Below are 72089 nucleotides of genomic sequence, written 5' to 3'. Positions count from 1 at the left end.
AGCAGTCTCAATGGACCAAACAGTCCCATTCTACGACTACATCTTTCGGTTTTATAGCTTTCCACCCCGGTGTTTATCAAGCACCCAGACCTTCAATATAATCAAAAAAAATCTTAACTCCACCGGCCACCGAGAAGGGATCCAAACAATTACAATCTACCCGAACAGAATAAAAGAAACAGATATATATCGAAGTATTCACCTGAAGAAATGTAGTTTGAAAATCGTGCAGAATAGGGCTGTACAGCCCCCGCATGAATCGTTATTTGCTGATCGGGGACAGTTCTTAATCTTGATATAAGGTGTGGAAAAATCCCAACATGTAAACACAACCTCAGTGAGTCAAACACCAGCATGGCGAGAAGAAGTTTTTAACTGAGCTACTGATTTCTTGATCACTGATACAAACCGCAGACCATAGTCTGGTTGGAAATGAAAAGCCAGAAAAATATGGTATCAATATTCTATTTCCTTGTGGGTATATTTCCAAGTAATGGCCTTCGCCCTTCATTTCAAACAATGAGCTGAGCAATATTTGGCTGGTTCAGAAGCTGTGGGTTAGGGATAAGGTTAGTTCCTGATGAAAGGTCTCGACCCAAAATGTCGACTGTTTACTGTTTTGTGCTGTTCTGAGTTTCTTCAGAGTTTTGTGAGTGTTGCTCTGGGTTTCCGAATCAGAAGATCTACCTAAGTGCAGGACGTCGCCGGTTGCGTTTCTGTGAAACTCAGAGCTCCTTGTCTCTGTGCAAGCTGCGGCCCTGTATGTTGGCCAGGTTCCCCCACGTACGCATTTCTCAGAACAGAGTGCGGCCTTTCTGCTGAAAACAAGTTCAACCGGTTGGACAGTCGTCGCCCACCTGCAGCTGTGAGCAAAGATAGCATGAACATATGTTTAACCCTTTCTGTTTTCAGCAGACTCCATGACACAATGGAATATAAAGTATGATGCAAGGCAATTCTTGCAGTTGCTTTCTGCGAGTCTTACACCATTTCTTCAAATAAATCAGTCGGAGACAGTCTCCCTTCTAAACGCCATGTTCATGCAGTGTCCTTCCACATCCACTCTATATGTGTCCTCCGGCCCTAGACTCCCCCACTATAGGAAACATCCTCTCCACGTCCACTCTATCTGTGGCCTCTGGCCCTAGACTCCCCCACTATAGGAAACACCCTCTCCACGTCCACTCTATCTGTGGCCTCTGGCCCTAGACTCCCCCACTATAGGAAACATCCTCTCCTCATCCACTCTATCTGTGTCCTCTGGTCCTAGACTCCCCCACTACAGGAAACATCCTCTCCACATCTATTCTATCTGTGATCTCTGTTCCTAGATTCTCCCACTATAGGAAACATCCTCCCCACATCCAATCTATCTGTGTCCTCTGGTCCTAGACTTCCCTACTTCAGGAAACATCCTCTCCACATCCACTCTATCTGTCTCCTCTGGTCCTAGGCTCCCCCACTATAGGAGACATCCTCTCCACATCTATTCTATCTGTGATCTCTGTTCCTAGATTCTCCCACTATAGGAAACATCCACTCCACATCCACTCTATCTGCGTCCACTGGTCCTTGGCCCCTCAGACGGCGTTGGCACGTTTCTGCCAAAGGAACATAAGAACATAAGCAATATGAACAGGAGTTCGCCATCAGACCCGTAGTGCCTGCCCAGGGCCGCTTCTGGCTCTCAAAATTCCATTTTGGGGCGACTTCGTATTCAGAATTCGCGACCGTGAGATGATTGAATTCTTTCACAGCAGTTACACTCGAACCCACACCCCGCACCTCCGCTGGCAGACACGCTTCAACACTATCTGAGTGAAGAGGCTCCGCACAGCGTGTTATCCTCTGCCTCTCCATTGCCCACCCTTGTCATTTTCTCGAAGAACTCTCGCAGATTTCCGTATTCAGAAACCATGCTGACTTTGACATCATTGATCTATGGTCTTCTGGAATCCCGAAACATCGTCCTCAATAATGCACTCTAACACGTTCCCAGCGACTGAGGTTCAGCTGGTCCATGTGACGTACACGCCGGAAGACCTTTCGTTTCTCTCACAGGTTTTCCTTCGTAATAGTAATGGCACTTCCTCCTCTGTCCCCTGATCCTCACCGACCACCGCCAGCTAGTGGCCTCCCCAGTGAAGAATGACACAGTGCCCATTAAGTTAGAACATGGAACATAGAACAGTACAACACAGTACAGGTTTGTACCGACCCTTAAACCCTGCCTGCAACGTAACCCCCCACCTTCAATTCCTCCATATATCTGCCCAGTAGTCTCTTAAAGTTCACTGGTGTATCTGTCTCCATCACTGACTCAGGCAGTGCATTCCACGCACCAACCACTCTCTGAGTAATCCCATCCCTTAACTCAAAGCCATGTCCTCTTGTACTGAGCAGTGGTGCCCTGCGGAAGAGGCGCTGGCTGTCCACTCTGTCTCTTCCTCATAATATCTTGTATACCTCTATCAGGGGAGAAAAATACCAGAGGTCGTGGGTTAAGGGTGAAGGGAGAAAAGTTTAAAGGGAACATGGTCGGGAGGGTTTCTTCACACAGAGAGTAGTGGGAGTGTGGAATGAGCTGCCAGATGAAGTGGTGAATGCGGGCTCACTTGTGACATTTAAGAAGAACTTGGACAGGTATATGGATGAGAGGGGTTTGGAGGGATATGGCCCAGGTGCAGGTCAGTGGAACTAGGCGGAAAAATGGTTCGGCACAGCCAAGAAGGGCCAAAAAGCCTGTTTCTGTGCTGTAATGTTCTACGGTTCTATGGTTCTATGTCTCCTCTCATCATCCTTCTCTGCAATGTGTAAAACACTACCTCCATTAATCTCTTGATCATAATCCCATACTCTCTAAACCAGGCATCATCCTGGTAAATCTCCTCTGTAGCCTTTCCAATGCTTCCACATCCTACCTATAGTGAGGCGACCAGAGCTGGATACAGTACTCCAAGTGTGGCCTAACCAGAGATTTATAGAGCTGCATCATTCCCTCGTGACTCTTAAACGCTATCCATTGACTTAAAAAATCTCCTCCGCACTACCAAGTGTACTGCCCATTTAGTTGTAATCTGCCTTGAAGTTTGTCCTTCCAAAGTGTACCAATTCTCCGGGTTGAATTCCATCTGCCACTTCTCAGACCGCTTCGGCATCATATCGATGTCCATTTGCAATCTTCGACAATCCTCTACACTATCTACAACACCACCAACCTTTGCGCCGTCTGCAAACTTGCCAACCCACCCTTCTACCCCCACATCCAGGTCATTAATAAAAAACACAAAAAGTAGAGGTCCCAGAACAGATCCTTGTGGGACACCACTAGTTACAAACCTCTATTCTGAATGTACTCCCTCCACCACGACACTCTGCCCCCTGCAGGCAAGCCAATTCTGAATCCACCTGGCCAAACTTCCCTGGATCTCACGCCTTCTGACTTTCTGAATAAGCCTACCGTGTGGAACCTTGTCAAATGTCTCACTACTATCCATGTAGATCACATCCACTGATCTACCCTCATCTGTATGCCTGGTCACTCCCTGAAAGAACTCCCACAGGCCTGTTAGACACGATCTTCCCTTCACAGAGCCATGCTGACGGTCCCATAGATCCTGTCTCTAAGAGTCTTATCCAACAACTTTCCCACCACAGACGTAAGGCTCACTTGTCTATAATTACCTGGACTATCCCTACTAACTTTTTTGAACAAGGGTACAACATTCTCCTCCCTCCAATCCTCCAGTACCATTCCCGTGGACAACGAGGACATAAAGATCCTAGCCAGAGGTTCAGCAATCTCTTCCCTTGCCTCGTGAAGCAGCCTGGGGAATATTCCGCCAGGCCCCGGGGACTTATCCGTCCTAATGTATTTTAACAACTCCAACACCTCCTCTCCCTTAATATCAATTAGCTACAGAACATCACCCTCACTCATATTGTCCTCACCGTCAACAGGTTCCCTCTCAGTGGTGAATACCGGAGAAGCATCCATTGAGGACCTTTGGTAGCACAAACAGGAAGGCAGATTACTATCTGAATGGTGTGAAGTTCGGACAAGAAGAAGTACATCGAAATCTAGGTATTCTTGTTCATCAGTCACTGAAAGTAAGCTTGCAGGTACAGCAGGCAGTGAAGAAAGCTAATGGCATGCTGGCCTTCATAACAATGGGAGTTGAGTATAGGAGTAAAGAGCTCCTTCTGTAGCTGTACAGGGCCCTGGTGAGACCACACCTGGAGTATTGTGTGCAGTTTTGGTCTCCAAATGTGAGGAAGGACATTCTTGCTATTGAGGGAGTGGAGCGTAGGTTCACGAGGTTAATTCCCGGGATGGCGGGAATGTCATACGTTGAAAGATTGGAGCGACTGGGCTTGTACACACTGGAATTTAGAAGGATGAGAGGGGATCTGATTGAAACAAAGACCATATGTCACCGCTTTCTAATAATTTCATTTCATGTTTTACCGACAGAAGGACGCCGCCCACTCTGCCTTCCCGCCCGTCCTTCCGATGCAATGTGCACCCTTGGACATAAAGCTCCCAGATATAATTTCCTTTCAGCTGTGATTCCGTGATGCCTACAACATCACACCTGCCAAACTGGAACGGCGTGACAAGTCCATCTACCTTGTTCCGAAAAGGGCGACATAACCGAGAGGAAAGAGTGGCAGAGAGAGTGAGGCGGAAGTTAGAATTATACCTATGAGACTGGGTTGGTTAGCGCAGGGGGAAAATGGGATAGGAAGGCGAAGGGGATTGGCTAAGAGGATGGGGAGGGACAGATCGTGCAGAGGCGTGGAGGGAAGGCATGAGGCGTGGGAGGCAGGAAGGGGAGGGTCTATAAAGCAGAGACGGAGCATTGGAAGACAGACAGAGAAGGAGAGAGAGAGAGACGCTGACGGAAGGATTGCAGAAAGACACAGAGCAGCTGAAGATGTCAAGCACAGTGCTGAAGGCTGATGATAAAGTGAAGGATATCCTCACAAAGGTGATTTGTCAGACCTCCTGCACTCGCTGTTATTGAGGAGTGGGGGTGCGCGGAAGAGACGGGGGTGATGGGCAAAGGGTCTGGCGGATGGGGATAGAGGAGGTTGAGAGTGTGGGGAGAGGGTAGGGCCAGATAGAGTCACGGGAGAGACAAGGGAAAGACTGGTGGGTTAGTCAGGGCATGGAGAGAGAGAGAGAGAGAGAGAGAGAGAGAGAGAGAGAGAGAGAGAGAGAGAGAGAGAGAGGAGAGAGAGAGAGAGAGAGAGAGAGAGAGAGAGAGAGAGAGAGAGAGAGAGAGAGAGAGAGAGAGAGAGAGAGTGAGAGAGAGAGAGAGAGAGAGAGAGAGAGAGAGAGAGGAGAGAGAGAGAGAGAGAGGGAGAGAGAGAGAGAGAGGAATAGAAAGTCAGAGGACGAAGTGAGCGACTACGGCTGGAAGGGAGGAGAGAAGAGAGAAAAGTGCGAGAGAAAGAGAATGGAGGTATGGAGACAGTATGGAGGGAAGGAAGGATGGCGGCGAGGGCGATGTGGTGGACAGAGGAGGGGTAGAGAGGGAGTGAGAGCGACGGGAGAGAGTGCGGCGACATGAGATGCAGGGAGAGAGTGAGAGAGTCCGGGGGAGACAGCAGGAGGGAGGGGAGGACTGCGCGACAGAAAGAAGGGAGGAGAATGACGAGAGAAAAGGGGCGAGAAAGATGGTACTGATGAAGGAGAGAGAGAGAGGGAGAGAGAGAGAGAGAGAGAGAGAGAGGTCATGGTGTGAAGAACAAAATGAGTCTTGAGGTAGAGTTGAAAGAGTGAGGGTAGAGAGGAGAGGCGACAGATGGGGAGAGGAGGGGAGAAAAGGGAGATGGGGAACGAAAGCTCTGGAAAGCGAGGGTGAGAAAGGACAAGAGAGCGCAGGACAGAGGGGGTGGAGTGGAGAGGAGAGATGTATTGGACAAAGTATAGTGGAGGAGTTAGGCGGAGACGGTCAGATAGTACGGGGCTTCTGCCTTGTCCCACTCCGGTGGTTTAGCAATCCTTTTCGGAGGCACTGAGAGATTTTCTGCCCTGCCCAGGTGAGGCCTGCAGTGGAGAAGAAATGCAGTCAGAAAGCGACTAGCTTTGAGCCGATAGAGTATCGTGTGTCGGAGGTGATTGGCACCATGTATCTGGTCAAGGTAATGTCTCCGGAGCGGAGCGTCACACTCTTGGGAGAGTGTAGGGGGAGGAGGAACTGACGGAGACGGGGAGTGTTGTAGTGGTAGGACGCGCGCGATGGAGGCGTGGAGATGCGTAGAGGGGGAAAGAGTGACGAAGACAGGGTGGTGAGTAGGGGGAGGAAGAAATCTCGGATTCGAGAAGGGCTATTCGGGGGGGGGAATTGAGACCAAGTTGCGATGGGGTGTACGGGAGGGGTGAACGAAGACGGGAAATGGTATCGGGGTGCGGGGTGACGTAGATTTGGAGGGGTGCATGGGAGTGAGTGACGCACACGCCAACGTGTGTAGAGGAGGGAGGGCTTGATGAAAATGTGGAGCGGTACAGGGGAAGGAGGGGCTGACGTAGAGGGAGACGGGTACATGGGAGTGAGTGACGAACGTGTATCGTGTGTAATGAGGGGACGAGTTGACGGAGACCGGGAACCGTATCCCGAACGGAGCGGTTGTCGCAGTGTGAGGGCGTCGGTGAGTTTGGAGCAATGGAGACGGGGATGCGTGTAGGGGAGGGAGGTTGCGACGGACACGCTACGGAGAAATAGGATAGGAGGAGATAACGAAGGTGCCGAAATGTATACGGGAGGGAAGGGTTGACAAAGATGGAGCGAGGTGTCCTGGCGGAATGGGTGACTGTGGGGACGAGGGAGGGTGGAGGACGTGGGGGAGGGTGGTGTGGATGGGCGACAGTAGCTCCGTCTGTCACCGTCTTTCCTCCCCTTTCCCCTGAACAGGTCGATACTGGATTCACCCACAATTATCTCCACGTTGAAATCTACGACTCGCCTTGTGGTGGTCCGTTTCTGGTCGCGCAGGCGGAAAACAACATGAGGAACGATCACCTGGTTCCCCTCGTCTGGAGGGAGTGAGGACACCGCACTCGCACCGACCTCGCTCTGCTTCTAACCGCCACGGATCGCCCACCAGCGGCAACCCCTCCACCACCGCCCCCTTCTCCCACATCCCGGCCACACCGCTCGACCGTGCTGTCGGCCGGTAACACCGGGGAATACCAGGACCCCACTCCCGCCAGGTGGTTCAATATCAGCTCACTTGGATCTTCCTGTGCTCCGGCCGAAAGCCCACTCCCCGACCGACCCCCCATCGGAGGGCTGAGGGGTAGATTACACATCAGTGGCCCCTCCAAGCATCCACTCCCCTCTCCCTGATCACCCCCACCCAAAGGTCAATGGGGTCCCAGTGGTCCCGATACCTCGCCCCCACCCGCATTCTTTCAGCTCGCCGGAGCCCCGAGCGCGGTGGATGTTCGACTGCAGACATTTCGCATAAATAAAATTGCATTGATTCAATTGACTCTGTGTTTTGCCTCTTTCTGGGGCTGGTGATCATCCCACGGGGAGGGCGGAGTTGCATGTGCGGAGGGGATTCGTGGGATGCCTGGGGAAGTGGGGAAGGGTTTAATGGTGACGGTTTTGGCGGAGGTCTCCACCTGCCGGCCCAAGATCTGATCGGCTGATCATTTCTCTGCTTCGCCTCCTGGTCCGTCCCTTCTGAAGCCCCCTCCCTCCCTTTCTATGTCCCACCCCCCGCTCCCCTTACACAACAACGGAGAGTACAGGAGCAGGGGTCGGCCACCTGGTCAGTCAGGACAATCATATCCTGGCAGATCTGGCCGTGGAGTCAGCCCCAGCTCCCTGTCCTGAGCCTAGAGGGCTCTGTGTAGTGATTTCCCTCTCACCGGTATAGACTGATTGTTGTCGGAACGAGTCCCATTAGTACTGGCGCTCCCCACGTAATCTTGCCAGGTTAACACCGAGAAGAATGAGAGATGACCAGACGCTTAACAAGTCATAATTCGGAAAAAGGATGAAATCGGTTTTAACGGACTTTGACCGTGGGATTAATTTTGCTTCGAAACAAAAGTTAATTCCAGTGGTCGGCAGTTCTGTGGGGGCGGGGAGACACCTTTTCAATGGGAGAGGTCCGAGGAGAATGGCCAGACTAGTTCAAGCTGAGAGGAAGGTGAGAGTAAACACACATTGCACGTAATTCCAGGGAGCGGCAGTTCTGTGGGGAGGGGGGAAACACCTTTTCAATGGGAGAGGTCCGAGGAGAATGGCCAGACCAGTTCAAGCTGAGAGGAAGGGGAGAGTAAACACACATTGCACGTAAATCCAGGGAGCGGCAGTTCTGTGGGGAGGGGGGAAACACCTTTTCAATGGGAGAGGTCCGAGGGGGGGGGGGACGAGAGAGAGAGAGAGAGAGAGAGAGAGAGAGAGAGAGAGAGAGAGAGGAAGTGGGAGTGAAGGGGGAGAGACACAGGTCTGAGACGGGGCAAGATAAACGGTGGATACGAAGGGTGAAAGAGATTGCCAGAAATAATGGAGTAGAGACAGGACTCGGGGAGAGGGGAGAAGCGGTGAGTGAGGACGAAGTGAGCGACTACGGCTAAGGGAGGAGAGAAGAGAGAAAAGTGCGAGAGAAAAAGAATGGAGGTATGGAGACAGTATGGAGGGAAGGAAGGATGGCGGAGAGGGCGATGTGGTGGAGAGGGTAGAGAGGGAGGGAGAGCGACGGGAGAGAGTGAGTGAGTCCGGGAGAGACAGCAAGAGGGAGGGAAGGACAGCGCGACAGAATGAAGGGCGGAGAATGACGAGAGAAAAGGGGCGAGAAAGATGGTAGAGCTGATAAAGGAGAGAGAGATCATGGTGTGAAGAACAAAATGAGTCTTGTAGAGTTGAAAGAGTGAGGGTAGAGAGGAGAGGCGTCAGATGGGGAGAGGAGGGGAGAAAAGGGAGATGGGGAACGAAAGATCTGGAAAGCGAGGGTGAGAAAGGACAAGAGAGCGCAGGACAGAGGGGGTGGAGTGGAGAGGAGAGATGTATTGGACAAAGTATAGTGGAGGAGTTAGGCGGAGACGGTCAGATAATACGGGGCTTCTGCCTTGTCCCACTCCGGTGGTTTAGCAATCCTTTTCGGAGGCTCTGAGAGATTTTCTGCCCTTCCCAGGTGAGGCCTGCAGTGGAGAAGAATTGCAGTCAGAAAGTGACTAGCTTTGAGCCGATAGAATTTCGTGTGTCGGAGGTGATTGGCACCATGTATCTGGTCAAGGTAATGTCTCCGGAGCGGAGCGTCACACTCTTGGGAGAGTGTAGGGGGAGGAGGAACTGACGGAGACGGGGAGTGTTGTAGTGGTAGGACGCGCGCGATGGAGGCGTGGAGGTGCGTAGAGGGGGAAAGAGTGACGAAGACAGGGTGGTGAGTAGGGGGAGGAAGAAATCTCGGATTCGAGAAGGGCTATGGGGGGGGGGGATTGTGACCAAGTTGCGATGGGGTGTACGGGAGGGGTGAACGAAGACGGAAATGGTATCGGGGTGCGGGGTGACGTAGATTTGGAGGGGTGCATAGGAGTGAGTGACGAACACGCCAACGTGTGTAGAGGAGGGAGGGCTTGATGAAAATGTGGAGCGGTACAGGGGAAAGAAGGGCTGACGTAGAGGGAGACGGGTACATGGGAGTGAGTGACGAACGTGTATCGTGTGTAATGAGGGGACGAGTTGACGGAGACCGGGAACCGTATCCCGAACGGAGAGGTTGTCGCAGTGTGAGGGCGTCGGGGAGTTTGGAGGCAATGGAGACGGGGATGCGTGTAGGGGAGGGAGGTTGCGACGGACAGGCTACGGAGAAATAGGATAGGAGGAGATAACGAAGGTGCCGAAATGTTTACGGGAGGGAAGGGTTGACAAAGATGGAGCGAGGTGTCCTGGCGGAATGGGTGACTGTGGGGACGAGGGAGGGTGGAGGATGTGGGGGAGGGTGGTGTGGATGGGCGACAGTACCTCCGTCTGTCACCGTCTTTCCTCCCCTTTCCCCTGAACAGGTCGATACTGGATTCACCCACAATTATCTCCACATTGAAATCTACGACTCGCCTTGTGGTGGTCCGTTTCTGGTCGCGCAGGCGGAAAACAACATGAGGAACGATCACCTGGTTCCCCTCGTCTGGAGGGAGTGAGGACACCGCACTCGCACCGACCTCGCTCTGCTTCTAACCGCCACGGATCGCCCACCAGCGGCAACCCCTCCACCACCGCCCCCTTCTCCCACATCCCGGCCACACCGCTCGACCGTGCTGTCGGCCTGTAACACCGGGGAATACCAGGACCCCACTCCCGCCAGGTGGTTCAATATCAGCTCACTTGGATCTTCCTGTGCTCCGGCCGAAAGCCCACTCCCCGACCGACCCCCCATCGGAGGGCTGAGGGGTAGATTACACATCAGTGGCCCCTCCAAGCATCCACTCCCCTCTCCCTGATCACCCCCACCCAAAGGTCAATGGGGTCCCAGTGGTCCCGATACCTCGCCCCCACCCGCATTCTTTCAGCTCGCCGGAGCCCCGAGCGCGGTGGATGTTCGACTGCAGACATTTCGCATAAATAAAATTGCATTGATTCAATTGACTCTGTGTTTTGCCTCTTTCTGGGGCTGGTGATCATCCCACGGGGAGGGCGGAGTTGCATGTGCGGAGGGGATTCGTGGGATGCCTGGGGAAGTGGGGAAGGGTTTAATGGTGACGGTTTTGGCGGAGGTCTCCACCTGCCGGCCCAAGATCTGATCGGCTGATCATTTCTCTGCTTCGCCTCCTGGTCCGTCCCTTCTGAAGCCCCCTCCCTCCCTTTCTATGTCCCACCCCCCGCTCCCCTTACACAACAACGGAGAGTACAGGAGCAGGGGTCGGCCACCTGGTCTGTCAGGACAATCATATCCTGGCAGATCTGGCCGTGGAGTCAGCACCAGCTCCCTGTCCTGAGCCCTGGAGGGCTCTGTGTCGTGATTTCCCTCTCACCGGTATAGACTGATTGTTGTCGGAACGAGTCCCATTAGTACTGGCGCTCCCCACGTAATCTTGCCAGGTTAACACCGAGAAGAATGAGAGATGACCAGACGCTTGACGAGTCATAATTCGGAAAAAGGACGAAATCGGTTTTGATGGACTATGACAGTGGGATTAATTTTGCTTCGAAACAAAAGTTAATTCCAGTGGTCGGCAGTTCTGTGGTGGGGGGGGGGGAACACATTTTCAATGGGAGAGGTCCGAGGAGAATGGCCAGACTAGTTCAAGCTGAGAGGAAGGGGAGAGTAAACACACATTGCACGTAAATCCAGGGAGCGGCAGTTCTGTGGGGGGGGGGAACACCTTTTCAATGGGAGAGGTCCGTGGAGAATGGCCAGACTAGTTCAAGCTGAGAGGAAGGCGAGAGTAAACACACATTGCACGTAAATCCAGGGAGCGGCAGTTCTGTGGAGGGGGGTGGAGGTGTGGACACCTTTTCAATGGGAGAGGTCCGAGGAGAATGGCCAGACTAGTTCAAGCTGAGAGGAAGGCGAGAGCAAACACACATTGCACGTAAATCCAGGGAGCGGCAGTTCTGTGGGGGGGGGGAGACACCTTTTCAATGGGAGAGGTCCGAGGAGAATGGCCAGACTAGTTCCAGCTGAGAGGAAGGGGAGAGTAAACACACATTGCACGTAAATCCAGGGAGCGGCAGTTCTGTGGAGGGGGGCGGGGAACACCTTTTCAATGGGAGAGGTCCGAGGAGAATGGCCAGACTAGTTCAAGCTGAGGGGAAGGGGAGAGTAAACACACATTGCACGTAAATCCAGGGAGCGGCAGTTCTGTGCGGGGGTGCGGACACCTTTTCAATGGGAGAGGTCCGAGGAGAATGGCCAGACTAGTTCAAGCTGAGAGGAAGGCTAGAGCAAACACACATTGCACGTAAATCCAGGGAGCGGCAGTTCTGTGTATGAGGAGCGTTTGAGTGAGCCAGCGCTTTTCACTTTGGGGGAAGGAGGGTAAGTCGTGACCTTTGATTACGGGGACTGGAGGGAACTGAGGGGCTGGAGTGTTGCCAGGGGAAGATTTTGTTTGTTTTTGTGTCACGCAGAGACCGGTGGGTGCGGGGAACACGCTGCTAGCGAGACGGGTCGAGGCTGATCGATGACCCCTCTAAACTGTCATGGCCAGTGTGAGCAATGATCTTGTGCCGGACAATCTGTTTGCCTGGTGACCACAGCACGCGCGCACTGAATCTCTGAAGTGGAGGCAAACCTGAAGCTGCTCTCGAAATAAAATAACACACGTCGCTGAGGCGTATTTATCATAGACTAGCTGACAGTCAGTCCTTTCGCTTGTTAACAACGTTCTTTGAAATGGTCTGATAGAACAGAGAATTAAAAAGCTGGTTGACAAAATAACCAGATCGTTATTTTACTGTGAATTATCGCGAGAGCAGCGAATTTGCAGCACAGTTACACGACGGAGGTTGAACAAGTCATTGAACGTATTGAAGTTGGTCAGTCATTATTTACCCTCCTGTCTTCGGCGCTTACCCAAACTCTGTCCAGACTAACAGGTGCTCCTTCCAGCAGGTAGGATTGAATTCCTATCAGCCATGCCGAAGACATACTTAAACTGTTTCTCAGCTTGATTTGATTCCTTTGGCTGAAAGTTATCCATCTGGCAGACACATTCTCGCGTCACTGTTTGCGATCGGAAGCTTCGGGTTTCAGAACACCTCTTTGGTGATTTCGTTCTGGCTTACGGACTTCCAAAGTATTCAAAAAAAAATAATTTAAATTTTCGCAGATGCAATAACTGGGGACTTTTTTTAGCAGGAAACCGGCCGCACGTCAAGAATACCACATTGAGATAAAAATATTTAAAAAGTAAGTGATTTATTACTGACAGGGGTTTTACTTGAAGAGCGGTCTAATATAGGGTCAAGCCAAAAATTAAAATCTCCACCGATCACTAAGGAATACCGATTCAAATCAGGCAGAAACGAGAAAAGACGTTCAAAGAACAAGGAGTCATCGGTATTTGGAGTGTATACATTCGCAAATACAGCCCTGCGCGGGGACAGCTGAGAAGATGCCAGGCCTGCTCCCAGCGATATGTCACAGGAGGGGATAGTAGATTCGGTGATCTACTAGGGGCAGGGTTAGTGAAGGGAGGTGGTGGCATCGATGGGAGGAGGGTCGATGCGCAGCGGAGAAGGGAGCATGCTCAGTGTGAGGAGGGGGCGGGGCCATTGAGATGAGTGGGCGGAGCCAGCGGGAAGAGAGGACGGAGTCAGTATGGGCGGGGCGTAGTCAGTGGAAGGAAGTGACTGGGCAAGCGGGAGGTGGGGCGGTGAATGGAACGAAGGGCGAGGTCAGTAAGTTGTCGGGGACGGGATCAGTGTGAGGCAGGGTCAGGGTCACTGAGAATAGGGGACGCCAGCCAGTGGGAAGCGGGGCGGAAACCATGGGGGTATGGTGGGTTCAGTGGAAGGTGGTGGCAGGGTCACTGGGGGCTCGCGGCTCTGTCACTGGGAGGAGCCGGTGGGAGGAGGCGGTGTCTTGAATGGGAGGCAGCAATCTGTCCTTAACCCTCTCATCGCGACATACAAACGGCTATTTAGTTATTTATCGGGTTACATCTTGGAACAGGGTAGTGACAGACACAGAGTCAGGCGGGTGGGATACACAGAAAGGGTGCGCGGGACCGAGGGCGTGAGACTGCGGTGGGAGGGTCGCCAGGGAGACGAGAAATTAAGCAGTAGAGGTGGACGGTAGGACAATTTCCGGCCATTCTCTCCCCAACCTCGCCACAAGAGATCCCGGAGTTCGGAATCTTTCAGAACGTTTGCAAACGTGTCAGAGACCCTAATGTTTCCTCCCCCTCCTAACCCTCCCTCTACTATCCTTTTAACTTCACTCTCCCTCGCTCCTTCCCTCTTCGCGTCCATCTCCCTCTCCTCCTCCTCCCACCTTGCACCGCCTCTCACACTCCGCCTTCCTCACTCCCTCCTCCAGAATCTAACTCTCTTTTTGAGCCCCTCTTAGCTGGAGCTCCCTACCCCTCTCCGCGTCACTGGGCACAGTGTGGTAAGACGAAAAGACGATAAGACATAGGGGTAGAGTTAGTCATTCAGGCCATCCAGTCTCACCGCCATTTCATCACGGCTGATACCGGATCCCATTCACCTCCATACACCCGCCCTCTCAACATATCCCGTGATGCCCCGTGCCATCACGCATCTATTAACCTCCGCTCCAGTATTCCCACGGACTTGCCCTCCACCGCAGACTGTGGCAGAGCATCCCACAGGGTCACCGTTGTTTGACCAGAAACATCCTTCTTACTTCTGTTCCCAAAGACTGGCCCCTCAGTGAGACCCCCGGCTTTCTTCGAAATTCCAGTGAGTCCAGGCCCGAAGCTGCCAAACGCTCCTCCCATGTTAACCGCTTCGTTCCCGGAGCCATCCTCGCGAGCCTCCTCTGGACTCTGTCGCATGGCAATACATCCTTTCTGAGACAGGAGGCCCGAAAAGCTTTTGACAGACGGTGTGGTCCGACGAGTTTCTGATAAAGCTCCAGAACATCTCTTCCATTTTACATCCTATTCCACTTCAGAGAAACGCCAACATTGCACCTGCCCTCTTTTTCAGAGAATCAGCCTGCTGGCAGTCTTGCGCCAAGACCCAAGCTCTGCCCCTCTGATGTTTGAAGTCCCTCCCCATTTACATAACAGTCCGCACAATTGTTCCTTTTTACCAAAATGCATTATCATGCGTTTCCCAACGCCGTATTCAATCCGACACGTTTTGCCGTTTAAAGTTTTGCACTTTTTGTGTCAGGTGAGATTTCCCTTCACAGATGACATCCTGACTTTGGCTTATTTTATCATTCGTCTCCAAAACCTCGCACTAAATAATAGACTCCCAACACTTCCCCAGCCACTGAGGTCCGGCTGCTATGTCCTCTCTTTTGCCCTCCTGCCTCCTTAAACAGCGGTGTGACAGCTGGAAATTTCCCGTCCTCCTGGGCCATGCCGGGATCGAGTGATTCTGGAAAGATCATGACCCATGCATTCAGTAACTATGAGCAACCTCTCTCCGGACTCTGTGATGTAGTCCATCTGGTTCCGGTGACGTAAGGCCTTCGTGTTTGACTCGCACCTTTTCCTTTGCAGTAGTGATCGCACTCCGGGGGCTCGGGCACACTGATAGTGACTTGCACCGTGGAGACTGATGCGGATTTCCCATTCAGTTCATCCGCCATTTCGTTGTCGTCCATTACTACCTCAGCAGCATCATTCTGGAATGGTCCAATATCAATTCTCAACGCCTTTTTATTCTTTATAGAACTGAAAAATAAACTTCTGATATGCCACTTTATCTTATTGCCGAGTTAGCCTTCACATTTCACTGTTTCATCACTTACCGCCTTTCATAGCAATTGCCTCTTGCTGGACTTGCACAGCGTCCCAATCATTGAACTGTCCACTCCCCTTTGTTGCCATTTCCGTCCTTTCCTTGGGCTCTCCTGCCGTTCTCACCTTCCCTTGTCAGCCACGGTGGCCTACACTGCGTTTTGAGAAGTTCTTCAGTGGGACGTATCTGTCCTGCGCTTTGTGAACTATTACATATTCGGAAAATCTTAACTATTCGGAATAAAAATATCTTCACTTTTCGGAGATCCCTAGGACTTTTTGACGGAAGAACAGTGTATCTACAAAAGGAGAACCAGGGCCTTCGGGCGACGCGATTTCCACCGCCCCGCGCGGGGACAGCTGGGAAGAGGCCAGGCCTGCTCCCGGCAGCAGGGCGATATGTTACAAGAGGGGACAGTGGACTGTGGGATCTACTCGTAGATTAGGGGCAGGGTTAGTGAAAGAAGGTGGCGGCATCGATGGCAGGAGGGTCGATATGTGAAGGAGAAGGGAGCATGCTCAGTGAGAGGAGCAGGCCGTTTTAATAAAAATTGCCTCTTGTTGGACTTCCACGGCTTCCCAGTCGTTCAAATGTCCACTCCCCTTTGTTTCCATGTACGTCCTTTCCTTGGGCTTTTAAGTCGTCCCAGGCTTTCCTTGTCAGCCACGGCTGCCTCCCCTGCATATTCAGTGGACGCTTCTGTGCTGCCACTTGTGAACGATTGCCACAGACTGCACCTCCCTCTGTTCCGCCGTCACCCCCGTCAGCATCCCCCTCCAACCCACCTGGGCAAGCTCCTCTCTCATGCCTCTGTAATTCCCTTTATTCCATTTGCATACTCTGCCTGTGATTTATGCTCCTCGCTCTGAAATCGCAGCATGTGTCCCCCACCCTCACTTCAGCGTCTGATATTCTCTCTCCGCTCCGCTTTCTCTCTCCTCTCCGCAACAACGTCCTTCACAGACTCTGTTTCACTCCCCCCCACCCCCGCTCTCCGTGCACTGACCCACACCACTGAATGCACGCACTATCAGATCAGAGAGCAGTAGCAGGCAGCTCGGCCCATCACCCAGTGCCGTTCACTCCCCCCACCCCCGCTCTCCGTGCACTGACCCACACCACTGAATGCACGCACTATCAGATCAGAGAGCAGCAGCGGGCCGCTCGGCCCATCAATCTTTCAACACGATCATGGCTGAGCGACCCAGGGCCGTTGTCTCCTGGGGACGTTGTTTATTTTAGTTACTTCCCCTTTCATTCTTTTAAACTCCGGAGAATATTGTGGGAACCCTCTGCACTCTTGTGATAGCGCTGCCTCTCAGCCTGAAGAGCAGCCGCAATAACCTCATCTCAAGTGAAGACTGCCCATCATTTCCAAACAGTGGGCCCAGAACTGTGCTGAGTGCTCCAGGCGTGGCCTCACCCTCTGCAAGTCTATCATTACATCCCGCTTCCTGAACTTCAACGGTCTTGCAGTGAAGACCAGTCCGCTAATTGCCCTCGTGGGCAGCGGCAGGTCAAGCATTGAAAGGAGCGGAGGTCTTCTGCTGTGATGCACCGCTGTTGTTCTGCCAGCGGGCGGCGCTCTGGTCCACGGAGTTGGATTGCCATGATCACGTGATAGAGACAAAGCTACACAGAAAACCGACAGCAGAATACAGGGCCTTCGGCCCACAACGGTCACTACCTTAGAAATTATTAGCCTTACCTATAGTTCTCTATTTTTCTAAGCTCCATGTACCTATCAAAAAGTGTCATAAAAGTCCCGATTTTATCCGCGTCCAACACCGTTACCGGCTGCCCATTCTACGCACTCACTACTCTCTGACTAAAAAAATTACCCTGACATCCCCTCTGTACCTCCTCCCTAAAACCTTAAACCTGTGCCCACTTGTGGCAGCCATTTCAGCCCAGGGAAATGCCTCTGACTGTCCCCACGATCAATGCCTCTCATTATCTTGTACACCTCTATCAGGTCACCTCTCACCTTCCGTCGCTCCAAGGAGAAAGGACCGAGTTCACTCAACCTATTCTCATAAGGCATGCTCCCCAATCCAGGCAACATCCTCATAAATCTCCGCTGCACCCTCTCTATGGTTTCCACGTTCTTCCTGTAGTGAGGCGACCAGAACTGAGCACAGTACTCCAAGTGGGGTCTGACCAGGGTCCTGTATAGCCGCAACATTACCCCTCAGCTCCTAAATTCAATCATACGATTTATGCAACAGACGGTACGCTTTCTTAACCACGGAGGCAACCTGCGCAGTTGCTTTGAGCGTCCAGTGGACGCTGACCCCAAGATCCCGCTAATCCTCCACACTGCCAAGAGCCTTACCAGTAATGCTATATTCATATTTGACCTACCAAAACGAACCACTTCACACTGACCTTAGTTGAACTCAATCTGCCACTTCCTGCCCTGTTTTGCGTCCAATCATTGTCCCGCTGCAACCTCTGACAGCCCTCCATACTATCCATAACACCTCCAACCTTTGTGTCATCAGCAAAATTAATGACCAATCTCTCCACTTCCTCATGCAGGTCATGTATAATAATCACGAAGAGTGTGGTTCCCAGAACAGATCCCTGAGGCACTCCAGTGGTGACCGACCTCCATGCAGGATATGACCCCTCTAAAACCAATGTTTGCCTTCTGTGGGCAAGGCAGTTCTGTATCAACAAAGCAATGTCCCCTTGGATCCCGTGCCTTCTTACTTTCTCAATAAGCCTTGCATGGGGTACGTTATCAAATGTCTTGCTGAAATCCATATACACAGGATCTACTGCTCTACTTTCATCAACGTGTTTAGTCACATCCTCAAAAAAATTAATCAGTCTTGTAAGGCACGACCTGCCCTTGAGAAAGCCATGCTGACTATACCTAATCATATTATACTTATCCAAATGTTCATAAATCCTGACTCTCAGGATCTTCTCCATCAACCTACCAACCACAGAGGTAAGACTCACTGGTCTATAATTTCCTGGGCTTTCTCTGAACTCTTTCTTGAATAGAGGAACAACATCTGCAACCCTCCAATCCTCCGGAACCTCTCCCATCCTCATTGATGAGACAAAGATCATCGCCAGAGGCTCAGCAATCTCCCTCCTCGCCTCCCACTGTAGCCTGGGGTACATCTCATTCTCTCCCGGCGACTTATCCGACTTAATGCCTTCCAAAAGCTCCAGCACATCCTCTTTCATAATATCTGCACGCAGAAGTTTTTCAGTCTGCTGCAAGTCATCACTATAATCAAAATGATCCTTTCCCATAGTGAATACTGAAACAAAGAATTCATTAAGTACGTCTGTTATTTCTTCCAGTCCCATACACACTTTCCCAATGTCACAATTGATAGGTCCTATTCTTTTACATCTCATCCTCTTGCTCTTCACATACCTGTAGAATGTCTTGGTGTTTTACGCAATGCTGCCCGCCAACGAACCAGAATTGTTTAGAGAGCTTAAGGTTAAAGCAACCTTAGGGGTGAGTGATCACAATTCGGATTCATTCAGAAATTTGAGAAGGAGAACCTGAAGTGAGATGAGTCAGTACTACAGTGGAGTTAGGGGGAATTACAAAGCCATGAGAAGTATTGGGCCAGAATTGATCGGAAAAGAACACTGGCAGGGGTGACGGCAGAGCAGCAATGGCAGGATTATCCGGGAGCAACTCGGAAGGCACAGGGTATATACATGCCAAAGAGGAAGAATTATTCTAAAGGAAAGGTGACAGAAACGTAGACAACAAGAGACGTCAAAGGCAGCACACAAAAGAAACAGCGGGCATATAATAGAGCCAAATTAATGGGCCGTCAGATTATTCGGAAAACTTTTAAAACTTAACAGAAGGCAACTGAAAAGGTCATTACTTATGGTAAAGGTGGAATGCGAAATTACGTCAGTCAATAAAATTAACCAGGATGCTAAAAGTTTCTTCAGATGCATAAAGTGTAAAAGAGCGGTGAGAGAGGATATCGGACCGCAGGAAAAAGATGCTGAAGCGGTAGCAATGGGGGACAAGGAAATAGCGGAAGTGAGAAGTGAGAAATTGTTTTGCGATGTTTTACATTGTGGAAGACACCAGCGGTTTGGTGGAAGTTCCAGGTGTCTGGGATCATGAAATGAGTGGTCACCTTTAGAAGTGAGAGGTTCCTAGAAACCTGAAGGTCTGAAGGGAGGCTCGCCACCTGGACCAGATGGTGACACCGCAGGTTTCTGAAAGAGGTGGCCGGAGAGATTGTGGAGGCATTCTTATCAAGAATCTCTGGGTCAGCTCTCCAGACTTCAGGAAGGGAGAGAGGCAGAAGAAAGCAACTTCTTGGCCAGATAGTCTAAACTCAGTGGTGGGGAAGTTGTTGGCGTCCATTATTAAGGATGAGATCTCAGGTTACCTGGAGACACATGGTGAAATATGCTTTAGTCAGCATGATTTCTTCAGGGGAAAATCTTGCCTGTCAAATCTGTTGGGGTTCTTTGATGAAACAACAAGCGGAAGAGTCAGAAGTGAATCGGCTGATGTTTTGTTTTGGGGAATTAGAGAGACTGCACCACTACTCAGACAGATTATGAGAATTGGCAAAGAAATGGCATCTAGAATACAGGGTCATAAAATGTAGACGAATTGAACGGGTTGACTATAAATGGAGAGAAAATACCCGCCAAATGAGAAGCAAACGGACGATGTTGCCGCCTAGTGAGATGTCAAGCTATATTGTGTTAGACAGCAGATTTCTGCAACATCCATGGACACAGGGTCTCAGACTATATTTTTCTGTGTGACTTCCATCATGTGTTTATCGTTAACATCTCGGATAAATGGTTTATATGTAGCAGTGAATCTTAATTCAGGTGCGGACAATGACGGTTTAAATGTTTGAAACACTTTCAGTTCTTCTTCATCAATAGCCACAGATTCGGCTGAGCACTGAAAGTCTCTCAGGAGATTGCCAATCATCTAGCCAATTGCTGTTAGAACTGCCACCACTGGTGTTAGCTTGTTAATACATTGATTGACAACAGTTTCACCTTCAATCCTGGGTGTGCTCACTCTCTTGGTCTGTATTCAAGCAAGCTATGACACGTTTGTCAGTCTTACTGTATTATCGCTGTCCTCCTCACCTGACGCGCTAGGGGTCGCTGTAGTGCCCACGTCATGTCTGGCCTGCAATTCCTCTGAGTTCGGATGGTGTCACTGTCTCGGGAGACTGCCCAAGAGCGGGCTGAAATAATTCGGAATTTCGGACGGGACCGGCGACGGTGCGGTGGAGGGGGCGGGGTCGGGTGATTCTCAGGCTAGAGCTTCAAAGTGGTGTCACTATAAGCGTCACCGGCAGGACCCCGCCCCTTTGAAGTCCCTGCTTAGTTTTCTTTTCATAGTCATTCAGTTTGCTTCGGAGCTCCGCACAGTTCACTTCGATTGAATTGTAATCATAATGTTTGTCTTTCGCTCGTTCGGTGAATGCAGCGACCTGCTCTCTGGGCTCTGTACTGGCTCAATGCTGCTGGTTCTGCAGCGCGTCGTGGGCTTTTGCGCTTCTTTCCCAACCGATCAGTCTCTTCACTCGCCTCTTCATCTGCCCACTGTTGATGAAACTGACCTCACGGTCTTATCTCCAAATTACATATTCCCGGTTCTCACTCACCCTCAGGAATTCTCTGGATTTCAGCCTATTCTTAATAACCTTACAATGGCGGCATTTCTGTCTTCTGCTTTCATTAATTTTTATAAAACTGAGACGATGGTTAGACGGGGTTCTTTTTTTCAATCTTTTTCCGAAAAATATATATTCCATTTGTATGTACTACGATCAGCTTTTATTTTTCTTCAGCTTTATTAATTGTCTACATATTAATCTGTTGATGTTTTGTAACATTATACAGCTGTAGAAGATCATGTACCAATGAAAAGATTCTAAAAATGAAAATGATTTATTCAGGTGGGAGCTCTTAGTACGTTTCACAGATTTGGTTATTGTTTTAATTGGATCGTATTTTTAACTACTTTTATTACGTTTACCGCGATCTCGTAATGTTAATAGCTTGCAACCGAAGTTTAAATAACTTGTCCTGCAACCCAGAGATTCCTCGCGGGTTTCCACGTGTTCTGCCCCATCACATGTACGTGTGAGATCTATAGTGAGATCCATCGGCCAGGAAGGTGGAGTTGCAGCAGTCCCTGGAGAGCGCAGGGCATGCCGGGTCCCAGACCTGATGGTCATCCACTGCAAGCAAGGATGACCGCAGTTTCGGACAACTGATCGTATCACTGGACTCGGACCTCAGACAACCACCAGTACTATCCAATTGTGCTCTGGACCCACAGCTTGTCGAGTTATTTATTTAAGCATAGGGCCGGGCGGCCCTTCGAGCTGCGCTGCCCAATCGCGGGACAACTTACAGCGACCAATTGACCCACCAACCGGTGGGAGGAAAGCGGCGCAGCCGCCGGGGAACGTACGTACTCCTTGCAGTTAGCGGTAGGAGTTGAAGCCGCGTTGGTTGTGTAGTAAAGAAGCTGTGAAAACCACGGATGCTCACAGGTTATTTCAAATGAGGAAGGCAATTATTACCGCCCGTATAGTTTAGGCGGGGAAATATTCCACACTATCTGTGATTCTTTCAAGTCCTTAAATTTTCACAGTCTCCCTTACTGGACCATGCCAAAGTGCATTCCAATGGCATATGATGCTTTTAATCCAAGGCTCTTTCTAATTTTTTGTAATTTTTTAAAATTGAGTTTCATCATCAAGCAAACATTTCCATAAGATGCATTTCACACATTGTACATATATATCATATAATCATATATGTCACAGATCTCCACAAAGTATTTATCTGAGGTTTACACTCATAGAAACGAGTGGAAATAAAAAACATGCAAAAGGAAAAAACAGAAAACTATGTACAAGTAAGGAGTAATCTTTTTTGTACAATATATTCATTACTGTGTGAGAATAAAATGAGGCATTATGTAGTTAAACTACTTTTCCCAGTATAAATCAAATTGTTCCAGCTTATGATTAACAGATGCTGTTATCTTCTACATTTTGTAAATGTCCATTGTAATTTCCATTCATGTATTTAAAGCTGGGCTCTCCTGTGATAACCATTTCCTAGTAAGAGTCTTCTTACCAGCCACCAACAGTATATTCATTAAATATTTATCTCTTTTCAACTATTCTTGAGGTATATACCCAAAATATATGCTCTTACTCTCTAAGGGTATTTCACATTTAAAGATGTCTTGTAGGGCATTGTGTATCCCCCTCCGATAGTCTTTGATAACAGGGCTGTCCCAAAAAATATGATACTGATTTGCATTTTGATTTCCACAATTTCTATAGCAAACAGGGAGGTTACTATCATAATGGGATTACACATTATTAAGTTTTTCCATCCGAACTCCCTCCATTTCTGTGAACTGGTACACTTCCATTTATATCTCCATGTTATTGTCCATTCATCATCAGATATAATTATCCCTCCTTCCTTCTCCCATTTTGTTTTAATGTATGAAGTAGAATGTGTGTTAACATTTGACAAACCCTTATACATACTTGAAATGATTCTACTACCGTTATCTGAATTATATGCTCTTCTAAGTAGCTCTATCAAGCATGTACAAGCCTTGGTTACATTTTTAAACTTCCTATTAACATATTGTCGCATCTGTAAATACCGATAAAAACCTTGTTTTCTAATAAATCTTTCTCTTTAAGCATTTCAAAACTGAACAGTGTTCCTTCTTTCATTATGTTGCAAAGAACTGTTATTCCTTTATCTGACCAGTCCTTAAATCCAGCATCCAGTTTATTTGGCGTAAAATCCGAGTCATACGCACACCATTTAAGAATTACAATATCTCCATCTAGATTATATTCTTTTATAGTAGTTTTCCATATTTTAAGATTCAATTTCACCCATAGGTTTTCAATAGTATTTATATACTTCTGCAGGTTGTTATCAGACAAAATTGCTTGTATGGGGATGGCAGTACTCGCTCCTCAATCTTTTTGCATTGAGCGTCACATGACGGGTTGCACCAACATATTACAGCTCTCAACTGTGCTGCAAAATAATAATCTCTAAGAGAAGGTAGGCTCCATCCCACCTTTTCCGTTGCTAATTGCAAAGTTTTGAGACGAACCCGAGGCTTTTTGCCCTGCCAGATAGCATTCATTGAATTGATTTTAATTACTCTCTATTGGTGGGGTCTGAAAGAGATATAACAGTCTGGGCAGTATATTCATTTTAATAGACTCAGTTCTTGAACTGAGACTGCAAAAAGGAATCAGGTTCAATCAAGCCATTTCTTCCTTATTTTTTATATAAAGGCTGATAATTGCATTCTGATAATTTTGCCAAATCTTTTGGCGAAATGATGCCAAAGTATTTGAAAGACTCTGTTTGCCATGCCCAGGGATATCTACTTTCAATTTCTCTTGCTGGGCTATAGTAATATGAAAGTAATTAGGTTTTATCTATGTTGATCTTGTATCTTGATAATTGACCATATTGTACAAAGGACTGCAACAATTAGGTAAAGAGCATGTTGGTTGCCCTAGATAGATCAAAATGTCATCCGTGTAACAAGCCAATTTATGCTCTGTCCCTTTAATAGTAATTCCCCGATATCTTCATTTTGTCTGATGTATTGAGCTAATGGTTCCAGATATAACGCGAAGAGTAGCGGTGACGATGCACAACCCTGTCTCGTGCTGTTTTCTAGGGTAAGACTATTTGATAAATATCCATTGATTTTAATCCTAGCAGTAGGGTTATCATGGAGTGTCTGTATAGTTTTAACAATTGTGTCTTGGAAAACAAATCTATGTAAAACTCTGTAAAGAAAATTCTAATTAACCGAATCAAATGCTTTTCAGCGTCCACGCTTATCACTATTGCTTCGATTTTTTTTGTATGTCATCCATAAAATGAAGTGTCCTTCGTATACTGTCTTGTGTTTGACGTTGTCGGATAAAGCTTGTCTGATCGTCACGTATCAGTATGGTTAGAAACTCCTCTAATCGTTTGGCCATGATGGAGGTAAATAATCTGTAATCCGCATTAAAGTAGATATTGGACTAAATGACCTGCATTCCATTTTATTCTTGCCTTTTTTCGGTATAGCTGAGATTATCGCTTCCTTCCAACTGGGTGGCATTTGTGCCTTTTTTATAGCCCAGTTCAGTGTGGGGAGTAAAACAGGAATTAACTCATTTTTAAATCCGTTGTACCACTCTGCCGTATACCCATCTGATCCTGGCGACTGGCTTAACTTAAGCCTACTAATTGCAGTTTTTAAATTCAACTTCAGTTCTGTCAGCCGTCATCGTTCTATTTTGTTCTTCGCTTAAAGTGGGTAACTCTATAGAATTCAGGAAGGTGTCCATTTGGGTTATGCTTCCCTCTGGAACTCTGGAATATAGCGGTTTGTAATACCCTTCAAAAGCTTCTTGAATTTCACTTAGCTTTTTTTAAACATTTTTGTTCTTGGATCTCTAATTCTATGAATTGTATTTTCTGCTATCTTTTTTTTTCAGTTTCCACGCCAGTAGACTTAGATCGAATTTCATGTATTGTCTGTTTCAGAAACATTATTCTTTTCTTGATTTCTTGCACAGCCAAACTATTAATTTCATTCCTATTTTTAAAGAATTTCCACTAATGTATCCTGTGCCAAATTCAATCTGTGCTTTTTCTCTAATTCCTTCAGCCTATTTTGTAATTCCTCCGATGTTTTATTCCTTATTTTTTTCTCTTATATGGGGATATCGCTGTAATTTTCCGTCTTAAGACAGCCTTTAGAATATCCCATCAATTTAGAGGTGTAACCTCTCCATTATCATTGAACTCTAAGTAGAGACCAATTTCTCTTTTAATTTGTTTCTCAAAGTACGGATCATTGAGTAGACTTGAATTTAGTTTCTAAATAGCATTCTTTGGTTGTAGGTCAAAATCAACAGATAAATATATAGGTGCATTGTCACTTACATCTATTGTTCAAATTACACAGGTGATTATTTTGTCTTTATCTTTTCCAAATGTTATGAAAATCTATTCTGGTATATACAGAATAAGGAGCAGAATAATGAATGTAATCCCTTCTGACGGGGAAAAGGTCCCTCCATATATCAAATAAACCAACATCCTCAAAAAGTGTATTAACTTTTAGACCCGGCCCTAAATTCTAAGATCTCTCCCGCATGCGCAATCACTCGCAGCATGTCGAGAAAGGCGGCTGAGAAAATGAGACCACCGCCGAGAGATTTAATCGTCTCGCAACACTCTCCAAAACAACCTTCCCGGCATTCTCCAATGCCCCCAAAGTCGGGTTCTTTATAAATTTGTCTATTTCCATCTCTTCTGGTTTCCCGTCTGGTTACCTACGCAACCAGAACAGATAATGGACATATACCCCGAATCACTGGCTCCCTATTTGTTAAATAAATCCCGGACGAGCCCCCAATTTGTTACGTGCCCCTTAACTGGGTGTCTAACCAGCAGAGAAGGAAGTATCCGTTGGAATCTGCTGGTACTATTTTCAAATAGTGTTTATTAGTAAGATACACAAATCAATATCAATAATGCAAATATATTGATAATACACGTTAGCAAAACTAAACCTAAAAGTGTGGGTATAATAATAATCAATAATAAACAAGCTCTGTCAATGTCTAGTGGATAATGAATTGTCAAATGTCAATATAAGGTTCAGTTCAGTTCACACATGCTGAGGTAGATGTTGGTCGTTGTGTTGTAATTGTTGGAGAGAGAGAGAGAGCAAGATGTAACAACTACAGGCAGGCAAACCTTCCTTTACGTTCTTGATCCGTCGATGTGTTGTGGCCATTCAGGTATCACCCCTCTGTCCTTCAGCTAGATCGTTCTCCTGTGGTGGACTCGTCACTCTGGCATGAGTGGACACACACACAAGCCCCCACCGGCCCTGCTATAAAGCTGTGGGTTAAACTGACCGATCCTTTGTTCGGTCTCCGATGCCCCACACCTTCATGTGGATTCCAACACTCAAGCAGCGCTCAATAGTTTTTCTCCTGGTGTGCCTGAGGGGTGTCTCCCCAGAACTCACTTTTATCCTTACTCACGTGGTCTCAGTTGTCCATCAATTTTGAATGACTGTGTCCATCAAACCAGCCCACTGCGGCAGTCCACTGAGGAATTTTAATGAACAGGATGGTACAAGGTGAACAACACTCTCAGAACCCATAAGTTTTTCAGAAGTCATAATATGGTAGATCAACAAGTTCACTCCCCTGCTTTATCTCTCTTATCTGTAGCAGATGTTCCAATTTTAGCATGTTTTCTCTTACATCTCTCTCTCTCTCATTAGCAGGATAGCAACAGTAACGGTTTGTGATTCTCCAAGGGGGGGGGGTCATGGGCAACTCTGCACCCTTCTGCCCATCAGAGCTGTTCATTCTTCGTAACTCTGGCGTCCACATCTGACATAGGGAGTGTGTTTATAATCCATCTGCACCGAGTATAGGACGGGTATATTCCAGTATGACGAAATGACAAGATTGGCAGCGTCAGAGAACCTAAAATATCGTGAGAAGTGATGAATTTAGTCAATCAGGAAAAGGAAAAGTATGTAAAGCTCAGGAAGGTCAAATCAAACAGAGCCGTCGAGAATGTGTGTGAGGTCCTTAATGAGTAACTCACATCAGTATTTACCAAGGAGAAAGACAAGGAGGATAGGGAGATCAGTGCGGAGAGTACAAGTATACACAGGCATTTTGAAGTAAGGGAGGAGACAGTGTTGGGTCTCTTAGAGCGCATTAAGGCGTATACGTCTCCAGGCCCTGATGGGATATACCCCAAGTTACAAAGAGTGGCAAGTGAAGAGATTGCTGGGCCCTTGAGCAATATACTTGTGACCAGCCTAGCCACAAGCAAACTCCGGGAGAACTGGCTAGTACCTCATCTTGATCCGTCATTCAAGACGTGATACAGGGAATAATCCTGATGAACATTGAAACTGCCGAGAGACAGTCGGCTATGAACCAAGTGCTGATAAATGTGACCAGTGTAGACAGTGAGTGGATGGTCAGAACAGTTAAGGACAGCCAAAGGCTGTTCCCGTGCTGTGTGATCCACCGCTCCGAACACGCTGAATTAAAGATGGTGGCACCACAAGGCATTGATTTCAAAACTCCACATCCCATTCCAATTTGAAATAAACCAGACTGAACTGAATCCCTTTGTCACCACTGCGAATATCTGTTTCTGTCAAGGTAATACACAGTTCGGACACTTCAGCTAAACAACTGTCAATTGATGAAGTTCCTGTGTCTACTTCGATTAATGTTGCTTCCTTACAGCAAAACTAACCCTCTCGCTGGGTCAGAATCAGTGATTAAACCTGTCCCAAACACTATGATTTCACCTGCACATTACTTGCAAATTGTAACTTGAACCATTTTACTGAGGGTCTGATGGAGACACAACCCCTGCCCTCAACACATGAGATCACATCTACCCTGCTTCTGTCATTTCCAATTCCCTCAGATGGTTTTCCGATTCACCCTGAAGGTTATGGTACATTCAACTCGTTCTCAGAGCTGACAAACCATGTCTTCCCGCTGCCTCTTCCACCTCTTTCCTCCACCTCCAGGGAAGCTGCATTTCCGTAAGACCATAAGACCTCCTTCCAATCAGGCACTGATTCATCAATGCTGGAACCTTTCCTGTGATACCATGGGCTCCTGGCTTGTTCAGCAGCCTCAAGTGTGGCAACTTGTCACAGGCCTTTCGAAAACCCAAGTACACAACATCAACGTAGTCACCTCTCTCTGTCCTGCTTGTTCTTTCTTCAAATAAAAATAGCCGAACATCCTGCTACTAATTCAATAAGCCAGCAACAACCTCCGACAAATAAGAGACCCCGTGAATTTAATGTTTCGAGTTTTTCCATCGTTCACTGATTGATGTATGTGCAAAGTAAATGCGATGTCAGGCAAATTCAGCAGCGGGAAATGGTCTCAAATGCAAATGATGGCGCTGCGATCCTGCAATTTGCTTCCAGTAAGTGAAAAATACACTGAAGGAGAAGGGCATCCATATCTTGCTGTCGACTTTGACCCGTAGTTATCTCTGGGAGATAGCAATCTCGCCACAGTCTCTCCCCATTGCTCATTACCCGAAGTTTACAACTGCGGGCAACTGTTAAAGATGGATTTTAAATTGGCCAACTTAAAATCAGTGCAAGCCCAGGCTAAGGGGGCACAATTAAATCTGTAGAAAGGGAATGTCCGCTGATCAAAAGAGAACATTATTCCAAATGCATAATATTCCATCAAAGTGAAGAGCGCCCTTGCTTCTGCTCACTCTGTGCAATAAACCCACAGCGATCTTTGCCCTGAGCTGTCGCTGGAGTTTATAATCTGACAATAAACTGGTCCCAAGGTGAACAATAACTCAAAGCGACGGCACCAGCCGAACGGAACCAGGATGCGGGTTATGATTCCTCTCTGGAGGTGGTAAAATGTCGCGCACTGAAGTATTAATTCTAGTTCGGACCACAAGTTTGAAAGACTCATTCAAGCAAGGTGAGCCTTTGTATGGTTTAACACAAGCGTTGTGGAACAAGGTGTAGCGGTACATGCTGAATAGACTGAAGTTCTGGTTTATGAGCGTGTTATCAACTGAACTTTGCTCAGGGTGTGTTCACTTACTGTTAGTGACATAAAATTCAGATACTCGGATTCACTGAAACCAGACCCAGGAGTCCAGCAGCAGGTAGGAACAGGGACTGTATTCGGGAATGTTAAGGTGTTTTATTAATCCTACTTGTAACGGCAGTACTTCTAATATTTCTACCATATCGATATTACCACTGAAATCGCGCGGCTTTACGGATCTGCGATCTCGATTATTCTGCATGTGTTTTTTCAGCGAAGACGAGGTAGATCTGACGGTAATATTTATATTAACAAATAATGTGATAATTCTTACTGGCCGTAGACCAAAATAGCAAATACTACACTCAGTGGGCGCTTTACCATGTACCTCCTGTACCTAATAATGTGGCCACTGAGTGCATGTCCTGGAGCATCTGCTGCTGTCACCCGTTCTCTTCAATGCTGACCTCTACTCTGTGTTCTCTGGAACACGATAAAGACGGGGAGTTGATTGCATTCGCTGTCATTTAGATGAAGGTGAGGAGATTTCATCCGCTGGTGGTTACATAAATGATTTAAGCTTATGCTGGAGACGTCGAACATCACCTGGATTCCGAACAGGAATGTGGGGAACATGTTTGCTGCTGTAAGGGGAAACTGTTTCTTTTCCCACTGAGGTGGAACTAGTGTCACTTTTCCTCAAAGGAAAAGAGAAGAAGAGTTTTCTGTCAATGTGGTTAATTCGGCAGCTCACAGATCCTTGACAGGCAACGGAGTGAAGTGTTGCAGCCGGTCGCAGGGATGTGTCACTGAGATCATGGTCCAGCTGTGATCATAGAGAATGGCGGAACAGGACTGAGGGGACGAATGTCCTGTTACTATTTCAATAGACCCGTAGCACATTCTGACAAATAAGAGACCCGGTGTATTTAACATTTGATGTTTTTCCTTCGATCTCAGACGAGGAACGGTAGATGTATTTGTAAAATAAGTGCAATGCCTGCCAAGTTGGCCAGCGGGATATGATCATAATTTCATATGATTCTACTTTGCCATGGTAACTTGTTTCCAGTAAGCGAGCAATAAACTGAAGGGGAATGGCATTCATATCTCGCTGTTGACTTTGACCGGTTGTTATCTCTGGGAGATGGTTATCTCGGTACAGTTGCTCCACAATCGGCCCATTATTGTAATGGACCAACTGCGGACTTCTGTTAAAAATGGTTCTTTCTGAACAGGCTGACCTTCAAGTCCGCTCCAGGCAGCTGGGGCAGACTTAGGGAATGCCCAGTGTTCAAAAGGAAAAATATATATATAAATGACTCCAAGTGCATAATATTTTACAATCTCCCTTCCTTCTGCTCTCTCTGTGCAATAAAACCACAGCGATCTTTGTCCTGAGCTGTACCTGGAGTTTATAATCCGGCAATAAACTGGTCCCAAGGTGAACAATAAATCAAAGGGACGACACCAACAGACCGAACCAGGATACGGGTAGTGCTCCCTCCCTAGAGCAGATCAAATTTTCGAGAGGAAAGTAATCATTGCATCGGGCAGTGAAGTCGCACTTTTGGCTCGAACCACATGTCAGAAACGCGTTTTTGCGTTTTTCACGGCAAGCGTTGTGGAGCGAGGTGCGGTGTTACATGCTGAATAGACTGAAGCTCAGGTTTATGAGCGTGTTATCAACTGAACATTGCTCAGGGTGTGTTCACTTACTGTTCGAGCCAATAAAATTCAGATGCTCGGATTCACTGAAACCAGACTCAGGAGTCCAGCTCCAGGTAAGAACAGGGACTGTACTGGGCTGTGTTATGGTGTTTCAATAAGCCCACTTGTCACGGCAAGTATTTTTAGTTTATCTACCGTATCAATACTATCAGTTGCTGTTCCAGGGGAAGCTGAAACAGCTGAAGATAGATGAGGTTATTTTTATGAGGTGGAACTGTTTTCAAAGGAAATGAGAAGCAGGGTTTGGTGTTGTCAATGTTTTAAATTCCGCAGGGCACAGATTCTGGACAGGCAAGGGAGTGAAGTGTTACAGGCCGTCGCAGGGACGTGTCTCTGAGTTCTTAGTCCAGCTGTGATCATAGAGAATGGCGGAACAGGATGAGGGAGTGAATGTCCTGTTAATAATTCCACACCCTATGTGGTGTAACTTGTGTGTGTTTGGAATTCTCTTCCTCAAAGAAAACGAGAAGCAGGGATTATTTTCAGTGAGTTTAATTCCGCAGCGGAGAGATTCTTGACAGGCAAGGGAGAGAGATGTTGCAGACTGTCGCAGGGATGAGTCGCTGAGATCACAGTCCCCTGTGTTCATAGAGAATGACGGAACAGGACTGAGGAGGCGAATGTCCTTTTACTAATTCAACATACCAGCAGCACACTCTGACAGAGAAGAAACGCAGTGAAATTAGTGTTTTTACCCATCGTTCTCTGATGAGGAACGGTACAAGTTTTTGTAAAATAAATGCGATGCTGGTGGGTGTATTTGTGAAATAAACGGGTTGTCAGGCAAGTTCGCCAGCGGGATATGATGATAATTTCATATGATTGCTATTCTGATGTGGCAACTTGTTTCCAGTAAGTGAGCAATAAGCTGAAGGAGAAGGGCGTCCATATCTCGCTGTTGACTTTGACCGGTAGTTATCTCTGGGAGATGGTTATCTCGGGACAGCTGCTCTCCAGTTGGTCCATTACTGCAATGGTCCAACTGCGGACAACTGTTAAAGATGGCTCGTTATAAACGGGGTGACCTTGAAGTCTGCTCCAGGCAGAGGGGGCACAGTTAAATCTGGAGCAAAGTAATGCCTCCTGTTCAAAAGAGAACATTATTCCAAATACGTAATATTCCATCAGAGTTGAGAGCGCCCTTCCTTCTGCTGTCTCTGTGCAATAAACCAACAGCGATCTTTGCCCTGAGCTGTCGCTGGAGTTTATAATCTGACAATAAACTGGCCCTAACTGGTACAATAAATTAAAGTGACGACGCCACCTCAACCGGACCAGGATGCGGGTTGTGATTCCTCTCCAGAGCAGATCAAGTGTTCTGGAGAGAGAAAATTATTGCACCGCTTGCACTGTAGTATTAATTCTGGTTCCGGCCACTTGTAAGAGTGACTTGTTCATGGAAATTAAGCTTTTATGTGGTTTAGCACAAGCGTTGTGGAACAAGGTGTGACGTTACATGCTGAATAGACTGAAGTTCTGGTTTATGAGCGCGTTATCAACTGAACATTGCTCAGGGAGTGTTCACTTACCGTTAGGGACATAAAATTCAGATGTTCAGACCTGGAGTCCAACACCAGGTAAGGACAGGGTCATAGGGGAAATGCTATTGTGCTTTATTACGCCCACTGGTCGCCCTAGTAATGCTATTGTTTCTATCAGTTCAATATTGTCCTGAGGATTGCGTGGATTAACGAATATGTGTGCTTTATTCTGTTTGTATGTTTTTTTTTAAACAAATACTTTATATATCTGGCAGTGATATTTAGGATAGAAATTCCTATAATAAATCTCACTGACAGTTGATAAAAGTATGGAAGTCTACACTCAATGGGCACGTTGTTATGTACTCCTGTTCCTAATGATGTGACACAGAGTGAATGCTCGGGGTTTACTGCGGCTGCACCCCGTCCACATTCTATGTTTGGTGCTCAGTGAGGCTGTCTTGCACTCCGCTGTTGGAGTTCATGGTTATTTGAGTTCTTGCCGCTTTCCTGTCGGATTTAATCAGTCTGCCCAATCTCACTGAGTTCTCCCATTAACGGGGCCTTTAGAACCGCTGTTCACTGGATTTCCTTTGGTTTGATTCCGGACCATTCTCAGTAAACCGAGAGATTTATACTTGAGAATCCAAGCTGCTGATCAGTTTCCGTAACACTCATACCACCCGGTCTGGCACCAGCGATCATTCCCCGGTCAACGTCACTTACATCACATTTATTTCCTCTTCAGATGTTTGGCCTGAATAACAACTGAACCCGTTGACCATATCTGCATGTGTTTGTGCTTTGACTTGCAAGCAGATGATGAACAGATCCATATTAATGAGCTGGTATAGAGTTGTACCTAACAAAGAAGCCATTTAGTGCATTTCCCATTTAGGCAAACCTTCACCCATCTCGAATATGAACACGGATGAGGTCTGGGCCTGATTGTTGATTATTTGCATGCTTGCAACAATAGGCTGTCTCTGGCAAAGCAGTGGACGAAACACTGTTGTAAGGTACGGATAATCTGGAGAGAGAGACCCGTCACTGTTCCCTCCAATCTGCGCTTCTGCATAACCAAAATGCTCCCACGAACGGAGCCTTTGTTGCAGCGCAGATGGAAGTAAACACTGTCGTATAAATGTTTATGAAACTTGAACGTTTTTCTTTGTTGCGCTGCATTTTTATCCTGTCCTTTAATTAGTAATTAAAATTAAAAGAATTGTTTTTCTCTTGTCTGTCTTCATCCTAAAATATTCATAGATGCATTTTACAAAAGAGGACACATCAACGATGTTGCGCTTTTTTCAGGCTGTGTGAAAATTCCCGGCTCAGAGCAATGGTTGATCCACGCAGCGGCAAAAATAGTCATTAGAGGGAACATTGGGGACGAAGCACGTTGCATTCTATGCATATTAATCACGATTGAATATGGTACATTATCGTGCTTCCTGTTATAAAGGAGATGTTATAAGTCAATAGAGTGGACAAAAAAATTTCACTGGGAACCTGTCTGGTATTCAGGAAATAGTAATGAATAACGCAAGAAAAATTAATAATAATTTCGCCTTGTCCGTGGGAGCGTACAGTGAGGCAATGATGCTCAGGTGCTTAACAATATAGAACTAATTCTGAGCAGCGAATAACTAGACGGTCCATTTACTATAAATTCAAGAGCTTTTCGTTTTCGTTTCTCTAAAGATTCACTATTAATGCCCCGGTAATCACTTTTCCTACCTTTTCATAACACTGTGTGTAGTACCTCCCCCATTATAGGTATGAGCAAGTATGAGATCTTGGCCAAATTGCGCAATTAGGTGTTCAGCATATCACGCATCATCCTGGATAAAGTTCTGATATCAGTTCTGATACTGGGTCTTCCACAGTGTCTTGTTCCACAGATGCAATCTGATGTACCGAGTTTCCAGCAGTTTATAAGAGGACGTAGGAATATGGCATTGGGGCGAAAAAGAAAATCAACCATGATTGAATGATGGAGGAGACTCGATGGACTGAATCACTTCATTCTGCTCTGATATCTTATCATGACTGAATGATGAGTCCTTAATATCCCGTATCAGGATTTGTGACGTGTGAGGGACAGTTACAAATTTGTTCCATGAGATTATTTTATTTGTCTTCAGCGTTTAAATATCAGAGAGATTCGCTTTTGAAAAAATTGAGCAGAAATATTTTTTTCTCCTTTGTATTGTTAATGTGCTTCATTCTCTGGTTAAAGTTAGACCTGCGGTGAGAGATTTAGTGGAAAAAAGCCCACAGCTGGAAAGAAGCTACGACTGAGAACGAGTGAACAGCGACAAGCGAACCAGCCCGAGGACTGAGAGTACCAACTGAAGAGAACCCTCTGACTCAGAGTTTCCATTGATTCAGTCAGGAGAAAGTTTGGTGAGTCTCATTCACTCGAACACTGGTCCTGTAAACATTACAGACCTGTACAAAGGAAGGTACGAAATAGGTGGAATGCCTCGGTCAGAACAAGTTGCAATCACTCCAGGTCTGGTAATGTGCTTTCAGAAGCCCAGCTCTTTACAGTCACTCACATTCTCTGAGTGTTTACTCATTTGAAGGGACTGCATCATCTGAAGTAGCTTTTGGTTAGTTCTGATGTTTCCTTGTAACGTTATAATCATCTTAAAATGCGTTGACAATTTCCTCCCTTTATAAGAAGCACCAAGTGTGTCATGTTGCAGTGATTGCAGAAATGTGGAATTACCATGAACTGCGGCAACATGTCCTTGATCCCATTGGCTATTGCAATCTGCAGTGATATACTTACCCTCGAATATATCGACGCGTCGGCCTCTGCTGTGAACAGACCATTTATAAAGGAAAATATCCCAACACTGCATTTTATTCAATCCTAACTAGCACATGGCAACCCATAATTTACATTGACATACCTTGGCCTCATCAAGTACTTTTCTGCTAATTACATTGTCAGAACCTGTGAAGGTGACATTAAGCAGAGGTGGAAATTCAAAGTTATGCTCCCATGGATGTTGTGCAAGGGCCTTCAGCAAAGCATTTGACAAGGTGTCACATGGCAGCTTGGTCTCGATGATCAGGTCCCATGCTGTCCGGAGAGAGCAAATTGGATGTATTCAAAATTAGCTTCAAGGTAGCAAGCAAAGAGTGCTGGTTGAAGATTTCTCCTCGCAATGGAGGCGAGTAATTAGAGGTGTGCGGTGGGGCTACAAATTGGGACCTTTGATATTCGTTATTTTGTAGCAATGATTTGGATGCGGTTGCACAAGGATTACTTGACTGGTAAGTTCGCAGAATGCACAACATTAGTAGTTGCTGTTCACAGAGAAGATTATCGTAGCATCTCGGGGATCTAAATGGACAGGGGCTGGTAAAGAGATTGCAAACCCAATCTGATCAGCGGCGGATTCATGCAGATGTTGGGGATCATGTGGATGAAACAGCCAGAGGAAGTGGATGAGGCAGGTGCAGTTCCATAATTCAAAAAGCAGTTGGGGTGTGTAGATGGAGTGAAGAGGCCAGAAGGGAGATGGCCCCATCACAGGAAATTGTGACCATCTCAGTGGGCACTGTGGTTGGCATTGTCTCGTTGGGCTGAACACTCTGAATTTGCATTTTATTGCTCTGTGACTCTGTCAGTAGATGCGCCAGGTATCAGTGAACAGGTATGGTGTGGAAGTGGTTACTAACAGGGAATGTTTGGTCCCCATGCCAAATGCTACAGGGGATGGAAATACTGTCATATTTGCAAAGTAGTCGTGCTCTCTGACTCACTGTCTGCTTGTTGTGAAATTTAGAGCCTCACCAGCAGGTGGAGCTGTCCTGCAGAGCGACCAAAGTGTAAACAAGACGACGACAATCAACAATCGTCAGTCAGAATCAGAATGGACAAAGGTATGATCACAGGGGTCTTTGAATTAAACTTTTATCGCGTTTGTACACAATAGTTCAGATGAAAGAACTGACAGAGGTGTTAACAGTGCATAGAAGAGTTTCATCCAGCAGTGTAATTTATCCCACTGATAAAGCGGCCTTGAGTACTTGATCAACCCAACAGTTCCAGCGCAGGGACCTGACACCAGTAATGGTCGAATCACTCCGCTCATCATACAAAGCTTCAGCTGAGTGAAAGGAGCAGGGACTCCTGAACCAGGTGGTCGTGAGTGAAACAGAGACAGGAATGTGACAGTGATCTTGTGGTTTATGTCCATGTTCAGGGTCAGGGTCCATTTCACCTCCAGACAGGCCCTAATATGTAAGACATCCTTAATTTTCACATAAAATTCAGAAGCAGATGATAGGAGCATTTCCGGGATTTCAGAGATTCTATGATAACACAGCATTTCAGGTTTTGGAAGGAAAGCTACCAACTCCGCCTTGGTTTTCCTTGCCTGCTACGCAAAGGAGGAGGGGTGTCACCGAAATCTGTTTTCTGTAGCGGAGCGGAGATCATTGCCGGTACTGGGAACGGCTGAGGATCAGGAGGCAGCTCATTGTAGATACATTTGTGATCTGCTTCGGAGTTTTAACACCCCAGTGAATGTCTGGGCTGTGGAGAAATGGTGAACCTGAGTTTCTAAATATTTCCCTCTTGATATAATCTTCTACCTGAATTTAAATTCCCAGGATCTTGGCTGGAAAACCCGGCATAACCAATGACCAGATGTCTGTGTCCCCTGTAGACATTGTGATTGTGCTCAAATCTGAGATTCCAGCTGGAATAAAAACGATGCTCCAGCCTGGAAACGGGTCCTTCGGCCCATATAATTCGTGCTGATGTAAATGTCCCATTTTCCTGCAGTTTTCCCAAAGTTCCCTCGTAAACTTCTTCTCCCCTTTTTCCTGCCCACATGCTCTCAATTTTGTAATTTTATTTGTGTTTGCGGCATGTAATTTATACCCATCAGCCACCACGTGAAAAAATGCCCCTTTGGTCCCTTTTAAATCTCTGCCCTCGAGTCTCAGACTCCCCTACCCGGGGAAAAAGACTGTGACCATCTATCCTATCTGCACACCTGATTACTGTGAGTGTGTGTGTGTGTGTGTGTGTGTGTGTGTGTGTGTGTGTGTGTGTGTGTGTCTGTGTAAGGTTTCCCTTCAAGCTCCTGAGCTCCAGGGCAAGCTGTCCCAGCCCAACCATATAACACAAAAAACAACACCCTAGCCCAGTACCGTAGTGTTCATTCTTCACTTCACACTTTCCAGCTTCATCACCTCCATCCTATAGATTAGCAACTGCAACTACACACAAAGGTCTAGAACCAAGACTTTGCCAGTGACATGCATAGTTGTTACATGATGATCAGCAGGTGGGGGAGAAGATGGCACCCAGGGGAGAGGTCAGCATAGATCGCAAGGGAATGGTCAGCCTGCGACACAGGGGACCGGACGACGTGCGTCTCAAGGGAATGGTCAGTCGGTGACCAAGGGGACTGGAGAAAGCAACTCCAGTCCCCTGGTCCAGTCTCCAGCCCGTCGTGTGACAAAGCAACTGGAGAATGTGTGATCCAGCAGACTGGACCATGTGTAATACCGTTGCTGGTCTTTGTGTGACACAGACTACCGGACAGTTAGTGACCGAGGGAGATTTTAGCTTGTGGAAGATAATCACAGTGATATTTCCCAGTATCACCGGACACCGGTGCATTATGATCCCGTGGTCATCCGTGCGTTCAGCTGCTGTGATTGGTATTACTGTGCCTATCCTGCTATTTTACTGGGACTAAATGTGTCCGGTCACCGGCTTATCGGGATGGTCACCTGACAGGATGTACGGTTCACATTAACCAGCACAGTTCCACTCCAAATCTGGTCAGCCAGAGTCTCGGCTCCTTTGCAATCTGAATCAGTTTTGCTCAGATCTAAATCACACTTGTATAACCTGCAATTCATCACTTATTTCATGTGGAAAATTGAAACTAGTATGGAACGTATTGAAGAGGATTTTACCAGGCGGATCATCGAGGGAAGATGATCGGGACACGGGATGCAAGGTACCAAAGCAGGGACAGATTGAGAGCGGTGTCCCAATGGAATCCGGTCCGGCCGCAGAGAAGGAGGAGAAAATTCAGCCCAGAGACAGTGACGTCAGAGACACTGATCCGGACCCTGGAACCGGCACAAGTGAGGCGACTGTCTGTCAGCTCGGAAGCTCATTGAACACAGGACTGCCAAGTCCCAAAGAAGGATCGGGTGAGTGAAATATGAGGGTGACGTGCTCACAGAATGCGGCAGGGTGGAGTGTAAACAGGGTGGAGCCCTGTTGGAGGGTTGGTCAGAGGAGAGGGAAAATGTGTGGGTGTGGTACATGTGGTGCACTGAGCAGCCGTTACCCCACTACAGGAAATGTACTACCTGCTCTGAGGATTTCCAGGATGTGAATTGGAGGAAATGCAGCTATCCAGATGAGGAGAGTGTTTCCGGGATGCGTATCGGGGAAATGTATTCGCCGGGATGGAGAGAGTATCTCTGGGAAGCAAATATTACCAACAATCCCAACATTTATGCCCATCCAAACTTAAATAGGTGAATGGGTCGGATGGGGGATGGACTGGTTTATATTAAATGTGGTCCTTCTATTACGTAATGCCTAGAACATTGTTGGGTAGGCTTTAAGGCAAGTGTTAGATTCAAGTCAAGTCAAGTCACTTTTATATTGCCATTTCAACCATAACTGCTGATACAGTACATAGTAAAAATGAGTCGTTTTTCAGGACCATGGTGTTACATGACACATTACACAAACTAGACTGAACTACGTGAAAAACAACACAGAGGAAAAGAAAAAAAAAAACACACAACAACTACACTAAACTACACACCTATCTAGGACTGCATAAAGTGCACAAAACAGTGCAGACATTACAATAAATAATATACATGACAATAGGGCAATAAGGTGTCATGCCAGGCTCTGGGTATTGTGGATTCTGATAGCTTGGGGGAAGAAACTGTTACGTAGTCTGGCCGTGAGATCCCGAATGCTTCGGTGCATTTTCCCAGATGGCAGGAGAGAGAAGAGATTATATGAGGACTGCATGGATCCTTCATAATCCTGCTGGCTTTACGGCTGCAGCGTGTTGTGTAAATGTCCGTAATGGTGAGAAAGGAGACCCCGATGGTCTTCTCAGCTAACCTCACTATACGCTGCAGGGTCTTGCGATCTGAGATGGTGCAATTTCCGAACCAGGCAGTGGTGCAGCTACTCAGGATGCTCTCAATACAACCCCTGTAGAATGTGATGAGGATGGGGGGGGGGGGGGGGGAGATGGACTTTCCTCAGCCTTTGCAGAAAGTAGAGACGCTGCTAGGCTTTCTTTGCTATGGAGCTGATGTTGAGGGACCAGGTGAGATTCTCCGCTAGATGAACAACAAGAAAATAGTTGCTCTTAACAATCTCTACCGAGGAGCCGCCGATGTTCAGCGGGGATTGGTCACTCCGTGCCCTCCTGAAGTCAACAACCATTTCTTTTGTTTTGTTCACATTAAGAGACAGGTTGTTGGCTCTGCACCAGTCCGTTAGCTGCTGCACCTCCTCTCTGTAAGCTGACTCATCGTTCTTGCTGATGAGACCCACCACAGTCGTGTCATCGGCGAACTTGATGATGTGGATCGAGCTGTGTGTTGCAGCAAAGTCATGGGTCAGCAGAGTGAACAGCAGTGGTTTGTGCATACAGTCGTAGGGGGACTCCGTGCTCAGTGTAATGGTGTTGGAGATGGAGAATTAATCCAGTTTTGTATCTGTAGGCAGGTTCAAGAAACTTTTTTTTGTTGAGTTGGGTGAGAGTGGTGGAGACGAGGGATATCTGAGTTCAAGCCTACATTTTCCTTTTTATATTCACAGAGCCAGAGTTTACAATCTCCGACCTCCTGGCAGAGGGGGAGGAATATCGACTGTACCAACTGACAAAGTTCTACAGGGACAGACTCAAACAAGCAATTGAAGAAAAGGTTGAGAGACTGGGTTGGATGTTGACAAAGGAGGGACATTTCAGTAGAGAAGAAAATGAGGTGAGAGCAGTTCGTGTATTGTCACTGATCTGCTGGTATCAGAGGGAATAGTGATCAACATTAATCTCCTGCATGTTTTAGGAGATCAACTTGGGAATGGAGACTTTGATCTCTGACTTGTCTCTCGCAGATCTGGTTTCAGTTTTTAAGGTGGGGAGCACTGGGAACTGCAGGTTTAGCATCACCTTTTCCTGTATCACCTGCTGTATTTATCAGTGTGAAGTAAGAGCAGTGGCTGCATATCTGGAATTCCAAAAGGCATTCGGTCTGAAACTAATTTCAAATCTTGGCTGAACCGTCGGGTAGCTTCACCTCATCTCATTAATCCAGGATGAGTATTAAACTGTCAACTGGGCCAACCGGCTTCACTGCGGTACCTGAGGGAGGGAAACCAGCTAACCACAGCTTGTCTTGGTTCCGTGAGATCCCAAACAATGTGTGGCTGACTTGTCATAGTCACAGCAAAGTACAGTACAGAAACAGGCCTTTTGGCCCATCTATTCCATGCCAGACTACAGAATCTACTTATTCCCGTTGACCTGCACCGGGCCATGGCGCTCTATACGCTCATTACGCAAGCATCTATTCAGAATTCTCTTCAGCACTTGCACTACTTGCCCTGCTAGCGAGTTTTGCACTCTCACCACCCTCTGAGTAAACCGGTTTCACCTTTGTACCCTTTGAACTTCTCACCTTTCACCCTTTAGTGATAACCTCTTGTTGTAGTACCTCTTTACCTCAGTACAAAATGCCTGCTTGCATTTATCCTACCTATATCCCAATGTAATTGTGTACACTTCTATCAAATCTCCACTCAGTCTTTCATGTTCCAATGAATAAAGTCCTAATCAGTTCACTCTTTTCTAATAATTTAGGTCTTCCAGTCCAGGTAAGATCCTTGTAATTTTTTTTCTGTACACTTTCAAACTTATTTCCATCTTTCCTGCAGGTCGATGTGCAGAACTGCACATAATATCCAAATTAGGCCTCTCCAACGTCTTATACAACATCATATCGTACACGATATTTTCATTTACCAAGGTTAATGCGCTAAGAATCTTTCTTTCAGAACCCATCAACATTTTCCGTCACTCTCAATGACTTATGGACTTGTATTCCCAGATCACTTTGTTCTACCGGTCTCTCTGTGTAAGATCTACCCAGATTTGCCCATCCGAAGTGCAACATCTTGCACCTGTCTGCATTAAATTGCAACGTCTCCTTTTAAGTCCATTCTCCAGTTGGTCCAGATCTCACTGCAAGCTCGTGTAATCTTCTTCTTTGTCCACTGCACCTTCCCAATGTTGGAGTCATCAGCAAATTTGCTGATGCTGTTAACCGTAATTTCATCCAGATCATTGATATAGATGACAAACAACAACAGGCACAGCACCGATCCCTGTGACACTGCACGAGATACAGGCGCCAAACAGAAATGCAACAGTCTATCGTGTTACTCCGGATTCTTTCCAAAAAGTTAGTGTCTCATCCAGTTTACTACTTTATCTTGAATGCTAAGCAACTGAATCTTCTAGACTGACCTCCTATACGGGACCTTGTAAAATACCGTGCTGAAGTCCATGTAGACAATATCCACAACCTTACCTTCATCAACTTTCCTGGTAACTTTCGCGAAATACTCCGAGATTGATTAGATGTGAAAGATCACGCACAAAGCTGATATCTCATGACCACAAACATCAATTTTTTGATCTAAAAGGGCAGAAGAAAGCACAAAACATAAAATAAATCTAGTGACTAGCTGATATCTCATGATCCCAAAAAATCAGCAGGTTGTCCTGAAAAGGAAGAAGATCAATAGAATTTCCTGAAAGGGAAGGGGCAAACAAACAAAAATCTGCTAACTTGCTGAATATCTGACTAATGAGAGACAGGGACACACCATTTCAGGTCACTCTCCTTGGAGCTCACAAACAGTGATTGTCTTGTCCTAGATATGACCTATTCAGCCATGAGTGGTATTAGAAAATCAAGTGTGTTACACCAGTGAGTAACTCTGTTCTCGTTGGGATTCATTGGCACTGTCTGTAATGAATCACACAGGCATTATCCAAAGGCAAGAGGTAATCTGTAACTATGTTGCTCATCTATAAATTCATCATCTGTAGACGTCTGCTTTACTGGTGAAATTTTATTGTGAAATTTCTTTCACAACTGTAACTCCTCAGACCCGGTAGCAGTGAAACTGAGGGATTATTTCGCAGTGCAGTGGACTATCAGGGAATAATGCTGATTTGTTCCTTAATTGTTGTCCATTATTCGTGTTATGAAAAAGCTTTCCAATTCCCTTCTGGTAACTGTTCTAGGAGATCAATCATTCAGATCCAGGACATAGAACATAGAATAATACAGCACAGTACAGGCCCTTCAGCCCACAATGTTGTGCCGACCCTTAAACGCTGCCTGACCCTTAAACGCTGTCTCTCTTATTTCTCAGAGTGATGTCCTAAGTCCATCCATATTCAGTTACCTTAATTCCATCATAGGTGTATGTTGCTTGAAGACTATTCAATGTTTAATTTATAATTCCTCACTTAATCAGGAAGCCTATGCCTGCATTCAGGAAGTCATCACCATTTTACGGTATCAGTGCCAGTCAGTAACCATCTCCATTATAAGATAGCCGCACTGACATTCCTTAATCTTCTTTTGTCTTTACACATCATGAGACCATAAGGCATCAGAGCACAATTGGCCATTAGGCCCATCGATTCTGCTCCGCCATTACATCATGGGTGATGTTCTATCCCTCTCAATCCCATTCTCCTGCCTTCGCCCAGTGAACTTTGCTGACCAGACTAGTCAAGAAGATACCAGCCTCTGTTTTAAATATACCCAATGACCTGGTCTCCGCAGCCAACACTGCCAATGAATTCTACAGCTCCACAGCTAAATAATCTCCTCATCTCTGTTCTAAATGGACGTCCCTCTAATCTGAGGCTGTTCCGTCTGGTTCTAGACTCCCCCAATTAGAAACATCATCTCCACGTCCTCTCAATGTCATTCGGTATTCCACAGGTTACAATTAGATTCCCCCTCATCCTTCCACACTCCGGCCAGTACAGGTGCATCCAGGATCCATTCCCATCAAAATCTGGTTTAATATCACTGGTTCTGTTTGTTTAGATTCCTCTCTGGATTTTTCACGATGCCATCACATATTTTCTCTGATCAGGTGATCAAAATATGCGAGTGTGGTCTGGCCAGAGCTTGTTCCTATATTCTGATCCTCTCGAAGTGAATGCTAGCTTTGTATTTGCCTTTCCTAACACCGACACAAACTGCACGGAATCCTGCACCAGGTCTCCAGAGACTCTTTACAACTCCGATTTCTGAATTTTCTCCCAGATTCAAAAATAGTCTACGTCTTCATTATTTCTGCTAAAGTATATGGCCACGGACCTCACAATACTACATTCCAATTGCCACTGATGTGTCCATTTTTCATCGGTCTATGTGGGGCACCTGGTCAAAGGTCCTCGGGAACTCCAAGTAAACAACTTGCACTGACTCTCTGTTGTCTACCCAGCATGCTGTTCTCTCTAAAAATTCCAACAGTTCTGTCAGGCAGGATTCCCTTCCATGGATGTTGGCCTTTTTTTTAATCATGTGCGTCCAAATACCCCGAAACCTAATTATCGACTGCTGACATCTTCCCAAACGCTGATCAGACTAACTGGCCTATAGTTTAAAATGATCAGTCCTCCGGAACCATTCCAAATTCTAGTGATTCTTGAGTGATCATTACTAATGTCTCCACAATCTCTTCAGCCTCCTCCTTCAGAAGCAATCGGGTGCAGTTGGTCTGGACTTCACTATCTTCCGAACTTTTAGCTTACCAAGCGCCTTCTCCGCAATAATTGCAAATACAGTCACATCTGCCACCTGACATTCTCAAATATCTGGTACGTTCTAGTGTTTTTACAGTGAGGACTGACACAAAATGCTGACCAATATCTTCCGGCATTTCCTTGTCCCCTGATAGTACCTCTTCACTGTCATTTTCTGGTGGTCCAATATCCACTCTCCTCTCTTACAATCTTCCTATATCAGACGGACCTTTTGGTAAGCTATTTTACATTATTCTCTGGCCTACCTTCCTATTTCATATTTTCTCTATTTACGGTTTTTGAATTGCCTTCTGTTGGTTTGTAGAAACATTCCAGTCCTCCAGCTTTCTACTATATTTTGTAATATTCTGTGCCGTTTCCTTTGCTTTTGTGCTACTTTGACTACCTCGTCAGCCACGGTTGATTATCCTCCCTTTAGAATAATTCTTCATCATTGTGATTGTTTGTCCTGCACCTTCTGAATTGCTCCGAGAAACTTCAGCCATTCCTGCTCTGCCATTGTCCCCGTTAGTGTCATTTTCGGATTTATTATTGCCCAGCTCCGCTCTCATGCCGAGGTGATTCCTTTATTCTACTGTTGCACTGATCCCTCTAACTTCACCTTCTCCTTTTCAACATGATTTTTGATTTTCTGCTCCAAAGCTACCTGCATATTGAAACTCCCCGTGACAATTTTAGCATTGACCTTTCTCCATGCCTCTCCTCTCCCCCGTTGTAATCTGCAGCCTACATCCTGGCTACTGTTAACACGCCTGTATATAATTTCCATCAGGGTCATTTTACCTACGCAGTTTCTTAACATCCACATCGTCTAATCCGACATCATCTCTTTCTCAGGACTTCTCATTTTTAATGACAGCAGCTTCGACCCAACACTTTCACCTACCTGCGTATCCTTTCGATTCAATATTTATCCTTGGATTTAAGCACCCAACTATAAACTTTTGTCTGTTACGATTCAGTGATGCCCGTCGTCCATTTGTTTTTGCTCTCTCTCTCCCCTCTCTTCCGTTCTTGTTGTCACATCTTGTTGATGTAATGCTGCACATTGACAGATCAAGGAAATTAATCACATCGCATCTACTGCAGGGTGTCAGTAAATCCTTATTCTTACACAATATTGATTTAGAATTTCCTTCAGTTACTGTTTCTCTGTTAATGACTGAACCCAGAGAGGATGAGGCAGCAGCCCAGTGACTGCATCTGTTCTGAAGCTACTGGGGCCATGAACAGATACTTTCCTGCACATTCTCCATGTCTGTCTGTCTGCTCCACAATAAATTCATGGTTTCCTTTTGTAGAAAGTCACTGAGCTGACAGAGAAGGGAAACCGGGCAGAGAGTTCCAGACTCTTCCTCAGTCTGGTGAATGGCAAAGGCTCCCGGGCCCGGAGGGCGATGTGGGAATCCTTTCTGATGTGGAGGACTGAGTTACCGAAGTTGGACAGAATACTGAGGGAAATACAGGAACTCGGTATGTTAAATCCGCGCTCTGAACACAAAGGCACATTGAGATAAACAATTTAGTTATTTTAATTATTTTAGCTCTGTTTCAATGGATTTTTAAAAAATATTTAAACAGGTCCTGATCCACAGGAATACATGAACATCGGCCAAGGTTTATATGAATTACCCACTCAGCTGATAGGTGAGTGATGAAATGCACAGTTCAAACCACATCTCAAGTGTTAGTCTGTGACTTGGCAAAACCTGGGAATCAAAATTCGCCATTAATCATTCGCTGATCTCTGGATTCAAGTAACAATTCAAAGAATCTCTCTTTGCAGCCTGAATATTCTACAATATATTTTTCTATTAATCCAGCTGTTGGTTCTGCTGAAGCCTTCACTCCAGGTCCTCACGCTCTGGGAATCCCAACACACCCCAGGCAGACTCCTGATACACTGTATGACCCAGTCCAGGTGACTTTTCTATCTTCAGAACTTTCATCTTCCAAGCCCCTTTTCCTCTGTAAAAGCACTACACGCAATTCTGTTCGGAGATGTTCTTTACCTTTTGGAATTCTGCCAGTGACTTGGACAGAGTTTGTCTGGCATTTCCTTTTTACCCGTTACTGCAACTACAACAGCAGTTTCTAGTGGTCCGATATCGACTCTCTCCCATTTTCCACTCTTTATATATCCGGGAAAGAAAGGAAAAATACTTTGGTACCCTTTCTTATATTATTGACCATTTCCTTGCATTTCCTGCACATTCATGTATAACTAGGAGCATCTATAACATAGTTGCCTCCGACATGACCCTAGTCACTAGACTCTAGACACTGGAATACTACAGCACAGTACAGGCTCTTCCGCCCCGGATGTTGTGCTGACCCATGTATTCCTTTAAAAAGGGTACTAAACCCACACTACCCCGTGACCCTCTCTTGCTCTTCCATCCATGTGCCTGTCCAAGAGGTTCTTAAATACCCTTAATGTTTTAGCCTCCACCACCATCTCTGGCAAGTTGTTCCAGGCACCCAGAACACTTTGTAAAAAAAAATTACCTGTGATGACTCCCCTAAACTTCCCTCCCCTAACTTTGTACATATGCCCTCTAGTGTTTGCTGTTGGTGCCCTGGGAAACAGGTTCTCGCAATCCACCCGATCTATGCCTCTCATAATTTTTTAGACCTCTATCAAGTGCCCTCTCATCCTTCTACGTTCCAAACAGAAAAGTCCCAGCTCTGCTAACCTTGCTTCACATGACTTGTTCTCCAAACCAGGCAGCATCCTGGTAAATCTCCTCTGCACCCTCTCCATAGCTTCCACCTCCTTCCTATAATGAGGTGACTGGAATTGAACACAATACTAAGTGCGGTCTCACCAGAGATTTGTAGATTTGCAACTTGGCCTCTCTATTCTTGAAATCAATCCCCCAATTAATGAAGCCTAACATCCCATAGGAGTTCTTAACTATCCTGTCAACCCGTGCAGCGACCTTAAGGGATATATGGATTTGAACCCCAAGGTCACTCTGTTCATCCACACTCTTAAGTAACCAAAGATTAAACTTGTAGTCAGCATTCTGGTTTGTACTTCCAAAATGCATCGCCTCACACTTATCCGGATTGAACCCCATCTGCCACTTTTCTGCCCAAATCTGCACCCTGTCTATATCCTCTTGTAACCTTCGACAACCTGCAGCTCCATCCACAACTCCTCCAACCTTCATGTCATCCACAAATTCACTCACCCATTCTTCCACCTCTACATCCAGGTCATTTATAAAAATCACAAATAGCAGGGGTCCCAGGACAGATCCCTGCGGCACTCCACTAGTCACTGACCTGCAGGCAGAATACTTTCCTTCCACAACTACCCTCTGCTTTCTTCCTGTAAGCCAACTATTTATCCAAACAGCCAAGGTTCCACTTATCCCGTGCCTCATGATTTTCTGGATAAGTCTCTCGTGAGGGACCTTGTCAAATGCCTTGCCAAAATCCATGTAGACCACATCTACTACCGTACCTTCATCAATTGCTTTTTGTTACCTCTTCAAAAACTCAATTAGCCTCGTGAGGCACGACCTTCCCTTCACAAAGCCATGTTGACTCAGACAGTAAATTCCAGGCACCCAGAACTCTGTTAAAAAACTACCCACAACTGCTGTAAATTTACCCCATCTCACCTTAACCAAATGCCCTCTGGTATTAGACACCAGTCATATGTAAAAAAAAAACAAACAAAATACAGGCTGTCAACCCAAACTCTTATCTCTCAAACTTGTACACCTCAGTCAGATTTCTATTCTAACTCCAGAATAAACAAAACAAGTTTATCAAACTTCTACTTGTAGCACATGCCACCGAACCCAGGCAACACCCTGATGAACCTGTTCTGCACCCTCTCCAATCCTTCCAAGAGCTGGACAATCAGAAGTGAACGCAATACTCCAGATGTTCACTAAAACCATAAGACCTAGTAGCAGAACTAAGCCATTCGGCTCAGTGAATTTGCTCTTCAATTCCTCTCCACCCCATTATCCCAGTAAACGTTGACGCTCTTCATAATCAGGAACATATCGACCTGCATTTTGAATATATCCAATGAAGTGTCTTCCTCAGCCGTCTATGACAATAATTTCACAGATTCACCACCCGCCAGCCAAGACATTTCTCCCAGTTTGTCCCCGGCAGACAGGACAATTCCCCACAGTTCTCAAGCATGTTAATATTCTGTATGAGCCTCCCATGTGGGACTTTATCAAACACTCTACCAATATACAAGTAGACAATATCCATGTGTAACTGCATCCATCACCTTTGTCACCTCCTGGAGGAACTCAATCAAGCTGGCAAGACACAAACCCGAACCAAAGCCTTGCTACTGAACCCCAAACCACCTCATACATCCTCTCTGTCATACTCCCATGGGGGAGAACATATAAAAGGCTGAAGGTATGTACCACCAGCCTCAACGACAGCTTTATTCTGCATTTATAAGACTACTAAATGGTCACCTACTATGTTATTATTGGCTCTTAATAATAATAAGACAATTTTATATCTAAAATTATAGCATCGTACATCTCGTAACTAATAACAACTCAGATAACAACTTAGATAACCACAATATACTCACAGGAGAGCAGACAGAATACCGTTCGGGTTTGAACAACAGAGAGCAGATTATGTAATTCTATTTCAAACGCTGTGGAAAGCAGAAAACTTTCAGAGTTATACTGTCATTCAGAAACAACACATCTGTTTCTGTTCCTTGTGTGTTTAAAAGAAGTTCCAAATATATATAAAATTCATACAATGCTTGTGAAATTTCTACAACTGATGAAGCATTCGCGTAAAATAATCGTCCTATTAACAACCACAGAGGAACAATGACCATTATCAAAATAAATGGAGGGATTTTCCATGGCCACTCACTAAGCCCACTGAGGTTTTGTCTAGCTTTAAGCCCACTCATAATTTACTGAAACAGACAAAAATCAGGTATCTAATCAGAAAAAAATACGAATTATACCTTGACACAGCTCTACATTGAGGATTTGAAATTATTTACTCTTGCATCAGTAAGGCTGAAACAAACAATTCAAATACTGGAACTAATTTCCAAATATATAAGCATGAACTTTAGACTAGAAAAGTACAGAACATCTAACATAAAGAATGGTGCAATCGAGCCGGTAGAATATCAAACGGAGCATCAGGATGCAACGGAACAGAATATGAAATGGATATTTAGGATATCAATAAGCAAAGAAAATAGATAATAATGTGATAAAGGAAAACCTTCCAACAAAATTTACTTCTAGGCTGAAGAAAATCTGAATTTACTGCAAGGCTGAACAAACTTTGAATTTGCATCAAGGATCAAGAAAATCTGTCAAACAGAGCTGAACAGTAAAAATATAACGAAGGTAGTAAACACTCACTGTGTTGATGTATAATGTTGGTAAAATATCCTGGTCTGAAACAGATCTGGAAAATATGCAAAAAAATAAGAACTTAAACAATAATTACTGGAAAACGCCATGTGCACTGGAGCGCACTTGGATTGATATGAACGAGGACAGTTTGCGGATGTTGAATAACAGATCTAAAAAATGAAACAGCAGCCAGATAAAAATTTTCTGAATCAGGGTTAATATCATGGACACATGTCGTGAAAATTGTTTTTCTGCTCCAGCAGCACGATTACGGTATAGTGTGTGCAGTGAGTCTGTATTTATGTATACAATTGTGGAAATAGAACTATATCAGCGTGAATTAATCAGTCTGATGGCCTGGTGGAAGAAGCTGTCACGAAGCCTGTTGGTCCTGGCTTTTACGCTGCGGTACCAATTCCAGGATGGTAGCAGCTGGAACAGTTTGTGATTGGTGAGACTTGGGTTCAGAATGATCCTTCGGGCCCTTTTTACCCCTTCTCTCTGAAATGACCTGAATAGTAGGAGGTTCACATCTACAGATGCACTGGGCTGTCCGCACCACTCTCTGCAGAGTCCTGGCATTGAGAGAAGTAGAGTTCCTAAACCAGACAGTGATGCAGCCAGTCAGGATGCAGAAAATTGTGCCCCTATAGAAAATCGTTAGCATTTAGGAGCCCATACCAAATGTCCTCAACAACCTTAACGATTTGTTTTTCTTTTTTTTTGTTCAGACTAGAGAATATGCCAGGCAGGATGTTGGAATGCTCCTCTTGCAGGATGTGGGAAGTCAGGGAGATCTCCGGTGTCCCTGACAACGATACCTGCAAGAAGCGCATCCAGCTGCAGCTCCTAACAGACCGCGTATGGGAACTGGAGCAGGAGCTGGATGACCTCCGGATCATTCGAAAGACTGAGTAGTTTATAAATCGTAGCTTCCAGGAGGTAGTTACTCCTAAGGAACGGGGCACAGGTAATTGGGTTACCGTCAGTTGAGTGAAGGGGAAAGGGCAGTTAATGCAGGTTTCTTATGTGGCCAATCCCCTCCAAAATATGTGTACCAATTTGGATACCGTTGGGGGGCGGGGGGAGGATGGCTTACCTAGGACAAGCTGCGGCAGCCGGATCTCTGGCACTGAGTCTGGTTCTGCAGTGCAGAATGGAGGGAGGAGGAAGAGGAGAGCGGTAGTGATAGGGGACTCCATTGTCAGGGGTACAGACAGGAGATTCTATGGTTGTGACAGAGACTCCCGGATGGTTTGTTGCCTCCAGGGTGCCATGGTCAGGGATGTCTCTGATCGCCTGCACAGTATTCTGAGGTGGGAGGGTGATCAGCCAGATGTCGTGGTACACATCGGTACCAACGACATAGGTAGAAATAGTCAGGATGTCCTGAAGAGTGAGGACAGAGAGCTTGGTAGGAAGTTGAAAAACAGGAGATAGAGGGTAGTAATCTCCGGATTGCTGCCTGTGCCACGTGCCAGTGAGGGTAAGAGTGCGATGCTCTGGCAGACGAACACGTGGCTGAGAAACTGGTGTAGGGGGCAGGGTTTCAGATTTCTAGATCATCGGGACTTCTTCAGGGGCAGGTGGGACCTGTACAAGAGAGACGGGTTACACCTGAACTACAAGGACACCAATATACTAGTTTGCTAGTTTTATTGGGGAGGGTTTAAACTAGATGGGAACCAGAGTGCCAGAGTAGATAGTGGAACGGGGGTAAAAATAAATGATGCTGGTAGTTCATGCAAAGTCACAAATAGCAAGGTTGAGTGTGCTGGTAATAATTTCCTGAGGTGTGTCTATTTCAATGCGAGGAGTATTGTGGGAAAGGCAGACGAGCTGAGGGCCTGGATTGACACATGGAATTATGACATCATAGCCATTACTGAAACTTGGCTACAGGAGGGGCAGGACTGGCAGCTCAGTGTTCCAGGATTTCAATGTTTCAGACGTGATAGAGGCAGAGGGATGAAGGGTGGGTGGTGGCTTTGCTAGTCAGGGAAAATATTACAGCAGTGCTTCGACAAGACAGATTAGATGGCTTGTCCACTGAGGCCATATGGGTGGAGCTGAGAAACAGGAAGGCATGACCACATTAATAGGGTTGTATTATGGGCTACCCAATAGTCAGCGAGAATTGGAGGAGCAAAGAGATAGCTGAGAGATAACAGACAACAGCAGGAGACAGAAATTTATGATTGTAGAGGATTTTAATTTTCCACACATTGATTGGGACTCCCATACTGTTAAATGTCTAGATGGGTTTGTGTTTATAAAATGTGTTCAGGAAAGTTTGCTATATCAATATATAGATGTACCAACTAGGGAGGATACAATACTAGATCTCCTATCAGGAAATGAGTTAGGGCAGGTGACGGAAGTCTGTGTAGGGGAACACTTTCGTTCCAGTGATCATAACGTCATTAGTTTCAACTTGATCGTGGATAAAGATAGATCTGGTCCTCGGGTTGACGTTCTAAACCTGAAAAGGGCCAAATTTGAAGAAATGAGAAGGGATCTAAAATTCGTAGATTGGGACAGGTTGTTCTCTGGCAAGGATGTGATTGGTAAGTGGGAGACCTTCAAAGGAGAAATTTTGAGAGTGCAGAGTTTGTATGTTCCTGTCAGGGTTAAAGGCAAAATGAATAAAAATAAGGAGCCTTGGCTATCAAAGGAAATTGGAACTCTGATAAAGAAGAGAGAGATGTATAACATGTATAGGCAACAGGGAGGAAATAAGAAGCTTGAAGAGTATAAAAAGAGTAAGAAAATATTTAAGAAAGAAATCAGGAGGGCTAAAAGAAGACATGAGGTTGCTTTGGCAGTCAGGGTGAAGGATAATCCGAAGAGCTTCTGCAGGTATGTTAAGAGCAAAAGGATAGTAAGGGATAAAATTGGACCTCTTGAAGATCAGAGTGGTCGGCTATGCATGGAACCGGAAGAAATGGGAGAGATATTAAATGGTTATTTTGCATCTGTATTTATGAGAGAAACTGGAATGGAGTCTATGGAAACAAGGCAAACAAGTAGGGAGATCATGGAACTTATACAGATTAAAGAGGAGGAGGTGCTTGCTATCTTGAGGCAAATCAGAGTAGATAAATCCCCGGGACCTGACAGGGTATTCCCTCGGACCTTGAAGGAGATTAATGTTGAAATTGCAGTGGCCCTGGCATAAATATTATGTCAATATCCATGGATCTGGTGCCAGTGGATTGGAGAACAGCTCATGTAGTTCCGTTGTTTAAAAAAGGCTCAAAAATAAGTCATGAAATTATAGGCTGGTAAGTTTGACATCGGTAGTAGGTAAATTATTAGATGGAATACAAAGAGATAGGACCTCCAGGTATTTGGATAGACAGGGACTTATTAGAAAATGTCAATAGGGCTTTGTGTGTGGTAGGTTACGTTTAACCAATCTATTAGAGTTTATCGAGGACGTTACCAGGAAAGTGGATTAAGGGAAGGTAGTGGATGTTGTCTACATGGACTTCAGTAAGGCCTTTGAGAAGGTCCCACATGGGAGGTTAGTTAGGAAGATTCAGTCGCTAGGTATCCATGGAGAGGTAGTAAATTGGATTAGACATTGGCTCAGTGGAAGAAGCCAGACAGTGGTAGTGGAGGATTGTTACTCTGAGTGGAGGCCTGTGACTAGTGGTGTGCCACAGGGATCAGTGCTGGGTCCATTGTTATTTGTCATCTATCTCAATGATCTGGATGAGAATCTGGCAAATTGGATCAGCAAATTCACTGATGATACAAAGATTGGAGGTGTAGTGGACAGTGAGGAAAGTTTTCAAAGCTTGCAGAGGGATTTGGACCAGTTGGAGAAATGGGCTGAAAAATGGCAGATGGAGTTTAATATGGACAAGTGTGAGGTATTGCACTTCGGAAGGTCAAACCAAGTTAGAACATACAAGGTAAATGTTAGGACACGAGGAGGGCAGTAGAACAGAGGGATCTGGGAGTATAGATACATAATTCCCTAAAAGTGGCGTCATTAGTACATAGGGTTGTAAAGAGAGCTTTTGGTAAATTGGCTTTTATAAATCAAAGTACTGAGTATAAGAGTTGGATTGTAATGGTGTGGTTGTATAAGACATTGGTGAGACCGAATTTGGAGTATTGTATGCAGTTTTGGTCACCTAATTACAGGAAGGATATTAATAAGGTTGAAAGAGTGCAGAGAAGGTTTACAAAGATGTTGCCGGGACTTGAGAAACTGAGTTACAGGGAAAGTTTGAATAGGTTAGAACTCAATTCCCTGGCATGTAGGAGAATGAGAGGTGATTTGACAGAGGTGTATAAAATTATGATGGGTATAGATAGAGGGAATACAAGCAGGCTTTTTCAACTGAGGCAAGGGGAGAAAAAAAGAACCCCAGAGGTCATGGGTTAAGGGTGAAGGGGAAAAGTTTAAAGGGAACATTGGGGAAGGTGCTTCTTCACGCAGAGAGTGGTGGGAGTGTGGAACGAGCTGCCAGATGAAGTTGTGGATGCGGGCTGACTTCTGACATTTAAGAAGAACTTGGACAGGTATATGGATGAGAGGTGTATTGAGGCATATGGGCCAGGTGCAGGTCAGTGGGACTAAGCAGGAAAATGGCTCAGCACAGCCAAGAAGGGCCGAAAGGCCTGTTTCTGTGCTGTAATGTTCTATGGTTCTATCTGAGGTGAAAGAGGTGCTGTTGTGCCTTTTTCCACTACACAATTGATGTGTACAGACCATGTGAGGTCCTCAGTGATGTGAATGCCGTGGAACTTGAAGCTGTTCACTCTCTCAACCCCAGATCCATTGATGTCAATAGGGGTTGGCCCGTCTCCATTCCTCTTGTCTTTGCAACATTGCATCCAGCTCCTTTGTTTTTGCGACATTCAGGGAGAAGTTGTTTTCTTGTCAACACTGTGTCAGGGTGGTGACTTCTTCTGTGTAGGCTGCCTCGTTATTATTTGAGATTTGGCCAATAAATATAGTATCCTCAGCAAATTTAACTAGCAGATTGGAGCTGTGGGTAGCGACACAGTCATGCGCATACAGAGAGTAAAGGAGGGAGCTTTGGACACAGCCCTGAGGGGCTCCTGTGTTGAGGGTCAGAGGGGCAGAGGTGAGGGAGCCCACTCTTACCACTTGCTGGTGATCTGACAGGAAATCCAGGACCCAGCTGCACACGGCAGGGTGAAGGCCGAGGTCTCTGAGCTTCTTGTCAAGCCTGGAGGGAATGATGGTATTGAATTCTGAACTGTAGTCTAATAACATCATTCTCACACAAGCATCCCTCTTCTCCAGATGTTTAAGGAGATGTGCAGAGCAGTGGCTGTTGTGTCATCTGTTGATCAGTTGTGTCGGTAGGGGAATTGTAGGGGGTCCGGTGTGGGTGGTAACAAGCTGCAGATGCAGTCGTTGACCAGTCTCTCAAAGCATTTGCTTATTACTGAGGTGAGTGCGACAGGACGCCAGACGTTCAGGCACGTTGCCTTAATTGTTTTAGGTACAGGAGCAATGGTGGATGATTTGAAGAAGGAGGGAACTCTACACTGGGAGAGGGTGAGATTAAAAATATCCGTAAATACACCTGCCAGTTGTGCCGCGCGCATCCTGAGTACCCGCCCTGGGACGCCGTCCGGTCCCGCAGGCTTGTGACTGTCCACTCGTTGGAAACAATAGACAATAGACAATAGACAATAGGTGCAGAAGTAGACCATTCGGCCCCTCGAGTCTGCACCGCCATTCTGAGATCATGGCTATCAATACCCAATCCCTGCCTTGTCCCCATATCCCTTAATTCCCCTATCCATCAGATATCTATCCAGCTCCTTCTTGAATGCATCCAGAGAAATGGCCTCCACCGTCTTCCGAGGCAGTGCATTCCACACCTCCACAACTCTCTGGGAGAAGAAGCTCTTCCTCAACTCTGTTTTAAATAACTGACCTCTTATTCTCAATCCATGCCCTCTGGTACTGGACTCTCCCAACATCTGGAACATATTTCCTGCCTCAATCCTATCAAATCCTTTAATTATCTTAAACGTTTCAATCAGATCCCCTCTCAATCTCCTCAATTCCAGCGTGTACAAGCCCAATCTCTCCAATCTCTCTGCGTAAGACAGCCCTGCCATCCCAGGAATCAACCTAGTGAATCTACGCTGCACTTCCTCAATGGCCAGAATGTCCTTCCTTAAACCTGGAGACCAAAACTGTACACAATATTCCAGGTGTGGTCTCACCAGGGCCCTGTACAAATGCAAAAGAACATCCTTGCTCTTGTATTCAATTCCCCTTGTAACAAAGGCCAACATTCCATTTGCCCTCTTCACTGCCTGTTGCACTTGCTCATTCACCTTCATTGACTAGGACTCCTAGGTCTCTTTGCATTTCTCCCTTACCTAAATCGACACCGTTCAGACAATACTCTGCCCTCTTGTTCCAGCTTCCAAAGTGGATAACTTCTCATTTATTCACATTGAATGACATCTGCCAAGTATCTGCCCACTCACTCAGCCTATCCAAGTCTCCCTGTATTCTCCTAACGTCCTCTTCGCATGTCACACTGCCACCCAGTTTAGTATTGTCAGCAAACTTGCTGATATAGTTTTCAATGCCCTCATCTAAATCATTGACATAAATCATAAAGAGCTGTGGTCCCAATACAGAGCCCTGTGGTACCCCACTAGTCACCTCCAGCCAGTCTGAGAAACACCCATTCACTGCTACCCTTTGCTTTCTATCTGCCAACCAGTTTTCTATCCATGTTGAAACCCTGCCCCCAATGCCATGAGCTCTGATTTTACTCACCAATCTCCTATGTGGCACCTTATCGAATGCTTTCTGAAAATCTAGGTACACAACATCTACTGGCTTACCCTTGTCTAACATCATTGTTACACCCTCAAAAAACTCCAACAGATTAGTCAAGCATAATTTGCCCTTGGTAAATCCATGCTGGCTCGGCCTAATCCTATTTCTGCCATCTAGATGTGCCACTATTTCGTCCTTAATAATGGACTCAAGCATCTTCCCCACGACTGACGTTAGGCTAACAGGGCGATAGTTCTCCGTTTTCTCCTTCCCTCCCTTCTTGAAAAGTGGGACAACATTAGCCACTCTCCAATCTTCAGGAACTGATCCTGAATCTAAGGAACATTGGAAAATGATTACCAATGCTTCCGCAATTTCCTGAGCCACCTCTTTTAGAACCCTCGGATGCAGACCATCTGGACCCGGGGATTTATTAGCCTTCAGTCCTACCAGTCTACTCATCACAGTTTCTTTCCTAATGTCAATCTTTCTCAATTCCTCTGATATCTTATGACCCTGGCCCATCCATACATCTGGGAGATTGCTTGTGTCCTCCCTGGTGAAGACAGATCTAAAGTACGCATTAAATTCTGTTGCCATTTCCCTGTTTTCCATAACAATTTCTCCCAATTCATTCTTCAAGGGGCCAACATTGTTCTTAACTATCTTCTTTCTCTTCACATAGCTAAAAAAGCTTTTGCTATCCCCTTTTATATTCCTGGCTAGACTGAGCTCATTCCTGATTTTTTCTCTCCGTATTGCTTTTTTAGTTAAGATCTGCTGTTCCTTAAAACTTTCCCAATCATCTGTATTCCCACTCATCTTAGCCCTGTCATACTTCTTTTCCTTTAATGCTATACAATCTCTGACTTCCTTTGTCAACCACTGTGGCCCCTTCCCCCTCTTTGAATCCTTCCTTCTCATTGGAATGAATTGCATTTGCATCTTTTGTATTATGCCCAAGAATATCTGCCACTGCTGATCCACTGTCTTTCCTGCCAGGGCATCCGCCCATTTAACTTTGGCCAGCTCTTCCCTCATGGCTCCGTAGTCTCCTTTATTTAATTGCAACACTGACACCTCTGATCTGCCCTTATCCCTCTCAAATTGTAGATAAAAACTTATCATGTTATGATCACTACTTCCTAATGGCTCCTTTACTTCAAGATCACTGATCAATTCCTGTGCATTACACATCACCAAGTCCAAAATAGCCTCGTTCCTGGTTGGCTCAAGCACGCCAAAAAACCAAGAGGTAGGCAGATGGGTGACGGTCCAGAGAGGCAGGGGGAGCAGGCAGAGAGAGTAGAGCACCCCTGCGGCCATTCCCATTAACAATAAGTATACCGTACTGGATACTGTTGATGGGGTTGTCCTACCAGGAATGAGTTGTAGTGGTCCTGCCTCTGGCACAGAGGTTGAACCCTCAACTAGAAAGGGGAGGAGGGAAGAGAAGAGAGCGATAGTTTTAGGGGACTCTATAGTTAGGGGGGCAGATAGGAGATTTTGTGGGGCAGATCGGGAGTCTCGGATGGTATGTTGCCTCCCTGGTGCCAGGGTCCGGGACATCTCAGATCGGGTGCAGGCTATTCTTGAGAGTGAGGGCATGAACCCAGATGTAGTGGTCCATGTAGGGACCAATGATGTAGGTAAGGTGAGTGAGGGGGTCCTGCTTAGAGAGTTCAGGGAGATAGGAGTGAAGCTGAAAGGCAGGACCTCCAGGGTGACAATCTCGGGATTGCTACCTGTGCCACGTGCGAGTGAGGCGAAGAATAGAATGATTATGCACATTAATACGAGGCTGAGAGCATGGTGCAGGAAGGAAGGGTTCAGGTTTTTGGATAATTGGTCTTTGTTCCAGGGACATTGGGATCTGTTTCGAAGGGATGGTCTACATCTGAACCGGAGGGGTACTAACATTCTTGCAGGAGTATTTGCCAGTGCTGCTCGGGGGGTGGGGGGGGGTTAAACTAGATGTGCAGGGGGCAGGGATCCAGATCCAGAGGTTGGTCAGAAGGTGCATGGGGTTAAATGTGTACAAGGTTTGGGTGATCCTGAGAAGGTCATCAAAATTCAGGGTGCAATTTGCCCGATGGAGGTTCAAGGAGCTGGGTTAGGTACAGTAGACAGTGTTTTAAGCAAAGAGAGGAGGAATGGGCTAAGAATTCTATACTTGAATGCGCGTAGTGTCAGAAATAAGACAGATGAGCTTGAAGCTCAGATGAAAATGGGGAACTACGATATTGTTGGGATAACGGAGACAAGGCTGCAAGGGGATCAGGCCTGGGAATTGAGTGTACCAGGGTATACGTGCTATCGTAGAGACAGAAATATGGTGAGAGGGGGTGGGGTGGCCTTGTTGGTGAGGAATGAGATTCAGTCCTTAGCAAGAGGTGACTTGAGAACAGGGGAAGTAGAGTCTGTGTGGATTGAGCTGAGGAACAGTAAGGGTAAAAAGACCCTAATGGGTGTTGTGTACAGGCCCCCAAACAGTAGCGTGGATATTGGGTACAAGTTGATTAGGGAGTTAACATTGGCATGTGCTAAAGGTAAAGCAGTCGTTATGGGAGATTTCAACATGCAGGTGGACTGGGAGAATCAGGTAGGTGCTGGACCCCAGGATAGGGAGTTTCTGGAGTGTCTAAGGGATGTATTTTTGGAACAGCTTGTGCTTGTGCCTCTGCTGATCCACTGTCCACCTGCGAACTTCAGCCTCAGAGATGACCAATGTGCAGGTCGCTTTGTCGGCTCTCCCCGGGGTCTCGGTGTTGGCGATATCGAACCGAGCGTAAAGAGACTTAGATCCTCTGGGAGACAGGCAGCGATGTTGGCAGCACCACTGCACTTAGCTCTGAAGTCTGCATTGGGGTGCAGAGCTTGCCATAAGCTGTGTGTGTTGTTGGTGGAGAGCTGTGCCTGAATACGATTTCTTTATTGTCGTTTCGCTGCCTGGATGACTTTGCACAGATCGGAGCTGAATTTCTTGAGCTCCTGCTGATCACTGGCAATGTAAGCAGTCGGTCACACGGCAAGTGCTGTTCACACGGAACTGTTGATACAAATTTTGTGGTTTGGACAGTCCTGACCGATTTCTGAAGGAAATCATCTCCCCTCTGTGATAATAACACACAACTGGGGGATGTTGTTATTACACAGCTGTGATAATAACAGCCGGGAACTCCCTTGGCAGCCGGAAAGGTTTACACAGTAGCACCAGGTACTCCAGATCCGGGGAACAAAAAGGTTTGAGGGCATGGACATTCCGGGGTTCCACCAAGCATTAATGATCATGAAACATACCCTAAATCCTGTTCTCTTCCCAAATAGGGTGTGTGTGTGTGTGATAGGGTGTGTGTGTGTGTGTGTGTGTGTGTGTGTGTGTGTGTGTGTGTGTGTGTGTGTGCGTGTGTGTGTCTGTGAGGTGGGCGTGGTGGTACTGGATGACGACACGATTGTTGATCCCCGTAGGGGCCAATTCTGGATCTGTGGACTCGGGAGCAGTTGGGACAGAGGGACAGCTGGGATGCAGGCGCTTGGGTAGTTGGATCCTTCTTGCATCCCCTCTTCTTTTCAGCAGTAGCTCTTCAGGGTTCCTCAAAATTCCTGGCTTTTCCGTGGATCAGCGGCTGCCACTCGTTGACCATATTTGCCTGAGAGAGCCTCTGCTTAATTTGATCCTTGTAACTCCTGCGCGGGGCACCACGATCTCTCTTGCCCTGAGAGAGTTCTCCGTAGAGTACTGCTTTCGGTAACCTGGAGTTGTCCATGCGAGACATGTGGCCTGTCAGACGGTGGATCTGGCTGAGCAGCGAAGTGGCTTCAGGGCCTGGAAGTTGAACATATATAGCTGTGCATGTCTGTGTGATTATATGAAATATTAAACTAAATAAGTTGTGCAGAAATAGAAATTTAAAAAGAGATTAGTAAGGCAGTATTGATGGGTTCAATGTCCATTCAGAAACTGCAAGGTCGAGGAGAAGTTGCTCCTGAATCGTTGAGTGTGCACCTTACTCCGATCCTCTTGAACCAGACGGTGATGCAGCCAGTTACTATGCTCTGCAAGTTACATCTGTAGAAATATTCGAGTGATGTTGGAAACTCCGGATGAAATATAGCCACTGTTGTGCCTTCTCTGTAGCTGCATCGATATATTGGGTCCAGGTTAGATACTCGGAGATATTGACAGCCAGGAATTTGGAATTGCTCACTCTTTCCACATCAAATCCCTCTGTGAGGACTGGTGTGTCGTGTTCCCTCATCTCGCCTTTTCTGAAATCCACAATTAGCTCTATTGACATAGATGTCGACAAGGAAGTGTCGAGCCCCTGGCTCAGAGTTGGAGACTTCTTCCCAGAAACAGAAGAGATCACTGTAGCAATACAGGACAAGGTTGTTGACACATGTAGTTATCAATAATACAGAATAAACGACCAATAGGTCCATGACGATATATGCTGAAAATTATAAGAGAAACTACAAACAATCCGACTTTAAAAGATCCTGCAGTAGTTCAACTGAATCTCATTACTTGCACAAGCAAAATAAAATGGCGAACAACATTCACAAAAACATTGCTTAAACTACAACTGATGAAAAACCCCATAATTTACTAAATATACAAGCCTCTTCCACTTTTGGAGTTAGAGTCCTTCATATCATACTGCGTCCGATCATTATTTCAGATAGGATAATACATGATCTGCGTTCGGATGTAATTTTACAGGATAAACAAGCAAAAGCAACCTTTTAAATATATATATATAGCCATTCCAAACACACATAACTTACAGAAATGAATTAGTAAAAAAAATATACCAGAAATATGTTGAATTGAAAGGGCAAAATGAAAGACTATGGAACACGAACAGGGTATTATTTATCCCAATCGTAATATCGATAACTGGTATCATCCTAAAGGCTTTACAGAATAGTATTAATAAATTAGGCCCACACGGCGATACTTGTGTAAATCTTCGAAAACCCATAACACTATACACCACGAGAATAGTCTGAAATCTCCTATCAATTGAGACATGTGTGTGCTTGGCTATGCCTGTACCTCAAGTTTTACCAGTTTAGGCTAAGATGATGATAATAATAATAATAATAATAATAATAATGACTTATTTATAAAGCACCTTTCATCCAGACGATGCCGTTCAAACCGCATCTCAACGGGATAAAGTGCAATCTAGAAAACAAACGACAGAATGTGTCAGTCCTAATATACACCTCAGACTTCTGCACAGTACTGTAGTTTAAGGTGTTGAATTCTACACTTTAGGAACATAGTCCCAAAAAAACTCAATGCTGACCTCCCAATGATCCTTTGGCCTTCTACCTTATCGTCTGCCTGCACTGCATTTTCTCGGCAACTGAAACACTGTTTCCCTGAACTATTCTGTTCCATTTTGCCTTGTACAACCTCATTGCACCGATGTGATGTGATGATCTATTTGGATCGCATGCAGAAAAGTTTTCCATTTTTCAGTGGTGCATGTCACAATAATAAACCAATTTACCGATTCATTGTCAATAATACATCGCCCCTCGGTTGCTTAAGATTGTTATAACTGGGGGGAGGGGGGGTGACAGTGCAGATGAGCTGCCACGACCTATTAAATGCTCCCAGTGGTGAGTAGCCTCTGTCCAGCTCTTGGTCTTCACGTGAGATTTAGCCACTAATCCTGGTGGAAGCGTTTCTTCTGACAGGAGAAGAGGCAGAGGTGGGTTACTGGTGCCTTACAACCAGTCGCTTTGGGCAGATGGAGCTTGTTGGCTGTGATTGGCAGCTCACCCAGGAACAAGAAAACTCTGATCTCAAAACTCCACTGCCTTGTAACTGTAACCCCTCATGGGGAAGAGTTTGGGAGTAAACCCAGTGGGAAAGCCTGGAGCTGGAGTCCCTGAGTCAGTGTTAAATGGTGTTCAATGCAGTCTGGCATCTCCTGCGACACCTCTGGTGCCAAGCTGTGTCAGTCTATGCCGTTCCTTTGTGTACATCAGATGCATGTAGAGAGGGAGCTTGCTACATCGGCAGAAGCTTCCTCTCCATATCGGAGTGTCCCGGCTTGCAGGGGCAGGGCATCCATGGCCGACTCTGACAGACGGAGGCCTCATTAGACAGAGCCCCAACCCCCACAGCAAGACTGATGAGTAGCAGTTGCCAAGACTTCACCACCCTCTCCCACAGACACGATGTACATCACCGAGACAGACCCTTGTGGCTTATTCCATTAACACAGATTCCATCTTTCCACCAATCCTCCATCACTGCGATTGAAAACTACCCATTTTCATTCCTGTAATTCTGATGGGTTATCGATCCACAACTTCACTGTGATTCTCCCCCAGACGCTGCCCGACTTGAGTATTTACCGCGTATTCTGCTCCTGTTTTGATGCAAGAGCAGTGGACACCTGTGACTCCCCAGTGTGCAGATTGGCCAAAATGCACAGTGTCCTGCTCTCCATAGTTCCAAACCAGGTCAACATTAACAGCGTCTGTTAATGAGGCAAACAATGCTTTAAATATAGTGAAATGTTGTTGTAACGGGAGTGCAGTCAGGATTGCAATAGGGTATTCAAGATTCAAAAACTTTATTGCCGTTCCAACCATACATCAGCTCTGCAGGGTAGAATGAGACAGCGGTTCCCAGGAGCAGTGCAATCATAACATAACAAACACAACACTAAATAATAAACACAACAATAAATAATAAAACACAACAGCCACATGTCGCTTTAAATCGAGTTATAAGTGTCCGGTGCAAGTTAAAAGTGTCCAGAGCAGAATCAGATAGAGCAGCTATTTAGCAGTCTGACTGCCTGTGGGAGGAAGCTGTTTAGTAGCCTTGTGGATTTAGTTTTGATGCTCCTGTAACGTTTACCTGATGGCAGAAGAACAAACAGTTCATGGAGAGGGTGTGAGGGGTTGTTAATGATGTACCGTGTCTTCTGGAGGCATCGACGTTGAAAGAGGTCTTGGAAGAAGGTAGGGCGACCCCAATAACCTTCTCTGCTCCCCTAACCACCCCCTGCAAGGCTGTTTTGTCGGCAGCACTGCAGCTGGAGTACCAGGTTGTGATGCAAAAGGTCAGCACACTCTCAACCACGCCTCTGTAGAATGTAGTTAAGATGTTAGTGGGGAGTGATGCTTGTTTAAGCTTCCTGAGAAAGTGCAATCAGGGGAATGTTCACCTTCACAAATTACTAGAACCAGAACATGAGGACTGGACATTTTCAGGGACATCCATTGCTGTCAATTCCGTGTCTGCGAACAGAATTTTACTTTCTGTCCTAATATCTATGGAAGCATTGAATTGATTCATGTAATCTCAAACACTGAATGCTGAAATACCGTTATAAAGTTCTTTGTCAGATGAGCCGTTTAACGTTTTGAATATGTTCTCTGTTCCCATGAAGATGTTCAACAGAAACACAAGGAGACTCTGCGGGCACAAACTGAAACACTGAGAGTGAACACGATCCTGATGACGGAGAAGGTGAAGGTTTTCCAGCTGGCTGATCGATACGCTGAGCTCACGGTCATTTCTACTGTTCGAGATCGGACACTGGTGGAACATGAGCTGCTGGCAAGAGGCAGACACCATGAGGATTATAGAGAGAAACAACTCCGCAGACAGCTGGAAAAAATTCGTACTGATCAGTTATTCCAGAGCAGCTTTTCCCGGATTAAATCCAAATCTGGGAGTTCAGCAGCAGTGGCCGGAGTCCCGGGGATCGGGAAAACAACGATGGTACAAAAGATTGTTTATGACTGGTCCATGGGGAAAATATACCAACAGTTCCAGTTTGTCTTCAGTTTCAAATTCCGAGATTTAAACAGTATTGACTGTCGAATAAACCTGAAGGAACTGATTCTGGATCAGTATCCTTACTTTGGGAATATCCTGAGAGAAGTCTTGAAGAATTCAGAGGGATTGCTGTTTATATTCGATGGTTTGGATGAATTCAAACACAAAATCGATTTTGCGGACAGTCAGAGAGATACAGAACACAAACACCAGTGCCCAGATCCCGAGTGGCGGTGTGAAGTGTCTGACATTGTGTACAGTTTAATCCAGGGCAAGCTGCTCCCAGGGTGTTCAGTGCTGGTGACCACTCGCCCCACTGCGTTACATTTATTGGAAAAGGCGGTTATCAGTGTCCGGGCTGAAATCCTGGGATTTGTTGGTGAGGAACGGAAGGAATATTTCATCAGACATTTTGAAGATCAGACGGTGGCGGAAGCTGTTTTCAATTATGTGAAGGAGAACGAGATCCTGTATACCATGAGCTACAACCCCTCCTACTGCTGGATCCTCGCTCTGACACTGGGCCCCTTCTTCACACAAAGAGTCAGGGACCAACAGCGAGTTCCCAAGACCATCACCCAACTGTACTCCTACTATATTTACAACATCCTGAAAAACCACGGCCGTGAGATTGAGAGACCCCGTGATGTGTTACTCAGGGTTGGTCAGATGGCCTTCAGAGGAGTGTTGGAGAAGAAGATTGTGTTTACAGATGGAGATTTGGTCAACTACAGTCTGCAGCCTTCCCAGTTCCTGTCCGGGTTCCTGATGGAGCTTTTGGAGAGAGAGGATTCTGCCCAGAGCGTGGTGTACACATTCCCACACCTCACCATCCAAGAGTTTGTAGCTGCAGTTGCACAATTCCTGAATCCACATCCCGGGGATATCCTGAAATTCCTCACTGAAGCCCACAACACGACAGATGGGCGATTTGAGATATTTCTCCGTTTTGTTGCTGGTCTCTCCTCTCCAATGACAGCTCGGGGCCTGGTGGAGTTTCTGGGTCCATTTCCTCATGAAACAACCTGCCGGGTGATTGACTGGGTGAAGGAGGAGGTTAAACGTCAGATTGGAAACACAGGGAGTGAAGCTGGTAAAAGGAGGCTCCTGAACACATTGCACTACCTGTTTGAGTCTCAGAATCGTGGACTGGCTCAGGCCGCACTGGGATCTGTGGAAACACTTTCATTCAGTGGAATGACACTGACCCCGATTGACTGCGCGATCCTGTCTCATGTCATCGGATTCTGTGATACAATAAAATACCTCAACCTGGAGGACTGCCACATTCAGTGTGAGGGAATCCAGCGGCTGGGACCCGGGCTGCACAAGTGCCAGGAGTTGAGGTAACTTGATTTATCTCTCACTCGGAACTGTGAAACTGTTCTATTGTGTCATTTCAATGTAAAGAGATTTGGGTTAAACTGTGTTAAATCAGATTGTGAAGAATTGTGACAAATGCCCAGGGGATCGGTCAGCAATTCCCCAAGGACAGGAGGGTTCTGTGGTTCCTTGTGAAGGGATGTTGGAGACTTCATCAGATCAGTGAACAACGACCATTGGTTTAATGGTAGTAAATCACAGGAATGGCCGTGTTTCCTGCTGCCTGTGACACGTCCATTGACAATGTTCCTTCTCACTGTTACTGACACCCAGACCGACACTGACTGCAGCAGATGGGTCAAAGATTCACACCCCCTTCCCGGTGAGGGACAAGAGGCCGTCTGCAGACTGTCCCAGTGAGAAGGAAAGAAATACCATTGTGAGATTGCCCTCCCCTGCCCTTTCCTGTTTGTGACTTTGCTCACTACCAGATACACAGAGAGCGAGGCTGCATCTCCTTTGGGTCTCTGTTCAGACCCAACACACGCGTACAAAAATTCCCCTTCCTCCTTTCGGATCTCTCTTCCAATCCCCCTTCCTCCTGTGGGATCTCTCTGCCTCATCCCCATTCCTCCTCTCAGATCTCTTTTCCCCATCCCCCATCCTCCTATGGGTTCTCTCTTCCCCATCCCCCTTCCACCTCTAGGTTCTCTCTTCCCCATCCCCTTCCCTCCAGTGGTATCCCTTCCCATTCCCATTTCATCCTGTGGGATCTATCTTCCACATCCCCCTTCCTCCTGTCAGATCTCTCTTCCCCATCCCCCTTCCTCCTGAAGGTTCTCTCTTCCCCATTCCCTTCCCTCCAGTGGTATCCCTTCCCATTCCGCTTTCCTCCTGTGGGATCTATCTTTCCCATCCCCTTACCTCCTGTCGGATCTCTCTACCCCATCCCCCTTCCTCCTGTGGGATCTCAGTTCCACATCCGCCTTCCGCTTGTGGGATCTCACTTCTCCATCCACCTGTGGGATCTGTCTTCCCCATCCCCCTTCTTCCTGTGGCAACTGACCTCCCCATATTCCTTCATAGAATCGTAAAATCATAGAACACTACAACATAGAAAACAAGCCATTCGGCCCTTCTGCTCTGTGCCAAAACTTTATTCCGCTAGTCCCATTGACCTGCACCCAGTCCATCGCCCTCCAGACCTCTCCCATCCATGCATCTATCAGATTTATTCTTAAAACCTAAGAGTGTGTCCGCATTTTCCACATCAGATGGCAGCTTGTTCCGCATTCTCACAACTCTCTGAGTGAGGACGTTCCCCCTAAACCTTTCCCCTTTCACCCTGAAGCAAAGTCCTTTTGTAATTTATCTCTCCTAATCTGTGTGGAAAGAGCCCATTCGCATCTACCCTATCTATTCCCCTCGTAATTGTGTAAACTTCTATCAAATCTCCCCTCATTCTTCTACGCTCCGAGGAATAAAGTCTTAACCTGTTCAATCCTTCCTTGTAACTCAACTCCTGAAGAGCCAGCAACATCCTCGCAGATCTTTTCTGCACACTTTCAGTCTTACCGATATCGGTCCTATAGTTCAGTGACCAGAATTGCACACAATACTCCAAATTTGGCTTCACCAATGTCTTGTACAACCTCACCATAACTTTCCAACTCCTATTCTCAACTTTGATTTATGAATGCCCGGATGCCAAAAGCCTTCTTTACAACCCTGTCTCCCAGTGACGCCACTTTCAGGGAATTATGTATCTGAACTCCCAGATCCCTTTCTTCCTGCGCATTCCTCAGTGCCCTACCCTTTACTGTCTATGTCCTACCTTGATTTGTCCTTACAAAATGGAACACCTCACACTTGTCTGCATTAATTTCCATCTGCCATTTTCTGGCCCATGTTGCCAGTTGGTCCAGATCCCTCTGCAAGCTTTGAAAGCCTTCCTCGCTGTCCGCAACGCCTCCAATCTTAGTGTCATCAGCAAACTTGCTGATCCAACTTATCACACTATCATCTAGTACATTGATATAGACAACAAACAACAATAGTCCCAACACAGATCCCTGAGACACACCACTAGTCACAGGCCTCCAGTCTCAGAAGCAATGATCCACTAAGACTCTCTGTCTTCTCCCACACAGCCAATTTGGAATCCAATCTACAACCTTTCCATGGATACCTACTGTCTGAACCTTCTGAACTAACCTCCCATGTGGGACCTTGTCAAAAGCCTTATTAAAGTTCATGTAGACAACATCCACAGCCTTTCTTTCATGTGCATTCTTGGTAACCTCCTTGAAAAACTCTACAGGATTCATTAAACACGATCTGCCATGAACAAAGCCATGCTGACTATCTTTAATTAGCCCTTGGTTGTCCAACTCCTTGTATATCCGATCTCTCAGAACACCTTCCAATAATTTACCTAACACCGATGTTAGGCTCACTGACCTGTAATTACCTGGTGCACTTTTGGAGACTTTTTCAAACAACGGAACAACATGAGCTACCCTCCAATCCTCCGGCACCGCTCTTGTGGCGAAGGACATTTTAATTATTTCTGCCAGGACCCCTGCAATTTCTACACTAGTCTGTCTCAAGGTCCGAGAAAATATCATGTCAGGCCTGGGGGATTTATTTACCTTTATTTGCTGTAAGGCAGTAAGCATCTCCTCCTCTTTAATCTCTATATGTTCCATAAAACATAAAATAGTACAGCACATTACAGGCCCTTCGGCCCACAATGTTGTGCCGACCCTCAAAACCTGCCTGCCATATAACCCCCTCCTTAAATTCCTCCATATGCCTGTCTAGTTGTCTCTTAATCTTCACTAGTGTATCTGCCTCCACCACTGACTCAGGCAGTGCATTCCACTCACCAACCACTCTCTGAGTGAAAAACCTTCCTCTAATATCCTCTTTGAACTTCCCTCCCCTTACCCTAAAGCCATGTCCTCTTGTACTGAGCAGTGGTGCCCTGGAGAAGAAGCGCTGGCTGTCCACTCTGTCTATTCCTCTTAATATCTTGCACACCTCAATCATGTCTCCTCTCATCCTCCTTCTCTACAAAGAGTAAACCCTGGCTCCCTTAATCTCTGATCATAATCCATACTCTCTAAACCAGGCAGCATCCTGATAAATGTCCTCTGTACCCTTTCCAATGCTTCCACATCCTTCCTATAGCGAGGTGACCAGAACTGGACACAGTACTCCAAGTGTGGCCTAACTAGAGTTTTATAGAGCTGCATCATTACATCGCGTCTCTAAAACTCTATCCCTTGACTTATGAAAGCTAACACCCCATAAACTTTTTTAACTACCTGATCTACCTGTGAGGCAACTTTCAGGGATCTGTGGACATGTATCCCCTGATCTCTCTGCTCCTCCACACTACCAACTATCCTGCCATTTACTTTGTACTTTGCCTTGGAGTTTGTCCTTCGGAAGTGTACCACCTCACACTTCTCTGGGTTGAACTCCATCTGCCACTTCTCAGCCCACTTCTGCATCCTATCAATGTCTCTCTGCAATCTTCGACAATCGTCTACACTGTCTACAACACCACCAACCTTTGTGTTGTCTGCAAACTTGCCAACCCACCCTTCTACCCCAACATCCATGTCGTTAATAAAAATCACAAAAAGAAGAGGTCCCAGAACAGATCCTTACGGGACTCCACTAGCCACAACCCTCCAATCTGATTGTTCTACCTCCACCATGACCATCTGCCTTCTGCAGGCAAGCCAATTCTGAATCAACCTGGCCAAACTTCCTTGGAACCAATGCCTTCTGACTTTCTGAATAAGCCTACCGTGTGGAACCTTGTCAAATGATTACTAAAATCCTTATAGATCACATCCACTGCACTACCCTCATCCATAAGCCTGGTCACCTCCTCAAAAAACTCTATCAGGCTTGTTAGGCACGATCTGCCCTTCACAAAGCCATGCTGACTGTCCCTGATCAGACCATGATTCTCTGAATGCCCATAGATCCTATCTCCAAGAATCCTTTTCAACAGCTTTCCCACCACAGATGTAAGGCTCACTGATCTATAATTACCTGGACTATCCATACTACCTTTTTTGAACAAGGGGACAGCATTCGCCTCCCTCCAATCCTCCCGTACCATTCCCCTGGACAACGAGAACATAAAGATCCTAGCCAGAGGTTCAGCAACCTCTTCCCTTGCCTCGTGGAGCAGCCTGGGGAATATTCCGGCAGGCCCCGGGGACTTATCCGTCCTAATGTATTTTAACAACTCCAACACCTCCTCTCCTTTAATATCAACATGCTCCAGAACATCAACCTCACTCATATTGTCCTCACCGTCATCAAGTTCCCTTTCATTGGTGAATACCAAAGCGAAGTATTCATTGAGAACCTCGCTCACTTCCACAGCCTCCAGGCACATCTTCCCACTTTTATCTCTAATCGGTCCTACCATCATTCCTGTCATCCTATTGTTCCTCACATAATTGAAGAATGCCTCGGGGTTTTCCTTTACCCTACTCGCCAAGGCCTTCTCATGCCCCCTTCTTGCTCTTATCAGCCCCTTCTTAAACTCCTTTCTTGCTACCCTATATTCCTCAATAGACCCATCTGATCCTTGCATCCTAAACCTCGTGTACGCTGCCTTCTTCCACCTGACTAGATTTTCCACTTCACTTGTAACCCATGGTTTCTTCACCCTACCATTCGTTATCTTCCTCAGCTGGACAAATTATTCCCTAACATCCTGCAAGAGATCCTTAAACATCGACCACATGTTCAGAGTACATTTCCCTGCAAAACCATCATCCCAATTCACACCCGCAAGTTCTAGTCTTATAGCCTCATAATTTGCCCTTCCCCAATTAAAAATTGTCCTGTCCTCTCTGATTCTATCCTTTTTCATGATAATGCTAAAGGCCAGGGAGCGGTGGTCACTGTCCCCCAGACGCTCACCCACTGACAGATCTCTGACCTGACCCGGTTCGTTACCTAATACTAGATCTGGTATGGCATTCCCCCTCGTCGGCTTGTCAACATACTGAGACAGGAATCCATCTAGGACACACTTAACAAACTCTGCCCCATCTAAACCCTTGGAACTAATCAAGTGCCAATCAATATTAGGGAAGTTAAAGTCACCCATGATAACAACCCTGTTATTTTTGCACCTTTCCAAAATCTGCCTCCCAATCTGCTCCTCGGTATCTCTGCTGCAACCTGGGGGCCTGTAGAATACCCTGGTAGAATAACTGCTTGCTTCCTGTACCTGACTTCCACCCATACTGAATCAAAAGAGGATCCTGCTATATTACCCACCCTTTCTGTAGCTGTAATAGTATTCCTGACCAGTAATGCCACCCGTCCTGCCCTTTTCCCCCCTCTCTATCCCTTTGAAAGCACTGAAATCCAGGAATATTGAGAATCCATTCCTGTCCTGGTGCCAGCCAAGTCTCCGTAATGGCCACTACATCATAATTCCATATAAGTATCCAAGCTCTCAGTTCATCACCTTTGTTCCTGATTCTTCTTGCATTGAAGTACACGCACTTTAGCCCTTCAACCTTACTGCCTTTATACCCTTTATTCTGCTGCCCTTTCCTCAAAGCCTCTCTATGTGTCAGATCTGGCTTTACTCCATGCAGTTTCTTCACTGCTCTATCGCTCTGGGTCCCATCCCCCTTGCAAATTAGTTTAAACCCTCCCGAAACATGCTAGCAAACCTCCCAGCAAGGATATTGCTCCCCCTCGAGTTCAGGTGCAACCCATCCAATCTGTACAGGTCCCACCTTCCCCAGAAGAGATCCCAATGGTCCAAAAATCTAAAACCCCGTCCCCTGCAGCAACTCCTCAGCCACGCATTCAACTGCCATCTCCTCCAATTCTTACCATCACTATCACGTAGTACTGGCAACAATCCTGAGAACACCACCCTTGAGGTCCTCTTCTTCGGCCTTCTGCCTAGTTCCCGAAACTCACACTTCAGGACCTCATCCCTCTTCCCGCCTATGTCGTTGGTACCAATATGTATCACGACTTCTGGTTGCTTTCCCTCTCGTACCAGGATGTCATGCACCCTGTCAGAGACAACCCGGACCCTGGCATCCGGGAGGCAACAAACCACGCGGGTTTCCTTCTCACGTCCACAAAATCTCCTGTCTGCTCCCCTGACTATAGAGTCTCCAATGACGACAGCTCTCCTCCACTCCGTCCCACCCTTCTACACCACAGGGTCAGACTCAGTGCCAGAGGCCCTGCCACCGTGGCTCACACCTGGTCGGTCGTCCTCACCAGCAACATCCAGGACGGTAAACTTATTATTCATGGGAATGGCTACACGGGTGCTCTGTACCTCCTGTCTACTCTCCTTCGCTTTCCCCCCTCGGACTGTCACCCAACGACCTGCTTCCGGCAGCCTAGGTGTGACTACCCCCCTGTAGCTCTCATCTATGGCAGCCTCATTCTCCCTTATGAGTCGAAGGTCATCCAGCTACGGCTCCGGATTCCTCACACGGTCTTCCAGATCGCCCAGCCGCAAGCACTTCTGGCAGATGTGACTCTGCAGAAGAGGGGATTTCCCCCAAGACTGCCTCATCTCACAGGAGAGGCACATCACC

At 46.3% G+C, this 72089-nt stretch overlaps 2 protein-coding genes across 3 annotated transcripts; both read left to right on the top strand.

Annotated features, from left to right (window-relative positions):
* Nucleotides 1-4862: 4862 nt before the first annotated feature.
* Nucleotides 4863-7496, top strand: LOC132386845 (stefin-3-like). Its single transcript, XM_059959190.1, has 3 exons — nt 4863-4991; nt 6049-6150; nt 6921-7496. Exons 1-3 carry the CDS (start codon nt 4938-4940, stop codon nt 7053-7055), a joined length of 291 nt encoding a protein of 96 aa, XP_059815173.1. The 5' UTR covers nt 4863-4937; the 3' UTR covers nt 7056-7496.
* A 20669-nt stretch (nt 7497-28165) lies between these two features.
* On the top strand, nt 28166-68107 carry LOC132386844 (NACHT, LRR and PYD domains-containing protein 3-like). 2 transcript variants are annotated; one of them, XM_059959187.1, is made up of 7 exons: nt 28166-34668; nt 36066-36162; nt 38191-38460; nt 40112-40278; nt 45452-45623; nt 45732-45797; nt 63758-68107. In XM_059959187.1, exons 2-7 carry the CDS (start codon nt 36153-36155, stop codon nt 65497-65499), a joined length of 2427 nt encoding a protein of 808 aa, XP_059815170.1. In that variant the 5' UTR covers nt 28166-34668; nt 36066-36152; the 3' UTR covers nt 65500-68107. The 2 variants fall into 2 exon arrangements, with proteins under 2 accessions (XP_059815170.1, XP_059815171.1); XM_059959188.1 differs by lacking the exon at nt 38191-38460 and having other exon boundaries at nt 28169-34668.
* Nucleotides 68108-72089: the final 3982 nt, after the last annotated feature.

This window comes from Hypanus sabinus, unplaced genomic scaffold, assembly GCF_030144855.1.
Source record: "Hypanus sabinus isolate sHypSab1 unplaced genomic scaffold, sHypSab1.hap1 scaffold_1341, whole genome shotgun sequence".
In the NCBI taxonomy this organism is placed as follows: Eukaryota; Metazoa; Chordata; class Chondrichthyes; order Myliobatiformes; family Dasyatidae; genus Hypanus; species Hypanus sabinus.
Note: the sequence above shows the minus strand (reverse complement) of the source record. Positions and strands in the feature narration are given on the sequence as shown.

Coding starts and splice junctions, on each gene's coding strand:
- LOC132386844 (XM_059959187.1), top strand. Junction 40,279..45,451: donor TCAGTAGAGAAGAAAATGAG/GTGAGAGCAGTT, acceptor TTCCTTTTGTAG/AAAGTCACTGAGCTGACAGA. Junction 45,798..63,757: donor ATTACCCACTCAGCTGATAG/GTGAGTGATGAA, acceptor GTTCCCATGAAG/ATGTTCAACAGAAACACAAG.
- LOC132386845 (XM_059959190.1), top strand. CDS start 4,938: ATGTCAAGCACAGTGCTGAAGGCTGATGATAAAGTGAAGGATATCCTC. Junction 4,992..6,048: donor TGAAGGATATCCTCACAAAG/GTGATTTGTCAG, acceptor TGCCCTGCCCAG/GTGAGGCCTGCAGTGGAGAA. Junction 6,151..6,920: donor GCACCATGTATCTGGTCAAG/GTAATGTCTCCG, acceptor TCCCCTGAACAG/GTCGATACTGGATTCACCCA.